General features: G+C 38.6%; 1 protein-coding gene across 1 annotated transcript; it reads left to right on the forward strand.

Moving 5' to 3' along the window:
* The first annotated feature begins 799 nt into the window (after positions 1-799).
* LOC121464674 (vomeronasal type-2 receptor 26-like) lies at positions 800-50,777 on the forward strand. Its single transcript, XM_041677696.1, has 5 exons — positions 800-1,020; positions 26,459-26,750; positions 28,002-28,811; positions 37,221-37,344; positions 49,864-50,777. Exons 1-5 carry the CDS (start codon positions 800-802, stop codon positions 50,775-50,777), a joined length of 2,361 nt encoding a protein of 786 aa, XP_041533630.1.
* Positions 50,778-72,089: the final 21,312 nt, after the last annotated feature.

Genomic DNA, 72,089 nt, shown 5'->3' on the forward strand with positions numbered 1-72,089 from the left:
GCAGGAGCTGTACCAGAGTGCACTTAATAGCAGAACACAGATTACTGCTTGGAAACAATACTGTGAAATGACGAGGTAGGAAATTATCTTATGTATTTGTCTGGAATGTCCTTACTCATTTCTACATCTTTACAATCATTGCTACAAGGAGGAGAGAGCAGATCAGAGAGTCGGGATAGATACAAGGTCAATGTGTCTGTGAATGACAGACACTAAAACCTGACATCACTACTTCACCTGCATGTGAAAACATTGTATGAAATATTTCAAGTGTTTGCAATGTGGAGTCCGGCTATGGCTTTTTCTCTCATCTGTTCACACTTCCAAGTGTCTTCCAAAACAGCAATCCAAATCAAATATGCTTGACCTATAATTCTGTCTCATGCTATGCTGTTCTCCAAAGTCACTGTGGATGATTATGAAATCATAGAGGTAGGGAAATAAGGAAAGAAGCAAACATGTTTTTCTCCAGCATAGAGGATGCAGGTGCAGAGTCCCAGGGCAATGATATCCCCAGAGCACACATACAAGAGTGAAAAGCAAGAAAAGCCAGCACATTCATGTTCACTCTAATTATTTAGAGGAAAATGTCAACATTCACTTACCCTTGGTTTTCTGGACTTTCTTCTGTGTCCCTGTCTTGCATGAGAACCATAGACTATGTAACATCAGGAACCACCTGTAGCTAACATCTTCTCTGACACTGTCAAGGTCTGAACCTGTTCCATGAACTAAGCCAATAATCTTCTTGGCTCATCCTAGTTGCAGGGGATTTTGTCTGGGTAGTGCAGACCCTGACATGTCTCTTTCTTTGCTTTGCCTCTTTCTAATCTTGCAATCTATGTATGCGTTAATGAAAATAACTAATCAGAAGTGTTTTGAGTATGGGAAGCCCACCACATACTTGAAGGCTGACTTAATCCTAGGTGCGTTTATCCCCATTTTCTTCACACTAGAAGGACCCAAGGAAATCCAGATATTTTTTGAGAAAAAAGAGAATCCACTAATCAAAAGTTTAATGTAAGTACTTGTGCCCCTGTGCTAAGGATTATTCTCAAACTTAATGTAAGTACTTGTGCCCTGTGCTAAGGCTGTTCTAGCTGTACGACAGTGCATGCTCATCTGCACACATGTAATTCCTTTAAGAATAATGAACTGTATACACAGAAATGTGAAACTCAGTTGGAAACTTTCCTCATTCATTATGCTTCTAGAGATCTTTACTGCCCTCCTCTTTATTTTTCTAGTCAAGTAGAGATCAAAAGAGGGAAATCACCAACTTTTGTGTCTGTCCATATTGTGAGTTCATGGTAAGGCTTATATTATTTACACAGATTGACTTTAATGTGTCAGGAGTGGTTGCACCCCGCTCACATATCTTTGGGATTCTAAATGTGTTGTGTTTGAATGTTTCTTTCTTTCTATAGACCAGGAAAGTTTCTGTTAAATCCCCATGTCTTTAGTGCATACCTTAGCATCTCCGACCCCACATGTTCTTGCATTAGTTTGTTTAAATATCTCAAGATTTCGACATTGTGATCATGTTTATTACTTATTTATTTCTCATTGATATTTTAATGCAGTGTCTGCAAATCCCATTCTTCATTCCTGATACTCTGTCTTCTGCTTCCTCAGTGCTGCTGGAATCACTTTCCACTGAGTTTTTATTGGCAGTTTCTTGTTTTTATTTCCAACATTTCTATCTCTTCCTCCCTTACCCCAGAATCTCCATTTCCTTTTAGGATTTGACTTTCTTGGTACTGAGTATTTGATACATATTTTTTTCACCCTTCAGCCATTGTTTTCCTGTACAGTGTTGTATTTGTCTCAATGCCCAGTTGAATTTACTTTCTTGTTTCTATTTTCTTTTAGGTCATCCATCTTTTTACTGTTTGAACTACTAATCTGACATTTGATGTTTCTGAATATTTCTTGGTTCATTTGTTGGTTAGTTATATTTTGGAGTAATAATTTTGCTTTTTTTAGTAATTCTTGTTGTTTGCTTTTATTGTTTTAACAATACCTTTGTTCATTTGAGCATCAATTGTAGGTTTATGTGGTTCTATACTAAGAAGTTTCTTCTTAAATGTCCAACCTATTCATTGCTCTGTAAGAAGGAAACAAACTTCCAGGCCTATACTCCTAGTACTTGTGGTGTTATGGAATATGTGAAGAAAAAATTCCTAGATTCTAGATTTATTTTTAACATACACTACTCTTAGGAATGCTTTCACAGGATGGAAGGGCTACAGTTCTGTAGCCCACTACAGCAGGAGATGGAAGGAGTTCCAAGACTAGGAGGAGAGAGAGCCCATCCTCAAGGAGAGGCAATGGGCAGGAAAGCTTTAACTGTTACCTGTTACCAGGAGACTAATATGATTGACTTATGGAAGCAATAATTCAAAAGGAGTACTTATCCGCCTGATGTGTCATAGGTGAATTCCAGTCGCATCTCACTGAATCTTGCATTAATTTGTTTTAGTTTACAGATGAAGATGAAAGACTTAGATATATTAATATTTCCACTCTCTGTAATCTGTACTGAAACCTTATTGTAGAAGAAGCAGATAGCCAGTGTCTATTTATAGCTGTTGTAGACTCATGATTTAGAGTCATATCAAAAGCTTAGTGATTCAAAGGGGGATAAAAATATGAACACTCTTTCCCTGTTTCCTTTGTCCAGATTTTATGTATGTATGTCAGATAAGTGTTCAGCACAATGAGAAGCAATTTGAAGTCTTATTTAGAAAACAATGAAAGAAAATTAAAAATTTTACTCGTTGGCTATGAAAATAGTAGGTAGTACTTTACCAAGACTAGATTAATAGCTAATCAGAACTCTGCTGATTAATATGATAAACTATATATGTTTGAATCTTTAAGTCTCATTTTCATATACCTTAGATATGTTAAACACACCTTTGTAACTTTCATTTACCTACTTTAAATCACTTCCCTAGAACCTCAAAACTAACATCAACTTCAAACTTTTCTCCATCCAGTCTTTTACCAGGAGACTAATATGATTGACTTATGGAAGCAATAATTCAAAAGGAGGTTCTTTACAATAAAAGAATAGTAAAATGTATATTTGTTTCTAGTAATAGCATGATAGTTTCAATTTGGTTTTCTTTTTTATTGATTTTTATTGAGCTCTACATTTTTCTCTGTTCTCCTCCCTGCCTTCCCCCTCACTTTCAATCCTCTCCCAAGGTCCCCATGCTTCCAATTTAATCAGGAGATCTTGTATTTTTCTACTACCCATGTAGATTAGATCCATGTATGTCTCTCTTAGAGGCCTCACTGTTGTCTAGGTCCTCTGGGATTGTGATTTATGGGCTGGTTTTCTTTGTTTTATGTTTAACTTGTTTGTGAGATTATCTTTTTTAGTGTTAGCCCTGTCAGCAGGTAACCCTGTGTGTGAGTCTGCCTTTTTCAGCAGATGACCTGTTCACTGTAGAATAAAACAAGACCTGACTTTTGCATATGATATGGACTGACCATGCAACTGCAGCCTTGTTGGGAGGAGCTGAGTAGGACTGCTTGCTGCTGCTAAAATTATAAAACTGAAACTTGCTATCACCACTATTAGATATCTGAGGATACATGTGAGCAGGAAGTATAATCTAAATTGCCTCTGTATCATCTAAAATGATAGAGACTTACCTGATATTGGGGCAACCAGTTGGGATCCTTCATATGATTTGAATATCTTTTTTAAGAGCAGAGATTGTCATGTTTAGATGTCACATGAGACACCATTGGACTTTGGTTGCCACATAGGACAGCATCAGCCTTCAACGACCAGACTCATGAGATTTGAGAAATATATCTATGGAGGAGGAACTTGAGGAAACTGACCTACCTTGCCAAGGCAGAGTGGGGCATTCAACACCACAGTGTTCAAAGTTTGGGCAGGGATCAGGTGGTGGGTGAGACATATGCCAGCTCTTGACCCAGTGGCAGGCATTAGTGCAGCTGAGGTAATATCCAGGTGAAGTCTGTATTTTCCATGGTATTTGTGGATAAACTCAACTACAGATTATGGAAGCTGGTATTTTTGTTTATAAGGTGAAGTCTTTTTATTAAGTACCTTAAATGCCATGTTCAACAGATCTCTCTGAGGGGTTTGAGGGACATCATCTAATTTATTTACTATATCTGATTTTACACAAACTTTACTTCTTTTTAGTTACTTGCTTAAGACTTGTCATTGATAACATAAGCAGAAGGCTAAAGCTTGTCCTGCTGTAAATGAAATACATTCGTACTCATCGTGACCAAAACAAGGCTCTGAGCAGGGTAAAGAATTTGATCATTTACAAAGTGACTGACCATTAGCTTGAATGTCTTAATTATCTTCTACAGTTTACAAGTTGGTAGCTTTTATAAGAATAGAATTTACAGTTTCATCCCTGTTAAGTGAGCCTTATAATTTTGAATTGAACATTTAATTGAAGACCCTTGCTGGGCAGTGGTGGTAAATGATTTTAATCCCAGCACTAGGGAGACAGAGGCAGATGGATCTCTGTGAGTTCGAAGTCAGCATGCTCTACAAGAGCTAGTTTCAGGAGAGGTACCAAAGCTACACAGAGAAATCCTCCTTCGAAAAACCAAAGGAAAAATAAAGATCCTTTGGCAACAAAATAAAATTTTAAACAAAAAATATAGTCCACAGCACATCTGGGAACACAACTTCATGATCATTCATAGTATATCTTTACAGAATATCAGTTTCTTATATGACATATTTTATTCAAAAAGCTCAAGACTAACAAAGTTATCAAATACAAAAGAGGCATGCATCCATCTTAGATTCAGTTTCTTCTAGCCAGGATAGATGTTAGAAATTTATAAACTTTATCAAGCATAACTTATTCATTAAATACATATTATTTTTTATCTATATTGTCTATATGCCTAGGGTTGGACACAGTTAGCAATGGCAAAAGTGATCTGACATACATCTCTAAATCAGTTTCTATTATGGTAAATAGGCTCTTAAAACCTTGGTAATCATAAATCATCTTGAAACTTTTGCCTTTAGCAAGTTCTTTTATCCACAAACAAGAATTAAATCAAATGACATGTGCAGTTTTTTTGTGTCATATCTGTTTTTCTAAACAAGAGTTGCATTCAAGTCACAAATAAGCATATTCCATATTTTTAACTCTAAAGTCTTTCTGTTACAAATTTTAACCTGAGTTTTTGTTTCAGATTTTACAGATTTTTAAACTATATTCAATGAATTCACAAATTCATAGCTACAGAAGCTTTAGAAAATAGGCTTATAAATCTTTAAGACAAATACTTTATCAAAAGTTTTAGGGATATAAGAGAGGGAAGTAGATTAGCAGCCATAATCACTATTTCAAAAAGTTTGTTTTTTAGTTATTTTTAAGCATATGGTGTCTTTTACTTTTTGTTCTCCTTCGCCTTCTTATAGATTCAGGTATATCTGACACAGGACAGATTTGAATGAAACTTTCAAGCAGCATACTCAAGTCTGGAGGGAGAGGGCTGAAACACAGAGCCAACTTCTTTATCGAATACTCAAAATAAAACAGTTTTTAAAATTATTCATAGTGCAAAGATATTCGAATCTCTGTAAAACTGTTCAGTGGTCAGAGGAAAACACATGAACAAGCAGAGAGTAAAGAAGATTCCATGAGAAGACAAGAGCAGGGGACAAAGAAAACACAGATATAAGAGACCTTGAGAATAAATAGCAGAATGAGTTTCGAAATCAGGGACTTTGGGATCATATGCTTGTGAAGTAGAGAAAGTTGTTACAATTTTTGAGCATTTGGAAATCCAGAGTGCCATCTTTGCTCATTGACCTATCCTTGGGAATATCCATTTGCAAGAAGACAACTAGTATTAAGGAAAACTCTAAATCTGAGAAGGAAAAAAAGATGAGAGAAGGTACATGAAAGTATTCTGAGCAAGCTCAAGGAGTAAGCAAAGAATATGTTTGGAGGAAGAGCAAGTATGGGAGAGAGAAGGGTAAGTTTCCTGGAGTTGCCAAGAAGTCTGAGAGATTTGTCAGAGCAAAATGTCCGAAATAACAAAGGAGAAACATCGCTTTCCATGAGATGGGTGTCCAATAGGGCAAGAGAAACTGCCTCGTGCACTTGCTAAAACTCTAGATAACCCATCCATTCACATATCAATGCTGAGTGGTTTCAAGACTGCATCTCAAAAGTTCTCCCTTGATCTAAAACCAGAGAAGTTGGAATAACAGAAACTAGAGGTTCCAATGTCTTAATAACATTGACCTTACTATTGATAAAACAAACAATCCAATATAAAACACATGGGCCTAAACTGAGAATTCAGTTTAGTGACTGAGAAAGAACATAAATATGCTCAAGCTCCTTATCAATTAGTGAAATATAAATCAAAACTTCTTTGATATTTTATATTTCACAAGAACATAAATCACAAGAAATGCAGGAATATATATATGAGTTAGGGGGATTACAAACTGGTAAGCCCTAAGAAAATTAGTGTGGAGGATTTCTAAAAGTGTGGAAAGATATCTACACTATTCTCTATGTCTATCAGTCCTGGGCATATGTGTAAAAGACTGCGTATCCAACTGTAGAAATTCTTTTTTTTTATTAAGAAAAGAAGAAAAAAAACATAAACAAAAAACAAGTTTCCACCTCCTCCCAGCCTCCCATTTCCCTCCCCCTCCTCCCACCCTTCTCCCCCTCCCCCCACTCCTCTCCCCCTCCCTCTCCAGTCCACAGAGCAGTCCGGGTTCCCTGCCCTGTGGTAAGTCCTAGGTCCTCCCCCCTCCGTCCATATCTAGGAAGGTGAACATCCAAACTGGCTAGGCTTCCACAAAGCCAGCACATTAAGTAGGATCAAAACCCCGTGCCATTGTCCTTGGCGTCTCATCAGCCCTCATTGTTCGCCATGTTCAGAGAGTCCGGTTTTATCCCATGCTTTTTCGGTCACAGTCCAGCTGGCCTTGGTGAGCTCCCAGTAGATCAGCTCCACTGTCTCAGTGGGTGGGTGCACGCCTCGTGGTCCCGACTTCTTGGCTCATGTTCTCCCTCCTTCTGCTCCTCATTGGAACCTTGGGAGTTCAGTCCAGTGCTCATGTGTGGGTCTCTGTCTCTATCTCTATCCATCACCAGATGAAGGTTCTATGATGATATGCAAGATATTCGTCAGTATTGCTCTAGGATAGGGTCATTTCAGGTTCCCAATCCTCAGCTGCCCAAGGAACTAACTGGGAACCTCGGCTTGGGCACTTGGGAGCCCCTCTAGGGTCAAATCTCTTGCCCACCCTAAAGTGGCTCCCTTAACTAAGAATTGTGGTTCCATGCTCCCCTATCCACCTTTCCTTTATCCCAATTCTCCTGATTCCCCAAGTCCCCCCTCCTTCCCTTCTACCTTTTCTCTCCCCATCTCTCCTTACCCCCATCCCACCCCACCCCCAAGATCCTAATTTTCTCCGCGGCAATTTGGTCTACTTCCCTTAGCCAAGAGGATAACTATATGTTTTTCCTTGGGTTCTACTTCTTACTTAGCTTCTTTAGGTTCACCTATTGTAGACTCCGTGGCCCTTATTTATGGCTAGAAACCAATTATGAGCGAGTACATCCCATGTTCATCTTTTTGGGTCTGGGACACCTCACTCAGGATAGTGTTTTCTATTTCCATCCATTTGCCTGCAAAATTCGAGAAGTCATTGTTTTTTACCGCAGCGTAGTACTCTAGCGTGTATATATTCCATACTTTCTTCATCCATTCTTCCATTGAAGGGCATCTAGGTTGTTTCCAGGTTCTGGCTATTACAAATAATACTGCTATGAACATAGTTGAACAAATGCTTTTGTCATATGATAGAGCATCTCTTGGGTATATTCCCAGGAGTGGTATTGCTGGGTCCAGGGGTAAGTTGATCCCGAATTTCCTGAGAAACCGAAACACTGACTTCCACAGTGGTTGCACAAGATTGCATTCCCACCAGCAATGGATGAGGGTACCCGTTCCTCCACAGCCTCTCCAGCAAAGGTTATCCTTGGTGTTTTTGACTTTAGCCATTCTGACAGGTGTAAGATGATATCTCAAAGTTGTTTTGATTTGCATTTCCCTGATTGCTAAGGAAGTTGAGCACGACTTTAAGTGTCTTTTGGCCATTTGAACTTCCTCTGCTGAGAATTCTCTGTTCAGCAGAATACAAGAGATAGAAATTCTTGAACATCTATGTTCATTGTTGCTCTATTCACAATAGTCTTGAAATGGAAGCAGCCTCAATGTCAATCAACTGATGAATGAATATTTTAACTGTGGTACACGTATACAACTAAATTTTATTTGGTGCAAATACAAATAGAATTATGGAATCTATATGTAACAGATGGAGCTGGAATTACCATTCTGAATGAGGTAACCCAGACACAATAAGACAAAGTCAAATGCTTTCTCTTATATGCAGATGCTAGTTTTGAATCTTCCGGTGTCTCTACTTGACTGGAGTACACATATTAGCCAGGAAACTACTAAGGTGCAAAGGAGAGGGGATTTCACTTGCAGGAAATAGAACACATGTGGTATGAAGAGGGGAAGGGAAATACTGGAGCAGGAAGTGTTAAGTAGCAAGTGATGGGGAGCAGACCAGAGAAAGTGTGTGAAGGAATAACTAACTCTAAGACCTTGGAGAAAGCTCATGGAAATGTACTCCTATAGAAGCTTCCTAAATACATACACTTATAAAGCACTATTGCTGGGGGAGAATGCCTCTCCCAAAGATCATGAACCATTAAGCAAAATACAAGTGCTAGGTATGAGTTAACTGTCTTACGTTGTTTGCAAATATTTGTCGCTATACACACAAACATTACCAGCTTTTCCTTTGCTCTTGGTTACCCTCCAGAATCTGATGGCAGGACCTGTTTAATGGGAACATCACATAGTTGAGTCACAGGACATGGAGTAATTAAGCTGTGGCTGACATGGAAATTTCATTCGTACCTGCAGCATCCACAGTAATTAAAAGTGTTATACACATTAATAAAAAATGTAATAAACTGTATAACACACCAGCAATCCCTGAAACCAACAATTATGACTGGCAGGAAAACATATGCCCACTGATGATATATCCTTATACTGGCATGAATATTATGGGAGTAACCCACAACATTCTTCTCAGGTTTAAGTCCAGCTCCAATAGTCAAATATCATGTCCCATTGACATAAGAAACTATGGTTAGTTGTGTCATTTGTCCTAAATGAGAGCCTAATAATATTATTAGGCTAAATAAAGCAAAATGTTACCTACCTGCTCAGTTCTTACCTTTAAGTGGGAATTTAAGTGCATACTTTCCTTATACCTTCTCAGGGAGGCTTCATTTTCCAATAGATGGTGTTCAATACATAAACCTATAAGTAGTCACCAACCAGATAATGAGAGATTGTGGAGTACCCAGATCTGCATGGGACACGTTTATCATATACTCTTTCCCCTCAAAACTCAGAAGAGAGAGTAGAACTTTCTAAGAGTCAGAGGTAGTGCATAATTGGGTTGAAATTGTTTGTTCATTAAATGACATGGCCATGGCACACATGGACTGACTGCACAGGACCATCAAGAAATGAATAAAATCCCCGCATTAATGGGAGAGAGGATCATGAATACTGCTCCTGCCTAAGGAGCCATTGACAGTTTGTAGCTGCTCAAGGTAGGAAAATCGGTTTTCTTCAGGAAGTGATCACTGAGAGGATTCCCATTCTTCAGCAGAAGGCCTCCCTCCCATGTATGTGCAGGTAATGCAGAGCGCCCTCTATGGGGATTTACAGAGAATGCACTTGAATTTAGGTGGTGAAAGTGTCAGGAATGATAAGGGAACAAGAAGTGGTTAAGGGGCGATATGGATTTGATGAAAACACATTCTATGCATGTAAGATATTCTCAAATAATAAAGACATATGCTATTTTTTATTTCTTTATAAATAATACCCGTGAAAATTTCCACTTCCTCCCCTCCTCCCACTTCCTTCAAGCTCCTCCAGACACCCTCTCTCCCACCCCCTTCAGTCTTAAGAGAGAGCAAGGCACCTTGGACTGTGGGATGTCCAAGGCTCTCCCCCCATTATCTAGGCTTAGGAAGGTATGTATCCAAAAAGAATAGGATCCCCAAGAGCCAGTACATGCAGTAGAGACAAATCCCAGTGCCATTATCATCGTCCCCTTTGTCTGCCCCAACTGTCAACCACATTCAGAGGGTACAATTTGATCCCACGCTCATCCATACCCAGTCCAGCTAGTGTTGGTGAGCTCCCATTAGCTCAGGCATATTGTCTCAGTGGGTGGACCAACCCCTCGGGTCCTGACTTCCTTGCTCATAATCTTCCTCCTTCCACTTGTCAACAGGACTTTGGGAGCTCAGTCCAGTGTTCCTATGTGGGTCTTTGTCATTGTCTCCATCCTTCACCGCACGTAGTCATCAGTCTGACTATGGGACAAGGCCAGTACAGGCACCCTCTTTTCCACTGCCCAGGGTCCTAGCTAAGGTCATCCCCATGGACTCCTGGGAAATCCTGCAGAACCAAGCCTCTTGCAAACTCCAAAATGGCTCCCTCAATTAAGATATCTCCTCCCCTGCTTCCATATCCATCCTTCCTACATCTCAACCATCCCACTTACCCAAGCTCTCCCCTCCCCTTCCCTTGTTCCCTCTCCCCTTCTCCCCTTCACTCTAGCTCCTCCCACCCAGTGCCCCATGTACCAATTTTTGCCTGGCAATCTTGTTTGCTTCCAATTTCCAGAAGGTTCTTTATGTGTTTTTCTTTGGGTACAACTTTTTACTTAGCTTCTCTGAGATCATGAACTATAGGCTCAATGTCCTTTGTTTATGGCTAGAATCCACTAATTAGTGAGTATATACCATATTCATATTTTTGGTTTTGGATTATCTTACTCGGGATAGTGTTTTCTACTTCCATCTATTTTCATGCAAAATTTAAAATATCATTGCCTTTTACCATTGAGTAGTACTCTAATGTGTAGATGTGCCACACTTTCTTTATCCATTCTTCAATTGAGGGACATCTAGGTTGTTTCCAGGTCCAGGATATTACAAATAGTGCTGCTATGAACATAGTTGAACAAATGCTTTTGTAGTATGATTGGGCATCTTTTGGGTATATTCCCAAGAGTTATATTGCTAGATCCTGAGGTATGTTGACTCCCAATTTTCTAAGAAACTGCCACATTGATTTTCAAACTGTTTGCACAAGTTTGCATTACCACCAGCAATGGATAAATGTTACCTTTACTTCAGCATGAGCTATAATTGGTGTTTTTGATTTTAGCCATTCTGACATGTGTAAGATGGTATCTCAGAGTTCTTGTGATTTGCATTCCCTCATAGCTAAGGAAGTTGAACATGTCCTTAAGTATCTTTTGGTCATTCTGAGTTTAGTTCAGTACACCATTTTTAATTGGGTTATTTAGAATTTTAATGTCTAGTTTCAGGACTTATTTAAATATTTTGGAGATTAGTCCTTTGTCTGAGTGGGGTTGGTGAAGATCTTCTCCCATTCATAGGTTGTCATTTGTCTTAATGACAGTGTCCTTTGATTTACAGAAGCTTCTCAGTTTCAGGAGGTCCCATTTAATCATTGTTTTTCTTTTTGTCTGTGGTACTGGGGTTATACATACGAAGTGATCTCCTGTTCCCAAGCATTGCAGGCTACTTCCAACTTTCTCTTCTATCAGGTTCTGTGTGTTCAGATTTATATTGAGGTCTTTAATCCATTTGGACTTCAGTTTTGTGCATGGTGATATATGGATCTATTTTCACTCTTCAACAGGTTGACATCCAGTTATGCCAGCACCATTTATTAAAGATGCTTTCTTTTTTCCGTTGTATAATTTTAGTTTCTTTGTTAAAAATCAGGTTTTCATAGGTGTGTCGATTAATATCTGGGACTTCAGTTCAATTCCATTGGTCAAAATGTCTGTTTTTATACCAATACCAAGCTGTTTTCATTACTATAGCTCTGTAATAGAGTTTGATGTCAGGGATGGCAATGCCTCTGGAAGTTCCTGTATTGTATAAAATTGTTTTGACTATCCTGTTTTTTTTCCATATAAAGTTGATTTTTGTTCTCTCAAGGTCTGTGAAGAATTTTGTTGGGATTTTGATGGGAATTGCATTTAACTTATAGATTGCCTTTGTAGGATTTCCATTTTTACTATGTTGATTCTACAAATCCAAGACCATGGGAGATCTTTCCATTTCTGGTATCCTCTTCATTTTCTTTCTTTAAAAGACTTAAAGTTCTTGTCAAATAGGTCTTTCACTTCCTTGGTTAGTGTAAACCCAAGATACTTTATGCTATCTTTGGCGATTGTGAAAGGTGAGGTTTCTCTGATTTTACTCTCAGCTTCTTTATCCTTTGTGTATAGAAGGGCTACTGATTTTTTCAGTTTATCTTGTATCCTACCACATCACTGAAGGTATTTATCAGCTATAGGAATTCTCTGGTAGAGGTTTTGGGGTCACTTATGTACACTATCATATCATCTGCAAATAACAAAAGTTTGACCTCTTCATTTCCAATTCTAATCCCTTTGATCTACTTATGTTTTCTTATTTCTAATGCTAGAACTTTAAGCACTATATTGAAGAGATATGGAGAGAGCGGACAGCCTTGTCTTGTTCCTAATTCTAGTGGAATCTCTTTGAGTTTCTCTCCATTTAATTTGATGTTAGCTTCTGGCATGCTGTACATTACTCTTTTGATATTTAGATATGATTCTTTTATCCTGAATCTCTCCAAGATCTTTATCTTGAAGGGGTGTTATATTTTGTCAAATGCTTTTTTGACATCAAGTGAAATGATTGTAAGGTTTTTTCTTTCAGTTTATTCATATGATTGATTACACTGATAAATTTTTGTATGTTAAACCAGACCTGAATCTCTGGGATGAAGCCTAGTTGATTGTAATGGATGATTTTTTTATATGTGAACTTGGATTTGGTTTGACAGAATTTTATTGAGAATTTTTGCATCCTTGTTCATGAGCAAGATTGGTCTGTAATTCTCTTTCTTGGTTGAGTCTTTGTGTGGTTTTGTTATCAGGGTAACTGTAGCTTCACAAAAAGAGTTTGGCAATGACCCTCTGTTTCTCTTATGTGTAACACATTAAGGAGTATAATTATTAGGTCTTCTTGAAAGTTCTAGTAGAATTTGCACTTAACTCATGAGGCCCTGAACTTTGTTTGATTGGGAGTTTTTTGATAACAGCTTCTATTTCCTTGAGACATATAGGTCTATTTAAATTGTTCACCTGTCTTGGTTTAATTTTGGTATGTGGTATCTATCAAAAAAACTGTCCGTTTCTGTAACATTTTTCTATTTTTTTTTGGAGTACATGCATTTGTAGTAAGACCTAATGATTCTCTGAATTTCCTCAGTGTCTGTTGTTATGTCCCCTTTTCATTTCTTATTTTAATTTGGATGTTCTATCTCTGCCTTTTGATTAGTTTGGATAGGGGTTTGTCAATTTTGTTGATTTTCTCAAAGAATCAGCTCTTTGTTTCATTGAATCTTTGTATTGTTTTCTGTGTTTCTATTTTGTTGATTTCAGCCCTCAGTTTGATTACTTCCAGTCTTCTACTCCTCCTTGTTGAGTCTGCCTCTTTTTTTTCTAGAGCATTTAGGTATGCTGTTAAGTCTCTAAAGTGAGCTTTCTTTGTTTTCTTTATGTGGGCACTTAGTGCTATGAACTTTCCTCTTAGCACTGTTTTCAATGTGTCCCATAGTTTTGGGTATGTTGTATCTTCATTTTCATTTAATTTAAGAAAGACTTTCATTTCTTTCTTTATTTGTTCCTTGATCCAAGTGTAATTCAGTTGTTGACTGTTCGGTTTCCATGAGTTTGTAGGCTTGCTGGGGGTAGTATTGTTGTTAAATTCTTACTTTTCTCCATGGTGATCTGATAAGACACAGGTGATTACTCCAAATTCTTTTGTATTTGTGGATGTTTGCATTGTTACCGAGTATGTGTTCAATTTTAGAGAAGGTTCCATGAGGTTCTGAGAAGAAGGTATATTCTTTCTTCTTTGTGTGGAATGTTCTATAGATGTCTATTTGATTCATTACATCTGTTAGTTCTCTTATTTTTCTGTTAGGTTTCTGTCTGGTTGAACTGTCTCTTGGTGAGAGAGGACTGTTGATATTTCCTACTATTAATGTGTGGGGTTTGATGTGTGATTTGAGTTTTAGTAATGTTTCTTTTACATATGTGGGTGCTTTTATATTAGGGGCATAGATATTCAGGGTTGAGACTTCATTTTGATGAATTGTTCCTGTTATGAGTATAAAGTGTACTTCTCCATCTCTTCTGATTGATTTTAGTTTGAAACCAATTATGTTAGATATTAAGATAGCCTCACCCGCTTGTTTCTTAGGTCTGTTTGATTGGAAAATCTTTTCCCAACCCTTTACTCTGAGGTAGTGTCTGTCTTTGAGGTTGAGGTGTGTTTCCTGTAAACAGCATAATGTTGGATCCTATTTTCATAACCATTCTCTTAGCCTGTGTCTTTTTATAGGTGAATTGAGTCCATTGATATTAAGTGATATTAATGACCAGTGGTTATTTTTTGGTGGTAGTGTTTGTGTGTTTCCCTTCTTTGAGTTGTGTTGGTGGAGGGTTATCAGATGTGTGCGCTATTGTGGGTGTTGTTGGCTTCCATTGGTTGAGGTTTTCCTTCTAGTACTTTCTGTAAGGCTGGGTTTGTGTATACATATTGTTTAAATCTGTTTTTGTCATGGAATATCTTGTATTTTCTCTTGATGGTGTAAGAAAGCTTTGCTGAGTATACTAGTCTGGGCTTGCATCCATGGTCTCTTAATGTCTGCAGCACATCTCCAAGATCTTTTGATTTTTCAGCTTTTTCATTGATAAATCAAATGTAATTCTGATAGGCTTACCTTTATATGTTACTTGACATTTTCCTTCGCAAATCTTAAAATTCTTTCTTTATTCTGTATGTTTTGTGTCTTGATTATTTTATAGTGAGGGTGTTTTTTTGATTCATCCTCTTTAGAGTTCTGTAAGTTTCTTGTACCTTTATAGGAATATCCTTCTTTAGATTGGGAAAGTTTTCTTCAGTAATTTGGTTGAATATATTTTCTGGGCCTTTGAGCTGTAATTTGTTTCCTTCTTCAACTGTATTATTCTTAGGTTTAGTCTTTTCATGGTGTCCGAAATTTCTTGGATGTTTGTGCTAAGAATTTGTTGGATTTTCTTTGACCAATGATTCTATTTCCTCTATTGTATCCTCTGTGCCTGAGATTTTTTCTTCTATTTTTGTATTCTGTTAGTAATATTTCCCTCTGTAGTTCCTATTTGTTTACCAGGTTTTTCATATCCTATCTTCCCCCAGTTTGTGTTTTCTTTATTACCTCCATTTCAGCCTTCATATCTTGACCTGTTTCCTTCACCTGTTTGATTGCTTTTTCTTTATTTTCTTTTTTTTAATTGAGAAAAGGAGAAAAAAAAAACAAGTTTCCACAACCTCCCAGCCTCCCATTTCCCTCCCCCTCTTCCCACCCTTCTCCCCCTCCCCCCACTCTTTTCCCCCTCCCTCTCCAGTCCAAAGAGCAGTCAGGGTTTTCTGCACTGTGGTAAGACCTAGGACCTCCCCCCTCCGTCCATATCTAGGAAGGTGAACATCCAAACTGGCTAGGCTCCCACAAAACCATCACATTACGTAGGATCAAAACCCCGTGCCATTGTCCTTTGTGTCTCATCAGCCCTCATTGTTCGCCATGTTCAGAGAGTCCAGTTTTATCCCATGCTTTTTCAGTCACAGTCCAGCTGGTCTTGGTGAGCTCTCAATAGCTCAGCTCCACTGTCTCAGTGGGTGGGTGCATCCCTCGTGGTCCCGACTTCTTTGCTCATGTTCTCCCTCCTTCTGCTCCTCATTGGGACCTTGGGAGCTCAGTCCAGTGCTCCAGTGTGGGTCTCTGACTCTATCTCCACCCATCACCAGATGAAGGTTCTATGATGATATGCAAGATATTCATCAGTATTGCTCTAGGATAGGGTCATTTCAGGTTCCCTATCCTCAGCTGCCCAAGGAACTAACTGGGGACCTCGGATTGGGCACCTGGGAGCCCCTCTAGGGTCAGGTCTCTTGCCAACCCTAAAGTGGCTCCCTTAACTAAGAATTGTGGTTCCGTGCTCCCCTGTCCAACCTTCCATTATCCCAATCCTCCTGTTTTCCCAAGGCCCGACCTCCTTCTCTTCTAACTTTTCTCTCCCCATATCCCCTTACCCCCATCCCACCCCACCCCCAAGATCCCAATTTTCTCCCTGGCAATTTTGTCTACTTCCCTTAGCCAAGAGGATAACTATATGTTTTTGCTTGGGTTCCCCTTCTTACTTAGCTTCTTTAGATTCACCTATTGTAGACTTCGTGACCCTTATTTATGGCTAGAAACCAATTATGAGTGAGTACATCCCATGTTCATCTTTTTGGGTCTGGGATACCTCACTCAGGATAGTGTTTTCTATTTCCATCCATTTGCATGCAAAATTCGAGAAGTCATTATTTTTTACCGCAGCGTAGTACTCTAATGTGTAGATATTCCATACTTTCTTCATCCATTCTTCCATTGAAGGGCATCTAGGTTGTTTCCAGGTTCTGGCTATTACAAATAATACTGCTATGAACATAGTTGAACAAATGCTTTTGTCATATGGTAGGGCATCTCTTGGGTATATTCACAGGAGTGGTATTGCTGGGTCCAGGGGTAGGTTGATCCTGAATTTCCTGAGAAACCGAAACACTGACTTCCATAGTGGTTACACAAGATTGCATTCCCACCAGCAATGGACGAGGGTACCCCTTCCTCCACAGCCTCTCCAGCAAAGGCTATCGTTGGTGTTTTTGACTTTAGCCATTGTGACAAGTGTAAGATGATATCTCAGAGTTGTTTTGATTTGCATTTCCCTGATTGCTAAGGCGGTTGAGCATGACCCTAAGTGTCTTTTGGCCATTCGAACTTCTTCTGTTGAGAATTCTCTGTTCAGATCAGTGCCCCATTTTTTAATTGGGTTAATTAGCATTTTAAAGTCTAGTTTCTTGAGTTCTCTATATATTTTGGAGATCAGACCTTTGTCTGTTGCGGGGTTAGTGAAGATCTTCTCCCAGTCAGTAGGTTGCCTTTGTGTCTTAGTGACAGTTTCCTTTGCTTTACAGAAGCTTCTCAGTTTTAGTAGGTCCCATTTATTCAATGTTGCCCTTAATGTCTGTGCTTCTGGTGTTATACATAGGAAGCGATTTCCTGTGCCCATCTGTTGTAGGGTATTTCCCACTTTCTCTTCTATCCTTTTCAGTGTGTTCGGGCTGATATTGAGGTCTTTAATCTATTTGGACTTGAGTTTGGTGCACGGTGATAGATATGGGTCTATTTTCATTCTTCTACAGGTTGACATCCAGTTGTGCCAGCACCATTTGTTGAAGATGCTTTCTTTCTTCCATTGTATACTTTTAGCTCCTTTATCAAAAATGAGGTGTTCATAGGTTTGTGGGTTAAAATCCGGGTCTTCTATACGATTCCATTGGTCAACTTCTCTGTTTTTATGCCAGTACCACTCTGTTTTCATTACTGTAGCTCTGTAATAGAGTTTGAAGTCAGGGATGGTAATGCCTCCAGAAGATCCTTTATTGTATAGGATTGTTTTGGCTATCCTGGGTTTTTTGTTTTTCCATATAAAGTTGATTATTGTCCTCTCCAGATCTGTGAAGAATTTTGATGGGATCTTGATGGGGATTGCATTGAATCTATAAATTGCCTTAGGTAGAATTGCCATTTTTACTATGTTGATCCTGCCAATCCAAGAGCAAGGGAGATCCATCCATTTTTTTGGTATCCTCTTCAATTTCTTTCTTCAATGCCTTAAAGTTCTTGTCAAATAGATCTTTCACTTCCTTGGTTAGAGTTACCCCAAGATATTTTATGCTGTTTGTGGCTATCGTGAATGGTGAAGCTTCTCTGATTTTCCTCTCTGCTTCCATATCCTTTGTGTATAAGAGGGCGACTGATTTTTTGGAGTTGATCTTGTATCCTGCCAAATTACTAAAGCTGTTTATCAGCTGTAAAAGTTCTTTAGTGGAGTTTTGGGGGTCGCTTAAGTACACTATCATATCATCTGCGAATAACAAAAGTTTAACTTCTTCCTTTCCAATTTGAATCCCCTTGATCCCATTATGTTGTCTTATTGCTATTGCTAGAACTTCAAGTACTATATTGAACAGGTATGGCGAGAGTGGATAGCGTTGTCGTGTTCCTGAGTTAAGCAGGATGGCTTTGAGTTTCTCTCCATTTAATTTGATGTTAGCTGTCGGCTTGCTGTATATAGCTTTTATTATATTTAGGTATGACCCTTGTATCCTTAATCTCTCCAAGACTTTTAACATAAATGGATGTTGAATTTTGTCGAATGCTTTTTCAGCATCTAATGAGATGATCATATGTTTATTTTCTTTCAGTTTATTTATATGCTGGATTACATTGATAGATTTTCGTATGTTGAACCAGCCCTGCATCTCAGGAATGAAGCCTACTTGATCATAATGGATAATATTTCGGATGTGTTCTTGGATTCGGTTTGCCAGTATTTTGTTGAGGATTTTTGCTTCGATGTTCATGAGTGAGATTGGCCTGTAATTCTCTTTCCTGGTTGAGTCTTTGTGTGGTTTTGCTATCAGAATAACTGTAGCTTCATAAAAGGATTTAGGTAAAGACCCTTCTGTGTCTATATTGTGGAATATATTAAGGATTATAGGTATTAGCTCTTCTTGGAAATTCTGGTAGAATTCCGCATTGAAACCATCTGGTCCTGGGCTTTTTTTTTGGTAGGGAGGTTTTTGATAACAGCTTCTAATTCTTCACGACCAACAGGTCTGTTTAGATTGTTCACCTGGTCCTGGTTTAACTTTGGTATATGGGCGGTGGTGGCGCACGCCTTTAATCCCAGCACTCAGGAGGCAGAGGCAGGCGGATCTCTGTCAGTTCGAGACCAGCCTGGTCTACAAGAGCTAGTTCCATGACAGGCTCCAAAACCACAGAGAAACCCTGTCTCGAAAAACCAAAAAAAAAAAAAAAAACTTTGGTATATGGTATTTATCTAAAAAAGTGTCCATTTCTTTTACATTTTCCAGTTTTGTGTTATACAGGCTATTGTAATAAGATCTGATGATTCTCTGAATTTCCTCTGTGTCTGTGGTTATGTCCCTTTTTTCATTTCTGATATATTAATTTGCCTATTCTCTCTCTGTCGTTTGATTAGTTTGGATAGGGGTTTATCTATCTTGTTGATTTTCTCCAGGAACCAGCTTTTTGTTTCATTGATTCTTTGGATTGTTTTCTGTATTTCTATTTTGTTGATTTCAGCCCTCAGTTTGATTATTTCCAATCTTCTACTCCTCCTAGGTGAGTCTGCTTCTTTTTTTTCTAGAGCTTTCAGGTTGGCTGTTAAGTCTTCAATATGTGCTTTCTCTGTTTTCTTTAAGTGGGCACTTAGTGCAATGAACTTTCCTCTTAGCACTGCTTTCATAGTGTCCCATAAGTTCGAGTATGTTGTTTCTTTATTTTCATTGAATTCAAGGAAGATTTTAATTTCTTTCTTTATTTCTTCCTTAATCCAGGTATGGTTCAGTAGTTGACTGTTCAGTTTCCATGAGTTTGTAGGCTTTCTGGGGGTAGCATTGTTGTTGAATTCTAACTTTAATCCATGGTGATCTGATAAGACGCAGGTGGTTACTAATATTTTTTTGTAACTGTGTAAGTTAGCTTTGCTACCGAGTATGTGGTCAATTTTCGAGAAGGTTCCATGAGCTGCAGAGAAGAAGGTATATTCTTTCCTCTTTGGGTGGAATAATCTATAGATGTCTGTTAAGTCCATTTGCTTCATTACCTCCATTAATTCTCTAATTTCTCTGTTAGGTTTCTGTTTGATTGACCTGTCCATTGGTGAGAGAGGAGTGTTGAAGTCTCCTACTATTAGTGTGTGTGGTTTGGTGGCTGCCTTGAGTTTTAGTAATGTTTCTTTTACATACGTGGGCGCTTTTATATTAGGGGCATAGATATTCAGGATTGAGACTTCTTCCTGATGAATTGTTCCTGTTATGAGTTTAAAATGTCCCTCTCCATCTCTTCTGATTGATTTAAGTTTGAAGTCAACTTTGTTAGAAATTAGTATGGCCACACCTGCTTGTTTCTTAGGTCCATTTGCTTGATAAGCCTTTTCCCAGCCCTTTACTCTGAGTAGGTGCCTGTCTTTGTGGTTGAGGTGTGTTTCTTGTAGACAGCAGAATGTTGGATCCTGTTTTCTTATCCAATCTCTTAGCCTGTGCCTTTTTATAGGTGAGTTGAGCCCATTGATATTAAGTGATATTAATGACCAGTGGTTGTTAACTCCGGTCACTTTTTAAGTAGTAGGGTTTGTGTGTTTTCCTATTTTGATTTGCGCTGGTGAAGAGTCTCTAGATGTCTGAGTTATTGTGGTCATTGTTGGACTCCTTGGTTAGTGATTTTCCTTCTATTATTTTCTGTAAGGCTGGATTTGTGGCTATGTATTGTTTAAATTTGTTTTTATCCTGGAAAATTTTGTTTTCTCCATTTATAGTGAACGAAAGCTTGGCTGGATATAGTAGTCTGGGCTTGCATCCATGATCTCTTAGTTTTTGCAGTACATCTATCCAGGACCTTCTGGCTTTCATGGTTTCCATAGAGAAGTCAGGTGTAAGTCTGATAGGTTTACCTTTATAAGTAACTTGGCCTTTTTCCTTTGCTGCTCTTAATATTCTTTCTTTATTCTGTATATTTTGTGTTTTGATTATTATATGGCGAGGGGATTTTTTTTTTTGATCCAGCCTATTTGGTGTTCTGCATGCTTCTTGAACCTTCATAGGTACCTCTTTCTTCAGGTTGGGAAAGTTTTCTTCTATAATTTTATTAAGTATATTTTCTGTACCATTGAGCTGCACTTCTTCTCCTTCTTCTACTCCAATTATTCTTAGGTTTGGTCTTTTTATTGTGTCCCAAATTTCCTGAATGTTTTGTGATGAGAATTTGTTGGTTTTGCTGTTTTCTTTGATCAGTGTGTTTATTTTCTCTATGGTATCTTCAGTGTCTGATATTCTCTCTTCTATCTCTTGTAATCTGTTGTTAGTACTTGTCTCTGTCGTTCCTGTTCATTTACCCAGATTTTCCATCTCCATTCTTCCCTCGGTTTGTGCTTTCTTCATTGTTTCCATTTCATTCTTCATGTCTTGAACCACTTCCCTAACCTGTTTGATTCCTTTTTCTTGTTTCTCTTGGTTTTCTTCTGTGTCTTTGAGCGATTTATTCATTTCCTCTACCTTTTTGTTTGTAATCTCTAATTGTTTATGACAGGTTTTCACCTCCTGTTTAAGGTCCTCTATTATTTTCATATAGTTCACTTTTGAGTCGATTTCTTCTATTTCTTCAGGAGTAGGGTGTACAATTCTTCTTATTTCGGGATCCCTGGTTTCTGGTGGTGTCATGTTGCCTTTCAGGTTGTTGGAGGAATTCTTGAATTGGCGCCTTCCCATCTCTTCCTTCAAATGGAGCCAGGAGAGGCCTGGTGTCTTGGTCCAGTCTTTGCTGTGATTGACTCTCTGGGTATCTCTTCAGTGTAGAAGCAGGAACCGTTCCCGTCCTGATGGGATTCCTCAGCAACTAAACAGGGCCACTGGTAGCCCAGTGATCCAGGGCCAACAGGATGAATGGAGCAAGGGGGGGGGGGGCGGTATCCAGGTGCGCACAGGAAGCCTGGCACAGGAGCTGAAGTTGCCCTGCTCCCTTACAGGGACCCTGAGGCCTGCCCGGTAGGCAGGCACTCACCGCTCTGGGTGGGTAGCCTTTGTTTAGGAGCTTAAAACTGTATTTGAGCACTGGTCCTAGCATACAGCAGGGCAGGGTTGGGAGGGGTGCTGGGGGTGCTGGGTCGTGCGAAAGAGAGACAGCCCTGCAGAAGGAGCTGGGGGAGGGGGTTTTGTGCTCTCTTCTGGGACAGTCCGCCCCTGGATAGCACACACTCACCCGTCCTGATGGGATTCCTCAGCAACTAAACAGGGCCGCCGGTAGCCCAATGATCCAGGGCCAACAGCATGAATGGAGCAAGCTGAAGGTGCCCGGCTCCCTTACAGGGGACCCTGAGGCCTGCCTAGTAGGCAGGCACTCACCGCTCTGGGTGGGTAGCCTTAGTTTAGGAGCTTAAAACTGTACTTGAGCACTGGTCCTAGCATACATCAGGGCAGGGTTGGGGAGGGGTGCTGGGGGGGCTGGGTCGTGCGAAAGAAAAAGCTTCTTTATTTTCTTGAGTATCTTTGAGGGATTTATTAATTTCTTCTAATTTTTTCTTTGTCCTCTCCTTCATATCTTTAAAAGAGTTTTTTACTTCATTTTTAAAGGTCTCCATCATTTTCATAAAGTTGTGGTTAAAGTTCTTTTCTTCTTCTTCTTCTGGGTTAGGATGTTCAAGTTTTCTTGTTGTATGTTCACTGGATTCTGATGTTACCATGTTGCTTTCAGTGTGTTGGAGTAATGTAGGCATTGGCACCTACCCATCTCTTCCTTCTAATTAGGCCAGCAAAGTCTTGGCACCTGTATCCAGTCTTTGCTGTGGCTGACTGATTGCTTGGGAGTTTTTCATGGTCTATTGTCTCTTAGGTTCCCTCACCACTGGAGCAGGCTGTGATGCAGGGTTTCAAGGATTTTGCAGGCAAAAAGGCAGGCTCTCCAGTCCCCTCTCTATCAGGGTTCCAAGGACCTTGCAGATGAAAAGGCAGGATTTTGGGCAGGGTGGATGGGAGATAGAAGACCCAGTGGCAGGAGCATTCCCTTCTTGCTCTCCAGTCCCCTCAGACCTGAAGCAGGCTGTGTTGAGGGATCCAAGGACCGTGTGGAAGAAAAGGTGGGCTTGGGGGCAGGGTGGGATGGGGTAATGAAATCAGAAGTAGAAACACACCTCACTGGATGGCCAGAAAAGCTTAGGGAACTGGGGAAGGCTGGATTCTGTCTCCCTTGGAAGGTCCCAGAGAGTGGCACTTCTTGCTGTTGGTCTTGTGGCCATCAACTCATCTCTCTGGTCCCCTCAGCAGGAGAGCTTGGTCTCTTGCACGGTTCCAAGAACCTTGCAGATGAAAAGGCCTGCTTGGGGGCAGGGTATGATGGAAAAAAGAAGACCCAGTGGCAGAAGACCCTGCTGGCTCTCTGCTCCCCTCAGCCCTGAAGCAAGCTGTGTTGGGGGTTCGAAGGACCTCGCAAAAGAAAAAGGGACATACAAACTCTTTTAAATGTTATGGGAAAATTTAAATCGAGTTTTAAATAAAAAAAAAGAAGCTAAGGGTTAGCAGAAAGGGATATCCCTGTTTTCAGTAATTGCAAACTTCCACTTGTGCATATGGAAGGAGTTCAGTTAACAGTGTGAACACTTCTCCTTCTTTGGCTTATTGTTCCTGTGTCTATACTGAATGTCTGTGTCTATACTGAGGGTCTGATGTCCACCAGCCTGTGTTAATGGGAGCCATTTTTCTTCTTTGAACATCAGAACTCTACAGCCACATTGAGCTGTGAATTCTAAGGGCTGGCTAGATTCTCTCACTCTTTGGGACTACCCCTGACCATACTGCTCTCAATGCTGTATAACCACTGGGTGACTCCATATTGACATGAGTCTGGAAAGCCACTTTAGCATGAGAACAGTACAGGTGTTGACACTTTGAAAATCTGTTGGTTGTTAAACAACAGGCAGGAGGATGCTGTGTGGATCTCAGAAACACCACAATAATCTTTCAGTATCCAGCTTCACTGTAATGATCAACAGATTCATAGATTTATATTTTTACTACCTCAGTGGGCTAAGGCTCAGAGGTTTCATTAAAAACTCCAGCATAATTCTCTAGTAAGAAACTTGATTTGTGGTTGCCCATGGCTGGACTCTATTTCTTATGTCCTTTCTAGACTAGCTTATATGCTGCCTGATCATCTGGTATATAACTTTCCTGCATGCCTGTTTTCTAAAATCCACATTTTGTTCTTTCCACTCAGAATTTGTGGAAGACTAAGTACAGTACCCACACCCTGTGGGTTTTCCTTCATGTCGGTGTGTTATATTGCTAAATCTTTAAAATTTTTGTATACTGAAATTTTTATACACTTTTTCTATTTTACTAAAAAATTGCAGACAATTTATATTGATCATTTTTTCTCTCCAACACCTCCACATTTAAAATATAATTCTCTTATTTCCTCCTCTTTACCTACATCAAACTCTGTCTTGTCTCTTAGAGCCATTTTCTATCAAATTCATTTTTATAATTATTGTTAGTTAACAAATTCCGCACATATAAATAAATAAGTTTACATATATAACCAACTTAATCAATTATTTGCTGTATACTATTGTTTTGTGTCATTGCAAAAACCTCAGCCCTGAACTCAAATGGAAAAAGAAAAAATTTATTCTAGAATCAAATTAGTGTGATCATGGCCAGTGAACACAGATTTAGGTGACCCAAGATCCATGTTCCATTGAGGAGACAGTTTCATGAAGATTTCATAGTAAAATATAAAGCAAGTTGTAAATCAAGTAAATTAGTGGATACATCAGCCAGGAGGTCACAGGCAAGTCAGAAAAATATATGCTTCAGGACCAATATGATATCTGATGTCATGGTTAGCTTTTAGGTTGTTGGAAGACAGTGCTCTACTAAGTTCCTAGATTTCAAGGGAATTTCACCTTCGTTATAGGAAATTAACTCACCTCCAAAGTTGTCCATAGATGGCTGTTCATGTTGGTGCAGTTAGCCTGGAGTAAGGTAATGAGCTTCTAGATCTGCAAAATTCCAACATCTCCACATCACTAAAGTTGATATCAGCCAGTCTCTGTAGACACGGATCTTTCCAGGAGTTCTCATGTATGATTTATACACATGAATACATTTATACACATGTTAATCATATACACACATTTACACGTGTATACATTTATATACATGTGTACATTTATACTGCTGAACACTCAGTATTGAATAATCCACAGGAAGGGATTTCTCCTTTTCTCAATAGTGACTATTCATTGGTTATGAACAACAGATTCTCTCTTAACATAGCATCTAGCTATAGACCTCACAGTCACATGATGTAAACAAAAGTCATATTTTTTTTCTGCTGCCAACAGATCTCTATGTAGAATCTCTCCTTTAAGAGAACTCAGTGGATACATGATTTCTCTTGCTTGCTCCAGTAGGGCTAACCAGGCTCTCATCTAACCCAGGTTTTGAAAGTATCTGATGGAGCAAGGTCATTGGCTAATAAAGGCACTGCCCTGGCCCATTTTATTGGTTAGAGGATAGGTGGGAGGAGTAAACAGAACAAAATGCTGGGAGGAAGAGGAAGTGAGCTCAGAGACTCGACCATTTTCCTCTCGGGAGCAGACGCCTGAGAGAGACGCCATGCCCCTCTTCCGGGATGAAGCTCTGACCCAGGATGGACTAGGCTAGAATCTCCCCAGTAAGCGCACCTTGGGGTGCTACACACAGATGATTAGAAATGGGCTAAATTAATATGTGAGAATTAGCCTAGAAGAGAATGGGCCAAGCAGTGTTTAAAAGAATACAGTGTCCTTGTAATTATTTCAGGGCATAAGGTAGCAGGGCAGGCGGCTGGGGTGTTGGGGACACAGCCCCACCACCGCCCTTATTACTTCAAGTATCTCCTAAAATCCCCTCTCCAATCACTGAATATCATAAGTGAGTGAAACAGTTTAGCTCACCTTCCTGCTTCCAAGGTTTCTTTTCCTGTCATTTGAGAATTCTTTTAGTACTGTCTTGAATTTGGGAGCTTTTACTATTTTTCATATTCTAATTTTACTTATTATTTTACTTACATTTCTTCTTCCCTGGCAGGAGACTCTATTCAGTCATTTAATCTGCAAGTTTAGAGAACAATTTTTCTTTGTTTACAAGTTTCTGAAATTTTAGAAATATTTTTTTTTATTTTTTTGTCTATTGTTTGTAGATTGTTTTGTCTACATGTGTATGTGCTCCACATGTGTGCCTGGTGCCTGCAGAGGCCAGAGGAGGACATGGATCCCCAGAAAACAGGTGTTGCAAACTATGGTCGCCCAAAGAGTGGCTTCTGTAACCTGAATCAGAATACTACACAGGAGTAGCATGTAATTCCAGAAACAAATACTAAAATATAATTCAAATACCAAGAACTTCATGAGCCATGCCATGATGTTCCTGAGTTGTCAGCAGCTCATTCATACAAGCTTTATGTGTTAGAATAGAAGTCAAGGCTTAAAGGCCTCTTCCTGAATCTGTTATGGAGTTTCTGAGAATAATGGCCTGATTGTACTCATCATTCTGCTCCTCCTGTTTAGAGAGAAATGGAAGAACTATCAATATTTGCTGACCTTATACTTTGCCATTGAGGAGATCAATAAAGATGCACAACTGCTTCCCAATGTGACCTTGGGTTTCCACCTCTACAACGCTTTTGACTATCACTACAGAACCTTAGAAGGACCTCAGATGTGGCTGTCTGGAAGGAGTGAGTTTATCCCTAACTACAAATGCAAAACTCAATACAAAGCTCTTGCAATCATTGCAGGAGTCAGGCCTGAATTTTCTGCTGCAATTGGAACACTCTTGGAACTCTACAAAGTTCCACAAGTAAGTTAATAATGTTCTGGTGACTATACTCACATAGGAGACCTGACCAAAAGAAGATGAAGTTGCTATATTTACCTCCAGTAATTTAAAATAAAAGTAAATGAATTACCTGGATTTTGCTATAATCAACAGGGGAAAGAGTGTGGTGAAAAATGTGAGCAGCAAATATTTGAATTTCCAAACAGATCAATTACTAGTATTTATGATTCTATGTCCAAACATTGGCAGTATGTATTGTGGTAGATTATAGCTGAGTGCTGCTCACAAGTCAGAGTCTACAGCACAGATAACTGTCCAAGCTAGGTCATAAACATCTCATAGTTCCTCCAATGGTTTATTACTGACAGAGCAACAGAAAGTTTGGGACATTTAAATAAATTTGGACAATCCTCAAAGATATTATTAATAAAAGTGTTACAAGGAATTTATTTTCTCATTCAGAAAAGTAGATCTCTGAATAGCACTCACAGAGAACTGCTTAGATAAATCCCCACAAGGGGCTCTTACCAGGCACTATTGAAGCAAAACAGCCATCATTAGGCATCACTACAAACAGAAAAACCTTAGATGTGGACTATGCTCAGGAATAAACAAGATTAGAACATCGGACAGTGCAACACTGATTATTATCACTCAGTTAAAAAATGATAAATGTGCTGGATCCTGATATAAAAAAAATGATATACATGATAATTTTCAGGTACTCACATTTTATATCAGTTGCTCAGTGATGACTCATCAAATCTATCATTAGGGAAGGAGAAGGCAACAGAATTTGCTGATGTTCCCCCAGATCATCAGGCCTTGCTCTTTTCTAAATGCAGGAGCTAAATCTATGAACAAATTTGTCATTTACTTTCCTAAAACTAAAGATTCTAGTAAAGATATTGATATGTAGTCAGACTACAGCACTTGGTAATGCTTCTGCAGTCTTTCTCTACACAGATGCTCTGTTCAATTGTTATTTGAACAATAGAATTCAATTGTACCTTTCAAAACTGCCATGAAAATGATATCGGTCACTTTTTAGGTGCTTCAAAAACTCTTAGTAACTTTGGAGCCCATAGTACTTGAAAGTGACCATATGCCATCACATGATGAGAGAGAAAAGCTAATCTCACAGAAGACACTCTCTTCACCAACCTTCAGTTTCCTGATTCTCTTCTGTGAATAATAAACTCATTTCCTCTCTAAGGGTGATGACTCCAACACCCAGAATCTCTGAATGACTTTTTTTGTTTGCTTCATCAGATCTCATATGGAAATTTTGATTCTGCACTAACTGACAAAGATACATTCTCATCCCTTTACCAGATGTCTCCAAAAGACACAGCACTAATCCAAGGTGTGATCTCTTTATTGCTGCACTTTTCCTGGAAATGGTTGGGGCTCATTGTGTCTGATGATGTAAAAGGTAAGGAGTTCATCTCTGACTTGAAAGCGGAGATCGCATTAGAAGATATCTGTGTAGCTTTTACAGTAAAACTCCCAACTAATTGGAAGATTCAGTTAGTATCTGAAGTTGGGTTGCTGAATTTAAATCAAGATACACAAGTAAATGTACATATATTCTATGGTGATATAAATGACATATTGTTTTTCTGTTTCAAAAATGGACTCATATCAAACAGAAGGAAAGTGTGGATCATGACAAAGCCACAATTATTTCACTTGGAGTCTGAATATGAGTTAAATATTTTGATGTACATTTTTGGAGGAAGCTTTTCATTTTCAAAAAATGAAAATATTCCTGGCTTCAAGCACTTTATCAAAGCACTTATGCCCTCCCAATACCCAGAAGATCTTTACTTCCGTAAATTCTGGATTGACACATTTGATTGCACACCTCCTCCTTTACACTGTGGAAAATATATACCCTGCCCACCAAATATATCCCTAGAGACTAAAGAAGAAAAGGTTGTGATGATCACTTCTGAACCCAGAGTTTCCATATGGAATGCAGTGTATGCAGTGGCCCATGCCCTCCATAAAATGCTTTTGAGTAGAACAGAAATAGCACCTCACAAAGCGGCAAACAAGGACAGTCTTCTACCTTGGCAGGTAAGCCAACTCATAACTAAGGGAAGCACTGGGCACTTACATTATTAGTAAGTAATTCATGGTACACAAGCGTATAATACATTTTCACCTTATAATTAAAAGAGTAAGGCAAAGTGTAAAGGGGTTCTTTCACAATGTGTGTGTGTGTGTCTGTAATATGGTGCACGCTTTGGGAGATGGTAGCTTTGCTTTGAAGATATTAATTCTGTACAAATTTCAACAAATGCTTTCATAGTATGGCCTGAAATTCTGCAAGATATCCAAAAACAATTAATCTCAAAATTTTTAAGTTCAATAGTCACTTTTTTCTCTTTTCTTTTTTTATAATAACTTAAAAAATACCAATACAAATTACCACTTCCTCCACTCCTTGCCCTCCCTTCACTCATCCTCCATACACCTGCCCCTCTCCCCTATGCAATCTTAAGAGAGGGTAAGGTACCCTGTCCTCTGGAAAGTCCAAGGATACCCCCCTCACTACATCTAGGTTGAGCAAGGTATACATCCAAAGAGAATAGGATCCCAAAACGCCAGTACATGGAGTAGAGAAAAATCCCAGTGCTGTTGTCATTGGCCACACAATCTGACCCAACTGTAAACCACATTCAAAGGGACTAGTTTGATCCCATGATCATCATTCCCAGGACAGTTGGAGTTGGTGAGCTCCCATTAGCTCAGGCACATTTTTTCAGTGGGTCAACTCCTTGTGGTATTGATCCCCTTGCTCGTAATCTTACTCCTTCCACTTTTCTACTGGTCCTTGGGAGCTTAGTTCAGTACTTCGATGTGGGTCTCTGCATCTCTTTCCATCTGTTGTCGGATGAAGGTTCTACTGTGATATTTAAGATAATCATCAGTCTGAATACAGGGAAAAGCCAGTTTGGGCACCCTTCCCTCTTTTGCTTAGGGTCTTAGCTGGGGTCATCCTTGTAGATTCCTCGGAAATTTTCTAGAGCCAGCCCAAAGGCTCCCACAATAAAGATATCTCTTTTCTTGTTCTCATATCTGTCCTTCCTTCATCTCAACTATCCCATTTCCTCAAGCTTTCCCCAACCCTCTCCTTCTCCCCTCCCCTTCCTCTTCTCCACTTCCTTCTACCCCCATACCCTATGCTACAAAGTTTTGTTAGGCAATCTTGTCTGATTCCAATTTCCAGGTGAATCTACGTATGCTTTTCTTTGAGTTAAACTTATTAGTTAGTTTTTCTAGGATCAGAAGCTATATGCTCAATATCCTTTGTTTATGGCTAGAATCTACTTATGAGTTATTACATACTATATTCATTTTTTGATTCTGGGTTACCTCACTCAGGATAGTGTTTTCTAACTCCATCCATTTGCATGCAAAATTCAAGATGACATTGATTTTTACCACTGAGTAGTACTCTAATGTATAGATGTATCACACTTTCTTTATCCACTCTTCCATTGACGGGCATCTAGGTTGTTTACGTTCTGGCTATTACAAATAATCCTGTTTTGAACATAGTTGAACAAATGCTCTTATAGTATGATTGGGCATCTTTTGAGTATATGCCCAAGAGTGATATTGCTGGATGCTAAGGTAGGTAGATTCCCAATTTTCTGATAAACTGCTATGGTGATTTCCAAAGTGGTTGCATAAGGTTGCATTACTATGAGTGTTTCTCTTACTCCACAGCCTCTCCAGCATGAGCTATCATTGGTGTTTTTGCTTTTAGCCATTCTGACAGGTGGATGATGGTATCTCAAAGTTGTTTTGATTTGCATTTCCCTGATAGCTAAGGAAGTTGAACATGTCCTTAAGTATTTTTTTATCATTTGAAATTCTTCTGTTGAGAAATCTGTTTAATTCAGTACACCATTTTAATTGGATTATTTAGATTTTTAATGACTAATTTCTTGAGTTCTTTATATATTTTGGAGATCATTCATTTGTCTGATGTGAGGTTGGTCAAGATCTTCTCCCATTCAGTAGGTTAACTTTTTGTCTGATTGACTGTGTCCTTTGTTTTACAGAAAGTTCTCAGTTTTAGGAAGTCCCATTTATTCATTGTTGCTCTTATTGTCTGTGATACTGTGTTCATACACAGGAAGTGGTCTCTTGTGCCCACGCATTGCAAAATACTTTCCACTTTCTCCTCTATTAAGTTCAGTGTGGTTGGGTTTATATTGAGGTCTTTGATGTATTTGGACTTAATTTTGCTGTATGGTGATAGATATGAATCAATTTTAATTATTCTACAGACCTCCAGTTATGCTATTACCATTTGATGAAGATGCTTTCTTTTTTCCATTGCATAATTTGCATAATTTTAGTTTCTTTATCAAAATTCAGGTGTTCGTAGGTGTGTGGATTAATATCTGTGTCTTCAGTTTGATTCCATTGGTCAACATCTCTATTTTTTTGCCAATACCAAGCTGTTTTCATTACTGTAGCTCAGTAATAGAGTTTGCTGTCATGGATAGTAATGCCCCCAGAAGTTCCTTTATTGTATAGGATTGTTTGGCTATTATGGGTGTTTTGTTTTTCCATATGAAGCTGATTATTGATCTTTCAAGGTCTGTGAAGAATTGTGTCGAGATTTTGATGGGAACTGATTTAAATCTATTGATTGCTTTTGGTAGCATTTTATTTTTACTATGTTGATCATTCCTATCCAAGAGCATGGGGGATCTTTCCATTTTTCTGATATCTTCTTTCAATTTCTTTCTACAAAGGCTTAAATTTCTTATCAAATAGGTCTTTTACTTCCTTGGTTAGTGTTAACTCAAGACACTTTATGTTATTTGCAGCTATTGTGAAAGGTGAGATTTCTCTGATTTCCTTCTCAGTTTTGATGTGGAAGGGTCTTCTTTTTGTGATGATTTCATTGGTTAATAAAGAAACTGCCTTGGCCCATTTGATAGGCCAGCCCTTAGGTAGGTGGAGTAGACAGAACAGAATGCTGGGAGAAAGTGAGGCAATTGCCATGCCTCTCCTCTCTGGGTCAGACATGATGAAGCTCTAGCCCAAGATGGATGTACACTAGAATCTACCCAGTAATCCATCACCTTGTGGTGCTACACAGATTATTAGAAATGGGTTAGTCAAGCTATGAGAGTTAGCCAAGAAGAGGCTAGAAATAATGGGCCAGGCAGTGTTTAAAAGAATACAGTTTCCATGTAATTATTTTGGGTAAAGCTAGCCAGTGGCCTGGAGCTGGGAGACGGGAAGCAGCCCGCAGCTCCTTCTACACAGTTTCTTTATCCTTTGTATATAGGTAGGCTACTGATTTTTTTTTGAGTTGATCTTGTATCCTGCCACTTTACTGAAGCTAATTATCAGCTATAGGAGTTTTCTGGTAGAGTTTTTGGGGACATTTATGTACACGATCATATCATCTGCAAATAACAAAAGTTTGATTTCTTCCTTTCCAATTTGAATCCCCTTGATCTCATGTTGTCTTATTGCTATTGCTAGAAATTCAACCAGTATGTTGAAGAGATATGAAGAGAGTGAACAGCCTTGTCTTCTTCCTAATTCTCGTGGAATCTCTTTGAGTTTCTCTCCATTTAATTTGTTGTTAGCTGTTGGCTTGCTGTATATTACTTTTATTATATTTAGATATGATCTGTGTATCCCTAATCTCTCCAAGACATTTATCATGAAGGACTGGTGAATTTTGTCAAATGTTTTTTCACATCTAATGAAATTAGTATCTGTTTTTTTTCTTTCAGTTTTTATATGATGAATTACATTGATAGATTTCTGTATGTTAAGTCAGCTCTGTATCTCTGCTATGAAGCTTACTTGATCATAATGGATGAATTTTTTGATGTGATCTTGGATTTTTTGCCAGTATTTTATTGAGAAATTTTGCATCGATATTTATGAGTGAGATTGTTCTGTAATTCTCTTTGTTTGAGTCTTTGTGGGTTTTGGTGTCAGGGTAACTGTAGCCTCATAAAAAAAGAGTTTGGCAATGACCCTTCTGTATCTATTATGGAACATATTGAAGAGTATCATTATTAGCTCTTCTTAGAAGTTCTGGTAGAATTCTGCACTAAAAAAAATCCAGCTCTGGGCATTTTTTGGTTGGGAGGTTTTTGATGACAGCTTCTATTTCCTCATGACTTATAGGTCTGTTAAGATTGTTCACTTGGTCTTGATTTAATTTTGGTATGTGGTATCTATCTAAAAAATTGTCCATTTCTTTTACATTTTCCATTTTTGTGGAGTAAAGACTTTTGTAGTAAGCTCTAATGACTCTCTGAATTTCCTTTTGTTTTGTCCCCCTTTTCATTTCTGATTTTGTTAATTTGGATGTTATCTCTCTGCCTTTTGATTAGTTTGAATAAGGGTTTGTCAATCTTGTTGATTTTCTCAAAGAACCAGCACTTTGTTTCACTGATTCTTTATATTGTTTTCTGTGTTTCTCTTTTGTTGACTTCAGCCCTCAGTTTGATTACTTCCAGTATTCTACTGAGGTTGAGTCTGCTTCATTTTTTGTAGATCTCTGAGGTATGCTCTAAGTTGCTAATGTGAGTTTTCTCCATTTTCTTTATGTGGGCACTTAGTGCTATAAACATTCCTCTTAGCACTGCTTTCATTGTATCCCATAGTTTTGGATATGTTGTACCTTCATTTTCATTGAATTCAAAGAAGACTTTTATTCTTTCTTTATTTCTTCCTTGACCCAGGGGTGGTTCAGTAGTTGACTGTTCAGATTCCATGAGTTTGTGGGCTTTCGGCGGGGGGAGGGTAGTATTGTTGTTAAATTTGAACTTTGCTCCATGGTGATCCAATAAGACAGGTAGTTACTCCATTTTTTTTTGCATTTGTTGATGTTTGCTTTGTTACCGAGAATGTGATCAATTTTAGAGAATGTTCCATGAGGTTCTGAGAAGAAGGTATATTTTTTTCTGTTTGGGTGGAATGGTCTATAGATGTCTGTTATGTCCATTTGCTTTTTTACATCTGTTAGTTCTATTATTTCTTCGTATTTTGATGGTATGAAGTTACCTGTTCCCTGTGTTCTCATGGGTGTAGCTTGCTTTTTCAGGTTGAAGTTTTCCTTCTAATACTTTCTAAAAGACTGGGTTTGTGGATAGGTGTTGTTTAAATCTGGTTTCGTCATGGAATATTTTGCTTTCTCCATCTATGGTGATTCAAAGTTTTGCTGGATACAGTAGACTGTGCTTGCAACCATGACCTCTTAATGTCTGGAGCATGTCTGTCCAGGATCTTCTTTCTTTCAGGATTTCCATTAAAAAGTCAAGTGCGTAATTCTGATAGGTCTGCCGTTATATGTTACTTGGCCCTTTTCCTTTACAACTCTTAATATTCTTTCTTTTTTTATTCTTATATTTAAGTGTTTTTATTATTATATGGTGAGGGGACTTTTTTGTCCAGTCTATTTGGTGTTCTGTAAACTTTTTGCACCTTCATAGGCATGTCATTCTTTAGGTTGTAAAAGTTTTCTATATGATTTTGTTGAATATATTTTCTGCTCTTTTGCACTGGAACTCCTCTTCTTCTACCCTAATATTCTTAGTTTTGATCTTTTCATTGTGTCCTAGATTTCTGAGATGTTTTGAATTAAGAATTTGTTGGATTTAACATTTTCTTTAACCAATGAATCTATTTCATCTATTGTATCTTCAGATTCTGACATTCTCTCTTCCATCTCTTGTATTGTGTTGGTTTTGCTTGCATCTGTAGTTCCTGTTTGCTTACCTAGATTTTCCATTTCCAGAATTCCCTTAGTTTGTGTTTCTTTATTGCCTCTTTTTAAGTTTTTAAATCATGAATTGCTTGGACTATTTGCTTCACCTGTTTGGTTTTTCTTTTTTTTTTTTTAAAGAAATTTATTGATTCTTTTCAATTATTTTCATCTTTTTCTCCATTTCTTTAAGAATATTTTTATTTCCACTTTAAGTGTCTCCATCATCTTCATAAAATTATATTTAAGGTTGTTTTCTTCTACATCTTCTGTGTTAGGTTGTTCAAGTCTTCCTGTTTTATGACCACTGGGTTCTGGTGTTACCATGTTGCTTTTAGGTTGTTAAATGCATTTTTGCATTGGCAACTACCCATCTCTTCCTCAAAATGGTGTCAGCAGTGTCTTTGCCTCTTTCTACAATCCTTGCAGAATGGGAGAAGGGGAGAGAGGAGGAGAACTGAAGGGAACAGGATAGATGAGATGGAGGAAAAATAGAGATGAGAGCAAGAAAAGAGTCTAGATTGATCCTATGCTGGTTCCTTTCCTGTCTGGCTGGAGTTGGTGAGCTCCCATTAGCACAGGTAAGCTTTTTCAGTGAGTGTCACTATTATGGTATTGACATCTTTTCTTATATTCTTACTCCTCCCACTCTTCAACTGAACTTTGGGAGCTCAGGCCAGTGCTCCACTGCTGATCTCTGCCTCTGTTTTCATTAGTTGCTGAATGGAAAGTTTTATGGTGATATTTAAGGTACTCATCAATATGACTAGAGGGCAAGACCAGTTAGGACACCCTCTCCTCTATTGTTCAGAATCTTAGCTGGGGTTATCCTTTTCAATTCCTGAGATTTTCTCTAGAGCCAGGTTTCTTGCTAGCCCCATAGTATCTCCCTCAATCAAGATATCTTTTTTCCTTTCATCTCTGTCCTTCCTCCATCTCAACTATCCCATTCCCTCAAGTTCTCCTCCCACTCTCCTCTCCTCCTCTTCCCCTTCCACCCTCTCTTCTCCCCCATCCACATGCTCCCAATTTTGTCAGTCAATCTTATCTATTTCCTTTTTTGAGGTGGATCTATGTATATATTTTGCCAATATTATAAGTTCTTAGCTCTGTTGTGAACTTGTGTGTGAATGCTTATGCATGTGAGTGCATGTGCCCGCTGAAACCATAGTCAGAGTGGATACCATTTGCAAACACCCTCCATTTTATTATAAACACAATCTCTCTTTGAACTCCTTGCCTTCTGATTTAGCTTTCCTTTCTGTTCACCATACCACAGGCTGTATTCTTGTCTCCATTACTGCCAAAATTGGATAACAGGCATACAGTTTGGCACCTGACTTTTCTATACCTCCATTCTGCATAATCAAATCCAGGACTGTGTGCTTATGCGGGAAGCACATTAAATACTGGGCTACCTCTTTTGTTCTATTTGATGTTTTTAATTTAAAAATAAATAAATCTTTTAAATTTGACTGTGATATTGTATATCAAAGTCATGTATATGTATATACATGAACATATGCATAGGCATATACAAACAAACAAGAACGTATTATTAGCTAATTCCTGTAGGTAGAATTAGTTTGAATTGAATTTGAACTTTCATGCATTTATTCATATTATAATGAATGAATAGATCAGTATTTATGGCTATATATATGTATATATATATATGATTGTATGTATATTTCCATGTGTATACACATACACATTTTATTATACATGCATGTAGATGCTCAGTGCATCTCTCCATTGAACACAATTCATACTCAAACTTGCCCATTGTTCTCATAAAGAAGTAAATTGTGAATATGTAAATAAATCATCTCTATAGCCAATGTTTGTAAAGTACCTTTTTGTGTGCTGGGAGCTGGCCTCAGGGTTTCTCTGCAAAAGTAATATGCACTCTTAAATGCTGGGCAAGTTCTCCATCCCAATATGTAGATATTTATGAGGCAGACACTGAGTCCAAATTATGACAAGAAGAAAGATATTAGATAAATTATATCTAAAGGAAAGATAGAAATATTTTTTGCATACACATTTTCCAAAAATATCAACAAACTGAAGTTTTGTTAAAAGTATAGTGATTAATGTAATTAACTTAGAAGTAAAATGGTTTAAAAATGCTAAATGATTATGCACTAATGTTTGAAAGAAAAAGCATGGTATTATTCTGAGCACAGGGGGTGAAGGATGAAACTCACAGTAATGGATCATAATTCAGTTTCTCTGGAACATCAACATGTCATGAAGTCAGGAGAAACTTTGATCACCTACCAATGGCCAAACTCTCTTTCATGGGACATGTCAATCAGAGTGAATGCTTGTGACTACAAACTTGGTAAGCTGAAAGTAGAAGCAGATAGGCAAGAGTGTCTGGGTTTCTGCTTGACAATTCAACTGATTTGTAATTCATACAAAGAAGGAGTTTTGGCATGCACTTTCAAAGGAGATACTATATGAATGTTCTACACATTTCACAAAAGCTAGCAGAAGTGAGTCACAGTTTGGTCAGCATAAAGAAACTTTGAACATTTAGCATCTTGAAGTGTGCCAACTTCAACTCTACATTCTACATTTCCGTATGGACACTTCATCGTGCCTCATAAATATGTACAACTTCCATAGTCTTCATGCAGTTTAAATTGCTTGGCTTAAAATTACCTTAAGCCTGTGACTGAGGTACAAAATTATGACCAGGTTTTCTGTTTTTCCATTAGACTCCTGAATCTGTATGTACACAGAGCTGTGGTCCAGGTTTCTGGAAAATTCTAGAAGAAGACAAACCTATCTGCTGTTTTTCTTGTTTGTTTTGTCCAGAGAGACACATTTCCAATCAAACTGGTAATAAAATACTTTTCCTCAAATTGCTTGTTAATGTAGAAGGAGAAAGATAAGAAGTAACCATGATTTGTAATGCAGCATGGAGAAACATGTCTCTTTTCTTCATCCCCATAGTCAATAGTAATCACTGCTGATTCCACACAAGGTGTGAACATTTGTGTGGCAGTCCTCATGTTATTGTGTCATCTGCATCCATTTTCCCAAAACCTTTCTTTCTTTACATGGTAGTTTCACCTCAGCTCTAGCTGTGATCCATACTAGAGGCTGCTCAGGCAATGTGAGGTGTGCACATGACCATGCTACCTGTGTGTTCCTTAAATAAATGAATTCAATAATTCTTTCCTGAAAATAATCCCTGGGAAGACAAGAACATGTGGGGCTGTTAGCAAAATATACCACAAATAGAATTAAAGTATACAACACTACTTTTATTTATTTTTTGAGCTCTACATTTTTCTCAGCTCCTCTTCCTGACTCTCCCTTCCCTTTTAGCCCTTTCCAAAGGTCCACATATTTCCAAATTTAATCAGGAGATCTTGTCTTTTTCTACTTCCCATGTAGATTAGATCTATGTATGTCTCTCTTAAGGTCCTCATTGTTGTTTAGGTTCTCTGGGATTGTGATTTGTGGGCTGGTTTTCTTTGCTTTATGTTTAAAACCCACTTGTGAGTGAGTACATGTAATAATTGTCTTTCTGTGTCTGCGTTACCTCACTCAATATCTAGAAGAAAAACTCCAACCCAACGAAGTTGGCTACATCAACAAAAACACTGACAATTGATGGTCTCATAGCAGCACATTCCAAAGAAGGGGAAAATGCACAAATTAACATCACCAACAATGAAATTTAAATTAATGGGAGATAGCAATCACTGGTCATTATTATCCCTTAATATAAATGGACTCAACTCACCTATAAACAGGCACAGGCTAACAGGTTGAACACAAAAACAGAATTCATCCTTCTTCTGCATAAAAGAAACACACCTCAACCTCAAAGACAGACATTGTCTCAGAGTAAATGGTTGGGAAAAATATTACAATCATATTGAGTGAGGTAATCCTTTTATATTCTTATTGCTCTAGCTAGAACTTCAAGTACTATGTTGAATAGATATGGAGACAGTGGACAGCATTATCTTGTCCTAAGTTTTAGAGGAATTGCTTAGAATTTCTCTCTGTTTAGTTTGATGTTGTCTGTCAGCTTGCTGTCTATTGCTTTTTTTTAGGTTTAGGTGTGTTCCTTGTATCCATGCACTCTCCAGAACGTTTATCATGAGGAGGTGTTAGATTTTATCAAAGGCTTTTTCAACATCTAATGAAATGTTCATGTGATTTTTTTTTCTTTCAGTTTGACTATATGGTCAATTTCAATGACATATTTTTGTATATTGAACCATACCTGCATCTCTTGATTATCCCTACTTGATCATAGTGGATTTGTTTTATATTCTTGGATTCTATTTGCCAGTGTCTTTTTCAGTATTTTTGCATCAATGTTCATGAGGGAGATTGGTCTCTTTCTTTATTGCATATTTGTTTGGTTTGGGTATCAAGACATCTACAGCCTCATAAAAAGAATTTGGCAATATTCCTTCTGTTTCTGTTGTGTGCAACAATTTGAAGAGTATTGATAATAGCTTCTCTTTGAATTTCTAGAAAAATTCTATACTGAAACCATCTCATCCTGGCCTTATTTGATTGGGAGAATTTTTATTTTATTTTATTTTATTTATTTTTTTTTTTTGGTTTTTCAAGACAGGGTTTCTCTGTGGTTTTGGAGCCTGTCCTGGAACTAGCTCTTGTATACCAGGCGGGTCTCAAACTCACAGATATCTGCCTGCCTCTGCCTCCCAAGTGCTGGGATTAAAGGCATGTGCCACCACCGCCCGGCTTGGTTGGGAGAATTTTAATAATTGTTTCTATTTCCTTAGAAGTTATATGTCTGTTTAAATTGTTTACCTGGTCTTGATTTCACTTTGGTATGTTGTACCTATCAAGGAAGCTGTCCATTTCTTTTAGGTTTTTCAATTTAGTGGACTAGAGGGTTTTTGAAGTATGACACTGATTCTCAGGATTTCCTCAGTGTCTGTGTTATATCCTCCTTTTCATTTCTGATTTTCTTAATTTGAGCATGTTTTCTCTGCCTTTTCATTATTTTGGATAAAGGTTTGTCTATCTTGTTCATTTTCTCAAAGAACCAACTCTTTGTTTCAATGATTCTATATGTTCTCCATGATTCCATTTTATTAATTTCAACATTCAGTTTGGCTATTTCCTTGTAGTCCATACTCCTGGATGAGTTTAATTCTTTTTGTTCTAGAGCTTTCAGGTGTGTTGTTAAGTTGCTTATAAAATTCTTTATATAGTAATCCATGTGATGTTACTGAAATTCCTAACATACAGTGGAACTGAAAAGACTGTTCAAAGTTAGCGCATCTAACCATTTCAAAATTGAATTAGTTTCTAATTAAATAGGTATAAAAATTATCCAAGGCTCGCATTAGAAAAGAAACAGGACTAGAAACTTGAACACTGTTATGTTCTGTAGAAGTAAAGCATAAGAGGCAATGAAATTGCCTAAGATGTAGATGACGGTAAGACATGATTAAAGGACATTGAAAAAGACAAGTAAAGTAACTATGGTTGTGATATTTTTGGTGAGAATCAGTTTGTTGTTTTACAAAGTTTTACATTTATATATCTTTAATTTTTTCTTTGAATAGAGTGGGGGTGATAATTAATTTCAGAATTTAGTCAAATGTTTATTAGGAGTAATCAGACAGTTAACTCATGCATACAATGAGTATGTACAAAGGCATTTATTGTGTGAATAAATTTTCATGTATTTTGCAGAACTGTGAAAAAAAAAATTCTTTATATAGGTAATTAGTGTTATGAACTTTCCTCATAGCAATGCTTTCACAGTGTCCCATAAGTTTGAGTATGTTGTGGATTCATTTTCTTTGCATTCTAAGAATTCTTTGATTTCCTTCTTTATTTCTTCTTGACCCACTGGTGATTCAGTTGAGAATTATTCCATTTCCATGAGTTTGTAGGGTTTCTGTAGTTTGTGTTGTTATTGAACTCTAACTTTAAATCTTGGTGATCTGATAACAAGGTGTTATTCTATTTTTTGTATCTTCTGTGATTTTCCTGATTCCTGAGTATGTGCTAAGAAGAAGGTATATTCTTTTGTGTTTGGGTGAAATGTTTGGTAGATGTTCATTACATCCATTTGAGTCATGACATCTGTTAATTCCCTTATTTCCCTGTTAAATTTCTGTTGATCAGACCTGTCCATTGGTAGAAGCTGGGTGTTGAAATCTCCTACTGTTAATGTATGGGGTTTGATGTTTGATTTAAACTTTAGAAATGTTTCTTTTACAAATATGGGTGCTCTTGTATATTGGGCATAGATGTTCAGAATTGAGACTTCATCTTGATGGGTTTATCCTCTTATCAGTATACAGTGTACTTTTCCATCTCTTTTGATTAATTTTAGTTGAAATTCTTATTTTGTTAGATATTAGAGTAACTACACTGACTTCTTTCTTCAGACAATTTGATTGGAAAATCAAACCCTATACTATGAGATAATGTCTGTCTTTGAGATTGAGGTGTGTTTTTTGCCTACAATAGAAGGAGATATCCTCTTTTCATATATATTCTGTTAGTCTGTCTCTATTATGGTGAATTGAGTCCATTGATACTAGCTGGTATGATTGATCAGTGATTGTTATTTTTTCTTATTTTGGATTTTGGTGGTAGTGATACTAATATTTGTGTTTTCCTTCTTTGGGTTTAGATGTTGTGAGATTATTTATTGCCTTGTTTTCATGAATGTAGCTGAGTTTCTTGGGTTGGAGTTTCCTTCTAGTACTTTCTTTTGTGCTGCATTTGTGGATGGAGAGATGTCTCAGCAATAAAGAGCACTGTCTGCTCTTCCAGAGGTCCTAAATTCAATTCCCAGCAACCACATGGTAGCTTATAACCATTTGTAATGAGATCTGGTGCCCTCTTGAGGAAGAGACCAGGTCAGTCATCATCATCAACTTAGACCATGAAACCGAACATGGACAAGTTCAGCAGAACTACCATATGTGAACTACCCATGCATGTTTCAGCATTACCAGGGCATAAATTTCATTTTTTATTCATGATTAAATCAAGTTTTGTCATGAAATATCTTGCTTTCTGTCTCTATGGTGACTGAAAATTTTGCTGGGCTAGTATCCATGTTCTCTTATTACCTGTGAAATGTCTGTCCAGAACCTTCTGGCTCTCAGAGACTCCATTAAGAACTCTGGCATAAAATCCTTATAATTCTGTCCAGAAGGCAGAATTATATGCTATTCTCATGGTGATTAGGGATTTTAAAGAACCTCCTAATATACTTACTGATTTACAATATGCAGAAAGAGTTGTCTTGCATATTATTTTTTTGTATAGGATAGATTTTTTATTTAATATTTTTATTGATTTTTATTTATTTAATTTATTTTTTTATTAAAAATTTCTGCCTCCTCCCCACCTCCCTTTTTCCTCCCCCTCCCCCTACTTCCCACACCCCACTCCCCTCCTCCTCCCTCTTCAGTCCAAAGAGCAGTCAGGGTTCCCTGCCCTGTGGGCAGTCCAAGGTCCTCCTTCCTCCATCCATGTCTAGGAAGGTGAGCATCCAAACAGGCTAGGTTCCCACAAAGCCAGAACATGCAGTAGGATCAAAACCCAGTGCCATTGTCCTTGGCTTCTCAACAGCCCTCATTGTCCAGAATTTTCAGAGAGTCCAGTTTTATCCCATACTTTTTCAGTCCCAGTCCAGCTGGCCTTGGTGAGCTCCCAATAGATCAGCCCACCATCTCAGTGGGTGGGTGCCCCCCTCAGGATTTTGTTCCATCTTACTTAAGTCTCCTGATTTGTAAACTGCCTTACCTGATTTATTTGCATCAGTATAAAATACACAAGCTCCAGTTATTAAAGCATCACGTATAATTTGGGGAAGAATCCAAAAAAAATCTTATTATAAGCTTAAGTCTATCACTTTTGGAATAATTGCTATTAATTTCTCCAAATAAATTGGCACAAGTTCTTTACCATGAAAAAAAAAGAACTCTGGTATAATCTTACACCTGTCAGAATGGCTAAAATCAAAAAAACCAATGATAGCATTTGCTGGAGAGGATGTGGAGTAAGAGGAACACTCATCCATTGCTGGTGGGAATGCAAACTTGTGCAACCACTCTGCAAATCAGTGTGGCAGTTTCTCAGGAAATTCGGGATCAACCTACCCCAGGACCCAGCAATACCACTCTTGGGAATATACCCAAAAGATGCTCTATCATATGACAAGAGCATTTGTTCAACTATGTTCATAGCAGTATTATTTGTAATAGCCAGAACCTGGAAACAACCTAGATGCCCCTCAACGGAAGAGTGGATAAAGAAAATGTGGAATATGTAGGCATTAGAGTACTACTCATCAGTAAAAAACAATGACATCTTGAATTTTGCATGCAAATGGATGGAAATAGAAAACACTATACTGAGTGAAGTAACCCAGACCCAAAAAGATGAATATGGTATGTACTCACTCATAAGTGGATTCTAGCCATAAATAAATGACATTGAGCCTATAATATGAGATCCTAGAGAAGCTAAATAAGAAGGTGATCCCAAAGAAAAACATATAGTTATCCTCCTGATATTGGAAGGAGACAAGATTGCCAGGCAAAAATTGGAAACTTGGGGGTGGAAATGGGGTGGGGGTAAGGGGAAATGGGGAAAAAATGAGAAGGGGAGGATGGGGAGAGCTTGGGGTAATGGGATGATTGGGATGGAGGCAGGGTGGATATGGGTGTAGGGAAGTCTATATCTTATTTAAGGGAGCCATTTTAGGGTCAGAGGGAGACTTGACTCTATAGGTGTTCCCAGGTGTCCAAGGAGATGTCCCCAGCTAGATCCTTGGGCAGCTGAGTAGGGGAAGCCTGCAATGGCCCTATCCTATAGCCATACTGATGAATATCTTGCATATCACCATAGAACCTTCATCTGGTGATGGATGAAATTAGAGATAGAGACCCACATTGGAACACTGGACTGAACTCCTAAGGTCCAAATGAGGAGCAGATGGAGGGAGAACATGAGCAAGGAAGTTAGGTCCGTGAGGGTGCACCCACCCACTGAGACTTTGGGGCTGATCTAATGGGAGCTCACCAAGGCCAGCTGGATGATGGAGCATGTGATCAAACCAGACTCCCTGAACGTGTCTGACAAGGAGGGCTGACTGAGAAGCCAAGGACAATGGCACTGAGTTTTCATCATACTGCATGTAATAACTTTTTGGGAGCCTAGTCTGTTTGGATGGTCACCTTCCTTGTCCTTGATGGTGTGGGGAGGATCTTGGATTTCCCACAGGGCAGGGAACCCCGACTGCTCTTTGGACTGGAGAGGGAGCGGAAGGGAGATCGGGGGAGTGGGAGGAAAATGGGAGGAGGGGAGGAGGTGGAAAATTTTAATTAAATAATAAAAAAAGAACTCTGGTATAATTCTGATAGGTCTGCTTTTATACATTACTTGGTCTTTTTCTTTTGAACAATAGAATTCTTTCATTATTCTATATGTTTAGTGTTTTTATTATTATGTGGTGAGGGTACTTTTTTGGTCCTGCCTATTTGGTGTTCTGTAAGCTTCTCATACCTTTATAAGTGTGTCCATCTTTAAGTTAAGAAAGTTTTCTTCTTGGACTTTGGTGAATATATTTTCGGTGCCTTTGAGTTGGGATTCTTCTTATTCTATTGAAGGAGTAAGTCACACAACAATCCCACACCAGTTTGGAATTATGATTAATAAAAGGGTTATTTATATAAAGAGAGAAAAACTTACATATCACCATTCCAGAAAACAGCTCTCTGCGTGATCAGGATCGAAGTCTAACAGCCAGAAGCAGAGCCAGAAGCAAGAGAGTGAACACGTGGCTACCACTTCTTTTTAAAACAAAAGAGACCACACCCAAGTTGGCTGGTATATTAAAGGCTATTGGCTGAAGGAGCGGAAGTAGCTCCCACAGCATTCTGTCACTCTTATTCTTAGGTTTGGTCTTTCAGGCATACCAGATTTCCTGGATATTTTGTGTTAGGAATTTATTAGATTTAACATCATTTTCTTTGACTGATGAATCTATTTCTTCCATCATATCCTCAGCACTTGATATTCTCTCTTCCATCTCTTGTGTTTTGTTACTGAGGTATCTGTTGTTCCTTCTTTCTTTCTCACATTTTCTATTTCCAGAATATCTCTGATTTGTGTTTTCTTCATTGCTTCTATATCAGTTTTCAAGCCTTGAACCATTTCCTTCTTTTGTTTTTTATTCTTGGCTTTCTTTCAGAAATTTATTGATTTCTTCCAATTTTTTGTTTGTCTTTTCCTTGACTTCTTTAAGAGAATTTTTCATTTCCTCTTTAAGAACTTCTATCATCTTCCTTTAAGTAATTTTAATTTTGCTTTCTTGTGTTTGGCTGTATTGTAATCTTCAGGTGTTGCTGTTGTAGGATCACTGAGTTCTGGTGATGGTGCAAAATTGCTTTTTTGGCTATTGCATGCATTCTAACATTGGTGTTTACTAATCTTTTCTTCCAACCAATGTGGCTTGTGCCTATGTCTGTTCTTCCAACTGTTGTGGTTCATTCTTGTGCCTGATTTTCCAAATGGTGTGATTTGAGCCTATGCCTACATAATCTGATGGGTCTGAGGGGGAAAACTAGCCATGGGGAGGATGTTTAGGCTCATGGGGTTGGGCAGCAGAGTGAGTCATGGTAGACAACATCTAGTGGCTATCAGAGGTTTTGGTGCAGCCTGCTCACCAGTCTGCAGGTTGTCAGGAACTATACTAGAGCAGGGACTTCCACTGGTGGTGGGAACAGGTTCATGCTCCCTTGCTGGTGATGAGATATGAAGGGGCACAGAATGTACCCTGGGTTTGAGTTATACACTGGATTTGGAGCAGTCCAGTTGAGAGTTCCTGGACTCTCACCTAATATTCCACCTGGTGTGGTTTGTGCCTGTGCCTGTGTAATCTGCTGGAGCTACAGAAGTGGGCTGACCATGGTTAGAATGTTCAGGTGCATGGGGTTGCACGGTAGGGTGTGTCTTCATGGCATAGCATGTAGTAGGTGGTGTGCTTTGCATGCAGCCTGAAGACAGGTTTCTCATCTGCCTGCAGGCTGTTAGGGATTTCACTAGAGCATGGGGAATTTCATCGGAGGTGGTGGCATGGTCCAGCTGCCTTGCTGGTCCTGGATAGAAGGAAAAGGGGCATAGTATTTGCCCTTGGGTTAAATTAGGTTCTCGACTTGGGTCAGTACAGTTGACAGGCCAGTCACTCACATGATTTTCCAATTGGTGTGGTTGAAGCCTTTGCCTATGTAGTCTGATGGGACTACAGGTAAGGCCTGGCCATGAGAAGGCTGCTCAGGTGAGTGGGGTTGGGTGGTGGAGTGGCTGATGGTGGAACACTGTCCAGTTGGTGGTAGGGGTTTGGGCACAGCCTGGAGGGAGGCTTGTAGGGACCTTATCTGTAGAAAAAAGCAGGCTAGCTAAAGGATAAAACAATTATATTTTTATATTATAAGGGGAAAACTCACAAAACAGGAAACTAGAAGTACAAGTTCCACTGCATGCCACGGGAATCACCCAGAAAGAGTAAGCACCTTGCCATGCACATGTTTTTGTCTCTGGGTTCCAGAAAGCCACACCTTAACTAAGACCCACCTCTTAAAGATAATTGGCTAACAAGCTTGCCCGTCATCTCCCCTCTTTTGTCTAAACAAGATTCTGGAGTAATAATATATCAGCACCAATGTCTAGTAAGCCTTCAATAAAAATGCCATTCATACACACTCTTAGCTTTGGTGTTTGATCATTTATAGAAGTCTGCCAGAATATATGTTTCCTATATCCTATTGAAGTTTTTGACTCGTCATCTACATTTATTCTGTCATCCAGACCAGTATTGTTTTTTAAAGTAGGCCGTGGACTTTTTAATTTTCCTGGTGAGACAGGTTCTCCACAGTAACTGGGAATGAATAGACCACATTGATCATGGGGGACCTGCAAAAGTTTCCCAATGGTATTGGGTTGCCTTGACTGTCTTTTGTTGACTTAAATTCATTGGACTAATGTTGGCCTTTGCCACACATCTTACATATACCTGAAGGATGAGTCTTCATATTCTTGCCATTTCCAGAGGAGACATTATTCCTAGAAATTTATTGTCTATAATCCCTTCTCAGATGCCCCATTCCACCACATTTAAAACATTTGGTATTTTTATGTCTCCTTTTACCATTGGATATTGCTTCTCCTACCCATGTGTCTATACCATAGTAAAGTGTCTCAACATCCATTGTATGCAAGACCCATTCAACCATGGGTACTGATCTGTTTTTTAAAGGTCCAAGGAACCTTTTGCATACTGAGTTGGCATTCTTATAAACCAAAGATTTAATTAGTATACATTTAGCTTCTGGGTCAAATACCCCTACTTGTACAGCCTTAGTTAATCTTTGTAAAAAGTCACTAAAAGATTCTCTCTGAACCTATTTAACTTTAACATATGATTCAACTCTATTTCCTAGTTTCTAAATCCTGTCCCAAGCATTTAAAGCTGCTGTGATACATAGGGAGAAGGTGTGCTCATTGTAAAGAGCCTTATCCTGAGGATCAGAGTAAAGTCCCTTGCCCAAAATTTGATCTTGGGAAATTTCAAGTCATTTTGCTTTTCCCCGTTGCTCTAAAATTTTAACCTCTCCCCTAAAGTAGCACCACCAAAGCAACTGGGGTCCATTTTCTAAGACCACTAAAATTAACTGAGTCCAGTCTTGTGGTGATGTTTTGTTACTGGAAGCCCATGTTTTGACCATTTCTGTAACAAAGTACAAATGTATTTTGTAAAATACAATGGCTTATTTAATTTCTTTTAGATCAGTCATACATGGGGGCTCCCATGCATATTCTTTGATTACCTTAGGGTATTTTGTGCCAGATGATATTTCTGATGATATCACCAGAAAGACAGGTAGAAATCTGGGTAAGTTTGGTACATACTGATGAGGCTAATTTTTTTGTCTTTGTACCATTTGTCCCTGGTCTTCAAATTCAATAAATTCTTCAATCTTTTCAAATCTATTTACCACGGCCTTTTGTAAAGTATGGATGTCCTGTCCACTGTTCAGTTCTAATGCCCTCATTGAGGATTCCAAGATGTGAAGTATGTCTAGTAGAAATAATATATGATCCTTGAACTAATTTTTATAGCATGCATATTACCTTCCTGGAGAAACATTCTATCAGTCAGTCTATCATATCCCTTTGACAGAGTCCAAAAAATACATTCAACAGTACAAGTTTTCTCAATATGTCAGCACCCTCTGTCACAGACTGAGTTTTGTTTGTCAAATTGGCCGTATCCTTCTCCAGAGTGTTAAATTTTCCTTTTAGTAAATTACTATAAGTCTGTAAAGATTGTACCATTTCTAAAAGCAACTCATTCGACTGAGTTTTGTTTGTATCCTTCTCCAGAATTTTGAATTTTCCTTTTAATTGATCAGTGTCAGTCTGTAAAGACTGTATTATTTCTAAAAGTGCCTCATTCGTGGGCCCATTGTCATACCATGTTTTTAAGGAAAAACTATGGAAAACAGCACTAATACCCAGAACCAAATATAATGATGTAGGAGGAAAATAATATAAACCTTGCATGACATAATACATAGTATAAGTAAAAAAGCTAGTGAATTCCTGGATGGTTAAATTGTCCATCATTTTGATCTTGTAAATTATAAATTTATAATTTATATTTTTGATACTAAATCTTACTTGAGGTTTAGTTAGTTAACTGAAGTAGGTGCAGTAACTGTTAACTCTCAGTAGGTGTCAGCCCACTTGTAGTTGTGTAGTTGGTTTGAATCTGATTCTGGTGCTAAATGATGAACTATGTTCAAATTAAAAACAGTTCTTTAATGTTCATCACAGACTGTGTGCTCTGTGGATGTCCCTGATTGGTTGGTGGTCACCCAAGCAGTAGAATAGCAAATGCAGACAAATTGTTAGGAACAGTGGAACAGTAGGCTCAGACAGGGGAAGCCCAAAGCAGCTCTAAGACCTCGGGCACCTTGGTCTGAGGTGTGTAATGAGGACATATAAAGAACTGAGGCCAATCTGTAGCAAGACAAAACACTGTGCAAGAATTCTATACCCAAATAAACTGCTGGCTCTGAGCACAGGCCAAGGTTGAGGTGGGCTGATAGAGGGGGCATGGGCTAAATACACATCTAGCCCAACAGAGGATGTGAGGGCACACAGGACCATGAATTGTATACTAAACTTTGGGCTCCAAGTGTAAAACTAACTAGGCTAGTTAAAGGATAAAACAATTAGATTTTTAGTTATTATAAGGGGAAAACTCACAAAACAGAAAACAAGAATTCCAACTTCTGCTGCATCCTTCAGGAATACTCCAGAGAGAGCAAGCACCTGGATGGGCAAATGTTTTATCTCTCTGGGTTTGAGAAAGCCACACCTCTCTTCTATCTCTTGTATTTCGTGGGTGATGCTTGCATCTGTAGTTCCTGTTCATGAACCCATTTTTCATTTCCTGAATTCCATCACATTGTGGTTTTTTATTGCTTCTATTTTGATTTTTATGTCATGAATAATTTCCTTCAATTGATTCTTTTTCTCATCTTTTCTTGGTATTTTTTATGCATTAGTTGATTTTCTCTAATTCTTTGGTTAGCTTTTTCTTGATTTTTTAAGGGAGTTTTTCATTTTACCTTTGAGGATATATATCATCCTCATTAAAGTTGCTTCAAGTTCATTTTATTGTGCTTTGTCTGTGCTGGAATACTCATGTTTGCTGTCATAAAGTAGATGGGCTGTGGAGGTGTCATATTGCCCTGGCTGTCATTGATTCTATTTTTACCTGGACATTTAGGCATCTGGGTTTGGGATGGTTAGCTCTAGTTACTGATTTCTGAGTTTGTCTTTCTTGGGTGGGTGTTTTTTTATTTTTATTTCCTCTCTGTTATTTTTATGCCCTAGATTTCTGGTGGCTGGTGTGATCTCTGGAGGTTAGTTTCTACTTGCAGAAGGGGGTTTGTGTTCTTCTGACTGGTTTGGCCTGAACCTGTGCACCAACAGTTTGAACAAGCGGGTGTGGCTTAATTTTATAATTATTTAAAGGATTGCTTGACAGTTTTACTTCTTCTAAATAAGGAGATTACTATTTTGCTCTCATTGCCCTAGAAAAACAGTAATAAACTTGACAGCACATGGCTTATTTTGAGGTAGACATGACAAATAGTAGAAATAGCTTTTTAAATAGTTATTATCCTTCTTGGCACTGGCATAAAGCAGAATGTGCCAGGCTACAAAGGACAATAGTAGAAGACATTCTTTGTGGCATGCATGTAAAATGGGTAAATAATTGTCGAAGCTGACATGTTGGTTCATTTCTTCCCATAGATCAGCAGGAGTGTATCCCTTGCCCAATTCAAGAGTACCCAAACCCTGAGAGAAACAGCTGCCTGCCCAAGTCAGTGACATTCCTGTCCTTTGATGACTCTCTAGGCATGGCTCTGGCCTGCACAGCTCTGTGCTTGTCTGTCAGCACAGCTGTAGTTTTCGGAATCTTTCTCAAGCACCAAGACTCACCCATAGTTAAGGCCAATAATCGGACTCTCAGCTTCATCCTGCTCATCTCCCTCCTCCTCTGCTTCCTGTGCCCATTTCTCTTCATTGGCCAGCCAAACACCGCCTCTTGCATATTGCAACAAATTACATTTGCTCTGGTGTTCACTCTAGTTCTTTCCACTGTTTTGACCAAAACTGTAACTGTAATTTTGGCCTTTAGAGCCATGACACCAGGAAAAACAATGAGAAGACTCTTTGTCTCAGGCTTCTATAATTCTGTCATCCCCATCTTTGTCCTGATCCAGTTTATTCTCCTTGGAGTCTGGCTGGGAACCTCGCCTCCCTATATTGAAGAAGATGTACACTCTGAACATGGTCACATCATCAATTTGTGCAACAAGGGTTCAGTCACTGCTCTCTACTGTGTGCTGGCATTCTTGGGGATCCTGGCCCTAGTCAGCTTCTCTGTTGCTTTTCTAGCAAGGAACCTGCCTGATACCTTCAATGAAGCCAAATTTCTGACATTCAGCATGCTGGTGTTTTGCAGTGTCTGGGTCACCTTCCTCCCTGTCTACCACAGCACCAAGAACAAGACCATGGTGGCTGTGGAAGTCTTCTCCATCTTGGCTTCCAGTGCAGGGCTGCTAGGGTGCATCTTTTTCCCAAAGTGCTACATAATACTCCTAAGACCTGATAAGAACTCTTTGAAAAGTTTTAAGAACAAAACACGATCTAGGAAAAACTGATCATTTTGATGAATTAACTATGTCTCTCTCATAAAATCTTAGTATAGTCAGGTGAAACTATTACCTACTTCTCAGTGTGTTTTTCTGAAATGTTGTTTAAACAAAAATGAAAGAGTCCCTTGCTGTATCTCACATAGAGACAATCTATTTCAGAATAGCAACTACTAATGAAAAATGCATGTTATTAAGTCATGCATGTCACTTATTAACTTGTAGCCATTATAAATATTCAATATACATTATATGATACTAACCTAGATAAATAACACATTAACTAAATGATTTTCCTCTAAATCTTTTAGTTTTGGAGTATAGCAGAGCTTTATGTGATAACATTTATGGCTCACAGACATGCACAACATAGAGCTAAAATATTGTAAAAGGCAGAGGATCAGAGTTTACACTGAAACTGTGTATCCTAATAATGTCAGAAGCAACACCCATAAGTGTTACCAATATGACTGCATGAACATGAACTGAACAAAGGAAATGATTATACAGATGCTGAACTGGACTAGGAAGAGACCATCAGGCTTCAACCTTACACAAAAATCTACACGGCTGAGAATGGAAGAAATAGTCTTCCCCGGGGGGGAGCACAATAATGAGTTAGTTATCCAACACCAAATGATCAGCTCTGAAAACAGAAACAATAATATGATAAGATGGAGAAACTTATATGTAGGAGTATATACTTCTGTTCAGAAAGAGGCAGGCCTCCCATGGGTGTCAACAAAGCATGGCATATTGAGGTCAGACTGAGTTCCTCCCTAAGCATTAAGGCTGGGCAAGTATGAGGAATAAGTTCCTGGAAGATAGCCAAAGTGTTAGGGACAGGCCCAGATTCCACCACTAGGAGTCCCACAAGTAGATAGAGCTACACAACTGTTATACATACGTAGAGACAGGGATTCATAGATCCCTGGAAAGAGGAAATAAAAGAGATCTCCTCGGTAAACTGGTGGCCAGTGGAGTTGGGAATATAAGCAATAGGAACTCATGGCTTTTTTAAACTGTTATTTCATGCTTTATACATACATCTATTTTTAAAGATAACCTGTTTGGTTTGTAAAATGCTACCAGTATATATGTTTTCAGGACTGAGCATCATATTTCTTTTTAAAACAAGATTAAATGCTCAAAGTTAAATAAAGAAATAAAAGGTAACCAATATTAATCAATTTTTAAAAATTGAAAGAAATATCACAAAACAACAAAATAATGGGAATTTATAAATATCTTTCAGTAATAACTCACTGGTAATAGATTCAATTCTACAACAAAATGTCAAATATTATTTGATAATAAATTCAATTAGGATTTTTGCTGCCTTCAAGACACTCACTTCAATATATCAATGATAGACATAAACTTAGATTAGTTCTTTGAAAAGATTAAGGATCTTCACAAACTTTAGACTAATAAACTCAAAGAAAGAGAATTCGACCTAATTTGATAAAATAAGAGTCAAATAGAGGCACTGTACTGGCTAGTTTTTATCTCAACTTGTCAGAAGCCAGAGCCATCAGAGAAAAGAAAATCTCACTTGAGAAAATGCCTCCATAAAAATCAAGCTGCAGGTATGTCAAAGGCCAATTTTTAATAGGATTATTTGGTATTTTGATGCCAAGTTTCTTGAATTCTTTCCATGTTTTGAGTTCAGCCCTCTGCCAGATGTGGAGTTGAGATCTTTTCCCATTCAGTAGGCTCCCATTTTGTCTTATTTACTACATCTTTTGCCTCACTGAAGCGTCTCAGTTTCAGAAGGTTCCATTTATTGTTGTTGTTCTCAGTGTTGTGCTACTGAGGTTATATTTAGGAAGTGATCCCCTGTGCCAATGTATTCAAGCCTCTTCCACTTTCTCTTCTACAAGGTTTACTGTACCTGGATTTATGTTGCAGTCTTTGATCCTCTTGGACTTCAGTTTTGTGCATTCTATTAGATATAGATCTATTTGATTTCTTCTACATGTCAATATCCATTTATGCCAGCACAATGTATTGAAGACGCCTTTTTATTCATTATACAATTATGGCTCCTTTGGCAAAAATCAAGTGTTCATAAGTATGTGGATTAATTTTGGTGTCATAATTCAATTTCATTGATCTATGTGTCTGTTTTTATGCCAATACCAAGTTGTTTTTATTACTATAGTTCTGTGGCAAAGCTTGACATCAGGGATGGTTACGCCTCTAGAGGTTCCCAAGTTGTTCAAGAGTGTTTTGACTGTCCTTGTTATTTTGGTTTTTTTTTTCTTATGAAATTGAATTTGTTTCTTTCAAAGTCTTTGAAGAATTGTCATGGTGATTGCATTGAATCTCTATATAGTATTTTATGGGATGGCCATTTTTTCTTCTGTTGATTCTACCTATTCTAAAACATGGGATATCGTTTTTATTTTCTGATATCTTCTTAAATTTTTTTGTCAGAGACAAAAAGTTCTTATCATACAGGTTTGCTTAGGGTTAAGCCCAAGATATTTTATGATATTTGTGGCTAGGGTAAAGGTTGATGCCTTTTTGATTTCTTTTCCAACCCATTTATCATTTGTATAAAGAAATACAATTGGTTTTTTAGTTAATCCTACATCCACCACTACCCCTCATTGCTGAAGGTGTTTATCAGTTGTAGATGTTACCTGGTAGAATTTTTGGTGTCTCTTATATATATTACCTTGTCATCTGCAAATAGTGAAAGTGACATCTTTCTTTTCAATTTGTATCCCCTCAATCTCCTTTTGGTGTCTTACTACTCTAGCTAGAACTTCTAGTACTATATAGAATAGATATGGAAAAAGTAGACTTCCTTATCTTGTTGCTGATTTTAGTGGAATCGCTTTGAGTTTATCTCCATTTACTTTGTCAGCTTGTTGTGTAATGCCTTTATGGTGTTTAGGTATGTTCCTTGTATACCTGATCTCTCTAAGACCTTTACCATGAAGGAGTGTCAGATTTTGTCAAAGGTTTTTTTCAACATCTAATGAGATGATCAAGTTATTTCTTTCATTCAGTTTGTTTAAATGATGGGTTACATTGACAGATTTTTGTATGTTGAACCATCCCTGCATCTCTGAAATGAAGCCTACTTGATTAGGGTGGATGATTTTTTGATGGATTCTGTTTGCTAGTATCTTACTGAGTATTTTTACATCAATGTTTATGAGGAAGATTGGTCTGTAATTCTTTTTCTTCATTGCATCTTTGTATGGTTTACATATCAGCTTTAGTGTAGCCTCATAAAAAGAAATTGACAATGCCCCCTGTGTTACTATTGTATGGAAATAGCTGAGAAGTATTGGTATGAGGTATTAATTAAAATTCTGGTAGATTTCCATGTTGCAATCATCTGGCCCCAAACGTGTTTGGTTGGAAGACTTTTAATAACTGCCTCTATTTCCTTAGGGGTTATAAGTCTATTTAAGTTATTTATCTGGTTTCTTTCAGATTTTCCAATTTTGTGGAGTACAGGTTTTTGAAGTATGATCTAATGAGTCTCTAGATTTCCTCAGTGTCCCCCTTTACATTTCATTTTTTTCAGGCTAAAAGAACTTTATTACTTGTTTTAAAGAGTGATATAAAGTAAGTTTTCTTCTAATTACTGATCTACTCTGAACCTCTGGAGAAAAGAAAGACAAGAACCTGGGAGATAATGATTCTGCTGGTTGCTCTTGCATTTTCACTGTTTTTTTTTTTTTTTTTTTTGCCAGAGATGGCAATAGATAACTCCCATCCACATGTGGTTCCTGAGATGCAGGAAGCAATTCCCTCCAGGGAACCCAGTGGCAGCTAAATGAGCTGAGCATGTTACCTTGAGGGTCAAGGGGAAAACACCAAAGTGTGCTGAGTACTGCTTCTATGGCATCTGCCTACACATTTGGCAATGATACAGATGATTCTCATTATAACAATTCTACTAGTGTACTTGTTCTTCATTTTCTTTTTCTCCTTCCACACCAGTGGCTTCTGAAAATATGGATGTGCTGCATGATAATATGATCTGATAGAGTGGGCAGGCATTGAAGTTGTAAAGCAAGTTATGGGAAAAAAACCTGACTGATGAACGAATTGGGGAAATTTGGGGAAAATGCAGAAATTGGTTTTTTTACCTGATTATAAAATTTACCTGATTATCTGATTCGGCAAAAGAATCAAACTGAAACAGAAAAGAACTTGGCTATGATGAATAAAGTTTATGAAGAACCTAGGGCCTTCGGGATGACTGCTTATGGCTTTATAAATCAAAACTGGAACCCCAACTCCCTTGGTTTTCTAGCCAGCCAGGAGGGAGTTTCCTCTGTCTAGGAACCCCCCCACCCATCCAGCTTTCATCCAAACTACTAGCTACACCCCAGTCCCAAACCCGCCTATTTGCCTGCAATCTCAGTGGAACTCTGTAACACAGCTTGCTCCAATACTGAGGGTACCCAAGAGGGGAGTGAACATGGCAAAATGCCCCACTCTCTAGGACCTCCCCATCAGAACAAAACCCAGGGCCCCTTTCCTAACTCCCTTGGTTTTTCTAGCCAGACGGCAGGAAGTTTCCTGTGGCTAGGCGCACCCCCAACCCATCCAGAAGCCATCCAAGCTACTAGCTACTCCACATCTCCAAACCTGACTATTTGCCTGCAATCTCAGTGGAAGTCTGAAACACTGCTTGCACAAATACTGAGAAAACTTAAGAAGTGAGTGAACAGTCACACAGACAGATGCCCCACTCTCTAGTACCTCCCCAGTAGGACAAAACCCAGGGGACCTTCACCAACACCCTTGGTTTTCTAGCCAGCCAGAATGGAGTTTCCTGCATCTAGGCACCCCAAAACCCAAACCCATCCACTGGAACCCTCAAGCTACTAACCACACCCCAACTAAGAGCTGAGCACTTGCTAAAATATTGAGGGAAGGAAGAACATGCTACAACACTGAGGGGATTAAGAGAGAACATCAAGAGAGCAAACCAGAAGAGAAGACCAAGAGAGCAGATATATAGAGAGCTTAGAGGCTTTCTGAGACAGACATTAAAAGTACAGAGCAGAACAAGAAAAACTCTAAATACTCAGACAGTCACAGCAAGGATTGGACCAAGATGAAAAGACACTGCTGGCCTCATTAGAAGAAAGAGATGGGTAGGCACCAATGCAAGAATTCCTCCAAACACCTAAAAAGCAACATGGTAACACCAGAATCCAGCACACAACAGGAAGACTTGATCATACTAACCCAGAAGTAGAATAAAATGACTCTAAATGTAACTTTATGAAAATGATGAAGACCTATAAAGAGGAAGTGAAAAACGTCCTTAAAAAATGGAAGAGAAGACAAATGAAAAATTGGAAGAAATTAATAAATCCCTCAAAGAAACCCAAGAAAACAAAGAGCAATAAGACAACTGAGGAGATCAAGGGGTTACAAAACTCAAGTCCAAATGGATTAAAGACCTCAATATCAGCCCGAACACACTGAACCTGATAGAAGAGAAAGTGGGAAATACCCTACAACAGATGGGCACAGGAGATCGCTTCCTATGTATAACCCCGGAAGCACAGACAGTAAGAGCAACATTGAATAAATGGGACCTACTAAAACTGAGAAGCTTCTGCAAAGCAAAGGACACTGTCACTAAGACACAAAGGCAACCTACTGACTGGGAGAAGATCTTCACCAACCCCGCAACAGACAAAGGTCTGATCTCCAAAATATATAGAGAACTCAAGAAACTAGACTTTAAAATACAAATGGGAAATAATAAATCCATGTATCATTATTTGCAGGTGATATGGTAGTACACATTAATGATCCCAAAATTCTACTGGGAAACTCCTTCAGCGTATAAACCTTTTAACAAAGTAACTGGATACAAAATTCAATCACAAATATCAGTAGCTCTCCCATACACAAACGACAAGCCATGGAAACAAAAACTTTCACAATGGCCTCAAATAATATAAAGGATCTAGGATAATTTTAACTAAGCAAGAAAAATGCATATATAATAAAAATTGTAAAACATTGATTGAAAAAAGAGATTGAAGAAGATATCAGAAGGTGGAATGATGTTCTAAGCTCAAGAATCAGTAGGATTAATATATTTTAAAAATAGCCATTACTAAAAAATAGCCATATTATAAAATAGCCATTATATTAATAAAAAATGAAACATGGTATTGACACAAAAGCAGACATTTTGATCATTGCAATTGAGCTTTAAACCTAGACATAAGTCCACACAGCTTTAAACACCTGATTTTTGACAGAGAAGACACAAATACACAAATAATGTAAAAATGAGAAAAAAGACAGCATCTCCAAATAATGGTGCTGGTAAAATTGCATGTGGAAGAATGCAAAAAAAAATCCATTCTTATCACTCTGCACAAAATTCTACTCCAGAGAGATCAAATATCTCAAGATAAAATCACATACACTGAACGTGATGAGGGGCAAGTGGAAAATAGTCTTGAACTCATTGGTACAGGTAAAAAACTTTTTAAACAGAAAACTAGTAGTACAGGCACTAAGATTAACAATTAATAAATGGAACCTCATGAAACTGAAAAGCTTCTGTGCAGCAAAGGGCACCATCATTCAGACAAAGCAGCAGCCTACAGACTGGGAAAGACTTCTACCACCTGCATATCTGATAGATATCCAAAATATACAAAGAACAAAAAATTGAGATATCAAGGAAACAAATAATTCAGTTGTAAATGGGGTATAGATCTAAACAGAATTTTCAAAAGAGAAAACTCAACTGGCTTTAATCATCATTAGTCATCAGGGAAATGCAAAGCAAAACTACTTTGAGATTCCATCCTACACCAGTCAAAATGGTCAAGATCAATATAAGAAATACCAGCTCATTTTGGAGAGGATATGGAGTAAGGGAAACACTCATCAAACACTCTTGGAGCTATAACTTGTGCATCCATTATAGAAATTAGTGTAGCAGTTCCTCCATAAGCCTTGAATGGATCTACCTCATGATCCAGCTATACTACTCTTAGGCAGATACCCAAAGGATGCTTCATCTTACCAAGAAAAATTTGCTCAACCATGTTCATAGATGCGCTATTCATTACAGCCAGGAACTGGAAACAATCTAAATGCCAACAAATAAATGATTAAAGAAAATGTGGTTCATTTACACATCAGAACATTACTCAGATGTTAAAAAAATGAAATCAAGAAATTTGCAGTTAAGTGACAGCATAGGTACGGTCTGCACATGTTTGCACCAGATGGAATCCTAGAGATGAAATGAGAAGTGAACACAGGCTTTTATCCCTATTCCAGAAGCTATCTCCAACTGATAAGCGCTTGAAAATTTTATGTTCTCCAAGGGAGTCACACTGGGTAACAAATTTCTCCTACAGGTGGAATGCATGCCCAACAGTAGATGGTCAACAGAAAATGAACCCTGTAGTATCTTTGGAGGTTCCTGTCTCATAATGTCCTATCTGGACTTTCTATTTCCTTCCTTCCTTCCTTTATTTCTTCTTCATTTCCTTTCTTCCTTCCTTCATTCCTTTCTTTCTATGTTTCTTTCTCTTTTTTCTTCCTTCCTTTCTAAAATATCCTTTTATTTGACACATATGTATGTGTGTATGTATGTATACATTTTACCCTACAAGATTTTGTATATTATGGCTTTAATTTTTATTTTTTTTTGGATTATTTAGTGTGTAAATCAGTGGGTTTTTCTGTCTATATCTGTTCCTTGTGAGTTTTCTTGGTTTTTTTTTTTTACTTATTTTTTTGTCCTATTCTTATGTGTTTGTTCTGCTTTATTTTATTATGTTTTAGTATATCCCTTAAATGCCTGTTTGTTTTCTAATGAGAGGCAAGGAGAGAAGGTGGGAAGGGAACTAGACATGTTATGGGGTCTGCTTGGCTCTAACACAACTCAAACACCAAGTGAACAAGAAAAGAAAACCTCATTGTAATCAAGCCACTACTGTTCAATTATGGCTGCAGAACAGACCTGGGAGCTGAACTGTGACCCTGAGCCAGAATGCTACCAAGTTTTTAGGCATAGAAATCACAAATGCCACAAACATTTGTGCAAGTTACAGTTACAATTTCCACAGGTAATTCAGAGATAGGGGCCTTTCTTGAGAACATTTGTTTGTGGTCCACTTATCCTGTTCTCATTGGTTGGTTTATTCAACTGTGGTTGGGTGCCTTGTCCCACATTCATGTCTCAACTTCCCAATCATGATGTCAGTCACCCAGGGAGGTCTTGGGATAATAAACTAAAGTGAAGAGTTTTGGATTAATTCTGTTGGCAGAAGAAATCTCAAGTCCACCTAGCTTAGACTCTGTCGTGTGGTTATCAATGTTAATGCTTATAAAGATTTATAATAAAAAGGAGCATGCTGATCAGGGTAAATACAAAATATAAATTTTGAGGAGAAAAAGAGAGCCTAGGAAGTGGAATGAAGGTAAATTCTAATGAGGGCCTTTGAGGTCCAGCCGAAAGACTCTCTTCAGGGTTCAGATTGGATGCTACAACAGCCAAAAGGGACGTTTTTCTTGGGATATTTGGGGGTAAATGAATGAACTCTTTCACTGTGTGCATTTCCAAATCAGTCTCTTCATTTCTCTTTTTCTATTCTAATTTTCCTGTCTTACTTCTAATTTTTCCTAGCTTCATCTTTTCTTCCTCCACTCTAGCCTAAAATCTCTCTCTCTCTTCTTACAGGAGTCTTGAAGCTATAAAAAGAATTACAAGAGTTAGCTCTCATTGATCAAGAGCACTTCCCAAGGTAAGCAACTGGGAGCTGAGCCATTGTCATAGCAACACAAGGTTCCAATGTTGCAGGAGTAAGAGTGTGACCAGATTGGAGGGGAGGCACAGTGGCCATTGACAAATTTTAAGACATTGGTTTATTGTCAGCAATCTGGTAAGTGAAAATTTGACATGTTTTTTCTAGGATGCTTTTGTGTTGCAACCTTGGTTGAACATCTGTGACTCTGACCTTGGGTAAATCTATGAAGTTCCAAACTTATGATCTATTTACAAAAAGCTGTTATTCTCCTAAGAAATTATTCTGAGGTCAAAGTGAGCAAATTGGGTGTAGTTAGTCTGAAAAAAAGAACAAAGAAGGCTTTTAAGTGTCTACAATCCTTGTAGGACAAATAGATCTAGTTATGAAGCACGTTCCAACACATTCTATACACCAAAATTATATAGCTAAATGAACAGCCATCTTCTTGATTTTGAACAGATATATGTGCCCATAAGATTGAGACATAAAAATGAGATTACATGTAAACATTACATGAGATTACACATTATAGTGTGGATATTGGGTAGACACCAAGCTGCTTTAGCAAAAGTGAGCAACAGTTCCAGAGTCAATGATCCTGTAGGCCTTGCCTGGACAGGATCACTCTCCATCAGAATCACTCCTCTGTTAGGTTGACATCTGAATTATCAATTGCCATAGGCTGTGTATTTCTATGGCCTCTGACAAAATTCTGTGTTCAAGGAGATAAACAGATTAAGAAATAGAATAAAGGGAGTGGTAACCTCAGGCAAGATTCCATGTACCTAAGGTTCCAACTTGTAAAAAGGAGCTAAGGAATAGCTTAGAGCCAGTATGGTGGGGCACACACTGAGAAGGAAGAAGCTGGCAGATCTCTGAATTTGAGGCCAGCCTGGTCTGATATACAGAGCAAGGTTCAGGGCATTCAAGCTTAGCAGTGAAGGACAGGAATTTGGTGAAGATGTAATTGAAGGCAAGCTCTGTGGAACCCTGCCACACAGCCTCAGCCAATACTGAGTGGACCTAAGACATGAGTCAGCAGTGGCCTGTAACCCTGGATGCCCCTTGTCCTAGTGCCGGGAACTGACTCTCTTGGAGATCAAAGACCGAGGGAGAACAGGGGTGAAGGCTTAGGAGAATCCAGGATTCGGCGAATGACAGACAGATACAACTCTAATGAGATTTGAATCTGCTGCAACTTTACTAAAATTCAAGCATCACTTTTAAGAGATTACAGAAGGAAGTTGGCAGACATAAAAGTTTCCATAGAAAAATGATTACAGACAATTGATTATTCTTAACAAGTCTTGTGGTCAGGGCCAGGTGGGCAGAGCTGTTCTTTGAAATTCATCTCACACCACTAACTAACTGTGCTTTCTCATGGCCCTAAATCATATCTGCCCTCAAGGTAACCAAGGAAACCCAAACACCATTCTTTAGGATTCCACCCCCAGGGTTTGTTCCAATATTGAATGGCTGACTTCATGTTATCAAGAACATCTTGCCTTTCTTTCCTATCTAAAATGTACCAGGGGTTTCTCATTCTGGCTAGCCTCTCCATAAATGGTAACTCATGCCATTCCACACATTTTCCTTCATAATTTACCCATCTTCTACCAAATCTCCTATCATGAGCTCTTTCTGTTCTAGGGTATCTGTAAATTCCCCCAGAGAGTGAGCCAGAGTCTTAATCATAACATTAATGGCATGAATCAAGGGAGGGAACTGACATATCAGTTCCTCCATATTCAAGGAGCCGTTGGAAGTGTTTCCTGGTTCCTTGAACAGATTAAGTTTTTGTCAAGAGAAAAATAGAACAGAAGAAAGGATAGCAGAGTCAATGCAAGAAACCACTGCCAGGAACAAAGTGAATGAGGTCGTTGAGGCTAATCAGGCACCTCAACTCAAGCAGACTGCCAGGGAACCGCTGGGGGCCAAGCTCCAAGAAGCACGAGCCCCTCATTTTGAGACGGCCACCACCTGAGAGGCAATTTGTCACACAGGTGAGACAGCCATGGATGTGGCACCCTAGGACCTCTACATGGGAGAAAAACCAGGGGCCCCTCACAAGCTCCCTCGTCATTTCTAGCTGACAGTAGGGAGCTTTCCTGCTAGCACTCAAACCACCCAGACCCCAACATGCTTTTCCCTGTGAGCTCCTTAGAACCTTACTACACAGCCTGTGCCAATACTGAGTATACCTAAGAGCCTGCTACAATACTGAGTGGACCTAAGAGACAGCCACAGCAAGGATTGGTCCAAGAAGCCAAGACACTATAGGCCTCATTGAAGGAAGAGATGGGTAGGCACCAATGCAATAATTCTTCGAACATCCTAAAAAAACAGCAGGGTAAAACCAAAAACCAGAGGACACAGAACAGGAAGACTTGATTATCCTAAACCAGAAGATGTAGAAGAAAACAACTTTAAATATAACTTTATGAAAATGATGGAGACCTTTAAAGTGAAAACCTTCCTTAAAGAAATGGAGGAGGCCAGGCGGTGGTGGCACATGCCTTTAATCCCACCACTAGGGAGGCGGAGGCAGAAGGATCTCTGTGAATTTGAGGCCAGCCTAGTCTACAAGAGCTAGTTCCAGGACAGGCACCAAAAACTACAGAGAAACCCTGTCTCAAAAATCAAAAAAAAAAGGAAAGAAAGAAAAGAAATCGAGGAGAAGACAAACTAAAAACTGGAAGAAATTAATAAATCCCTCAAAGAAACCCAAGAAAAAGCAATTAGACAGGTGAAGGAAACAGTTCAAGACTTGAAGACTGAAATAGAGGTAATAAAGAAAACACAAACCGAGGGAACTCTGGAAATGGAAAATCTGGAAAAATGAACAGGAATGACAGAGACAAGTATAACCAACAAAATACAAGATATAGAAGAAAGAATCTCAGGAGCTGATGATACTATTGAGTAAATAGACTCATTGGTCAAAGAAAACACTAAATCCAACAAATTCTTAACACAAAACATTCAGGAAATCTGGGACACCATGAAAAGACCAAACCTCAGAATCATAGGTGTAGGAGAAGGAAAAGAACTACAGCTCAAAGGCACAGAAAATATATTCAACAAATATATAGAAAAAACTTTCCAAACCTAAACAAGAATATTCCTATGAAGGTACAAGAAGCTTACAGAACGCCAAATAGACTGGATCAAAAAAAAATCCCCTCACCACATAATAACCAAAACACTAAACATACAGAATAAAGAAAGAATATTAAGAGCTACAAAGGAAAAAGGTCAAGTAATCTATAAAGGTAAACCAATCAGAATTACACCTGATGTCTCTATGGAAACCATGAAAGCCAGAAGGTCTTGGAGAGATGTGCTTCAGACAGTAAGAGACCATGGATGTAAGTCCAGACTACTATACCCAGCAAAGCTTTCTTTCACCATCAATGGAGAAAACAAGATATTCCATGGCAAAAAAAGCAGATTTAAACAGTACATATACACAAACCCAGCCTTACAGAAAGTATTAGAAGGAAAATCTCCACTCAGGAAAACTAACTACACCCACAATAACACATACATCTGGTAAACCCCCACCAATATACCCCAAAGAAGCAAAACACACAAACACTACTACTGAAAGATAACCAAAGTTAAAAAACCACTAGTTATCAATATCACTTAATATCAATGGTCTGAATTCACCTATAAAAAGACACAGGCTAATAAAATGGATATGAAAACAGAATCCTATGTTCTGTCGTTACCAAGACATACACTTTAACCTCAAAGATAGGTAATACCTCAGAGTAAAGGGTTGGGAAATGCTTTTTCAATCAAATGGTTCTTAGAAACAAGTGCTTGTGGCTATACTAATATCTCACAAATTGATTTCAAACTAAAATCAAACAAAAGAGATGGAAAAGGACACTTTATATTCATAACAGCAACAATTCATCAAAATGAAGTCTCAATCCCAAATATCTATACCTTTAATATAAGAGTATCCACATATGTAAAAGAAGCATTACTAAAACTTAAATCACATATCAAACCCCACACACCAATAGTAGATTTCAACACTCCACTCTTGACAATGGACAGGTCAAACAGACAGAAACTTAACAGAGAAATGAGAGAGCTAACAGATGTCATGATCAAATGGCCTTAACAGACATATATAGAACATTCCACCCAAAGAACGAATAACCTTCTCAGCATTTTATGGAACCTTCTCTAAAATTGATCAGATACTCAGTAACAAAGCAAACATCTACAAATGCAAAAAATAATTGGAGTAATCCAATGTGTCTTATTGGACCACCATGGAGTAAAGTTAGAATTCAACATTAGTACTCCCAGAAAGCCTACAAACACATGGAAATTTAGAGCAAGGAAGTCAGGACCACGAGGGGTGCACCCACCCACTGTGACAGTGGAACTGATCTATTGGGAGCTCACCAAGGCCAGTGGGACTGGGACTGAATAAGCATGGGATGAAACTGGACTTTCTGAATATGGCGGACAATGAAGGCTGATGAGAAGCCAAGGACAATGGCACTAGGTTTCGATCCTAATACATGAACTGGCTTTGTGGGAGCCTAGCCTGTTTGGATGCTCACCTTCCTCGTCCTGGATAGAAGTGGGAGGAACTTGGATTTCCTGCAGGGCAGGGAATCTGGACTGCTCTTCATTCTCGAGAGGGAGGGGGAATGAAGTGGGGGGGGAGGGGAGGGCAGTGGAGGGAGGGGGCAATGTGTGCGAGGAGGGGGAGGGAAATTGGAAATGGAGAGGAGGCGGAAATTTTTTTGCAACAACTAAAAAAAATAAACAAACAAAAACAAAATAAAAAATAGAGGAATGTTGTTTGGGGAAACAAGTAATAGTAAAGGACCTTCAATAACCAAAAAAAAAAAAAGAATTCAACATTAGTACTCCCAGAAAGTCTACAAACACTTAATTGAGAAAAGAAGAAAAAAGAAGAAAAAAAAAAAACAAGTTTCCACCTCCTCCCAGCCTCCCATTTCCCTCCCCCTCCTCCCCCCCTACACACCCTCCTCCTACCGTTCTCCCCCTCCCTCTGCTCCTTTCCCCCTCCCTCTCCAGTCCAAAGAGCAGTCAGGGTTTTCTGCCCTGTGGTAAGACCTAGGACCTCCCACCTCCGTCCATATCTAGGAAGGTGAACATCCAAACTGGCTGGGCTCCCACAAAGCCATCACATTATGTAGGATCAAACCCCCGTGCCATTGTCCTTTGCGTCTCATCAGCCCTCATAGTTCGCCATGTTCAGAGAGTCCAGTTTTATCTTATGCTTTTTCAGTCACAGTCCAGCTGGTCTTGTTGAGCTCTCAATAGATCAGCTCCACTGTCTCAGTGGGTGGGTGCATCCCTCGTGGTCCCGACTTCTTTGCTCATGTTCTCCCTCCTTCTGCTCCTCATTGGGACTTTGGGAGCTCAGTCCAGTGCTCCAGTGTGGGTCTCTGTCTCTCTCTCCATCCATCATCAGATGAAGATTCTTTGATGATATGCAAGATATTCGTCAGTATTGCTCAAGGATAGGGTCATTTCAGGTTCCCTATTCTCAACTGCCCAAGGAACTAACTGGGGACCTCAGCTTGGGCACCTGGGAGCCCCTCTAGGGTCAAGTCTCTTGCCCACCCTAAACTGCCCACCCTAAAGACCTCAATATCAGCCCGAACACACTGAACCTGATAGAAGAGAAAGTGGGAAATACCCTACAACAGATGGGCACAGGAGATCGCTTCCTATGTATAACCCCGGAAATTTTTTTTTTTTGCAACAACTAAAAAAAATAAACAAAAGCAAAATAAAAAATAGAGGAATGTTGTTTGGGGAAACAAGTAATAGTAAAGGACCTTCAATAACCAAAAAAAAAAGAATTCAACATTAGTACTCCCAGAAAGTCTACAAACACATGGAAACTTAACAATCAACTACAGCACCACCCCTAGTCAGGAAGTCATGAATGACTATAAGAAAATAGTATTTATGTACACAACATGGCAGTTGTCCATGTGAACTCAAGTTATTAGGATTGCATGTATCAGATATGAGCAAGCTCAAATCAGATGGTAACCCTAGGAAAAAAGTGTAAGAGGACGTGGAGACCCATGCCTTGCTGACAAGCTCCTATCATCTAAAAAAATGCTTAGTGAAGGGAATAAAGTTTATTTCAATAATGTGCAACTCCTGATAGTTCAACTATATTGCATACTATGCTCAACACTCAGGATTCTATGGGAATTACAGATTGAACTGTGTGAGTGTAAAAACAAAAAGAAGAGAAAAAAAACAAAGAAGTCTGTAGGAAATGAAACATGGAAAAGGTGGCAAGCTGAACTTTGTCAAATGACACTGTAAGGTATTCTTAAATCATTAATAAATGTATTAAAAGTAAAATATTTTAGATATAACAATTTTCTTCTCCAAATAAATTTCAATATAGATGTAACATGCAAAAGAAAACTGTATCACGAGGGGGGCCGGCTTATTTGTTGTTGTTGTTCTGTCTTGCCCAGTACCCACAACTGTTTAGCCCCAAAGAAAAATACACATAGATCTCTATAAATTTATAAAGCTTATTGGCCCATTAGCTCTAGCCTTTCCCTGGCTAAGTCTCACACCTTGATTAACCCATTTTTCTGATCTATGTTAGCCATGTGGCTCAGTACATTTTTTCAGTGGGGCATGTCACATCCTGTGGCTTTGGTGGTCTGGGAAGGAGTGGGAGGAATCAACTTCCTCCTCTTTTTTAAAAAAAGAAAGAAAGGAAGGAAGAAAGAAAGAAAGAAAGAAAGAGAATAGCCTGGGAGCTCATTTCTATGTGGGATATCTATATTACCTCTAAAGACCAGGGAACATTGCAAGAGAGACATCAGAAATCATATAAGAGCAAAAGGATTTGGGTGGGGTAAATATAAATACTGTGTTCTGGATATGAAACAGTTAATACAAATATGAACTTTAAACCAACAGCCAAAAAATTACTGTGCAAAATTCCAGTTTTAAATATTCTCTTCTGGATAGAAGAGGGGCTTAAAAGGACTTGTACTTCATTGAGAAAGAATTGACCTTAGATGGCTGCATGTAAAGGAGGCGCCATTTTTTTTTCAGTCAAAAAGTCATTGATATATTTGTCATACTCCAGTAAATCATGCCTGAATCATTTTCATATAAACAATCTTTTAAAATTCAGTGGGTCACCAAAAAGACATGAGCATATGACAACATACTAGTTGCACAAAAGTTTATCAACTGGATTTTTAAGTAAATAGGAAAAGACAATGGAGGTGAATATTATCAAAATAAATCATATATGTATATATGTGTGTGTGTGTGTGTGTTTTGTGTGTGTGTGTGCGTTGAATGATCAAAAGAACTCTAAATTATGAATTAAGAATAAGGAAATAAAAACTAAAAGAATAATGTAGTAAGTCAGGGGCACATAGAGAACTAAAATTCTTTATCCTGGCCATGACATGAGAGATATAAATCAATTCACAGAAGGAATGATTGTCTATAGAATGATTATATAAGATCATGTAGGTCAAAACTCCAATATGGTTGAGGAGGTACCTCCTGAAATCCCTCTTGATAGCTGAGGAACTACTGGAAGTTTATTGAAAATGGGAGAATGAGAGATATTCTGGGGGAAACATGGCCAAGAGCATCTTACCTATGTCACATTGGATGGAGCCATAAAAATTTGCCCATGAATTGTACTACCTAATCTCACTTCTTTACTTCTTACCTCATCTCTGGCTGTGTGCCTAGGTGACTGATCCCTAGCATTTTCCTCTCCTTGATTTTTTGCTCCTTCTTTCTTTCCAGATTTCTCTATTTATTGTCTATGCCTGCCAGCCCTACCTATCTTTTTTCTTGACTTGCTATTGTCCACTAAGCTTTTTGCTATAACATCATGTGTTTTAGACAGGAAAAGTAAGACAGCTTCACATAGTTAAACATATGCAACATAAAAGAATGCAAAACATCTTTGTACCATTAAACAAATTTTCCATAGCATAAACAAATGTAGCACATCTTAAAATAATGCCATATAACTGTACACATGTATACGTTAATAAAATGTAAACGTTTGTATACATATATGCATTTATACAATGCATACTTTTATACACATTCATTCATTAATATTTATCTATGCAGTCACACACATTTATACACATGCATGCTTTTATACAAAATTACATAATTATACACACTTTCAAATTTAACAAATGCATGCATTTATACACATGTAGGGAATTATACACATATAGGTACTTATACACATTTAGACATTTATAAATATGTATATACTTATACACATGTATGCACTTACACATATATACATTTACACCTATGTACACATTTATACACATGTATGCATTTCTACACATTTATGAATTTACACCATAGAACATTTAATATTGAATAATACCTGGGAAAGACGAATTTCTCCATCTTTCAGTTATGGCTTATTGCCAGGTTTTTAAACAACAGATTCTCTCTTAACATGGCATTTAGCAATAGACCTTAATTTAACACAATGTAACCAAATGTCATTGTATGCTGTCCACACATCTCATGACAGAATCTCTGCTTCAACAAAACCCAGCAGCCTGGAGTCTCATGTGCTCATTTTTGCCTCCAATGGGGCTATCCAGGCTTTCATCTTCTACGGGTTGAAAGTAACTCCTGAGGACCCCTCCTGAACCACTGAATGCAATGAGTGAGAAAATTCAGGCAACCTACTTGCTTCCAAAGTTTCCTTTCCTCTTGTTTTGAGCATGCTTTTACCACCATCATGGATTTGGGATCTTTTTCTCATTTTAATATTTTATTTTTGCTTATTTTGACTTTTTTCACTGCCTTACACAAGAGTCTCCACTTAGTTTTTAATCAGCAAGCTTTGAGAAACCTGTTTTCTTCTCTTACTTGTTAATAAATTTTCTTTCTTTTTTATTTTATTTTTAAAAAAGGAAACTTTTTTTTTCATTATATATAGCAATCCAAGTTCCCCCTCTATCCTCTCCTCTCATTTACTCCATGTACTCTCCACCCCACCTCCATCCACTCTTCAGAGATGATAAGGCATATTGCTTTAGGGCAGGTCCGAGGCACTCTTGACTATATCTAGGTTGAGCAAGGTATTCATCCAAAGAAGTTCATGGGGATGACCCCAGCTAGGACCCTGGGCAGTGGAGGAGAGGGTAACTGAATTGGCCCTGACCTGTAGTCAGACTGATGACTATCTTGAATATCACTAGAGAACCTTTGTCTGGCAATGGATAGAGATAGAAACAGAGACCCACGTTGGAGCACTGGACTGAGCTCCAAGGTCCAGTTGAAGAGCAGAAGGAGGGAGAATATGAGCAAGGAAGTCAGGACCACGAGGGATTGGTCCACCCACTGAGACAGTGTGTGTGAGCTAATGGGAGCTCACCAAATCCAGCTGGACTGGGACTGAACAACCATGGGATCAAACTGGACACTCTGAATGTGGCTGACAATTGGGGCAGACTGAGAAGCCAATGATAATGGCACAGGGATTTGTCTCTACTGCATGTACTGGCTTTTTGGGATCCTATTCTATTTGGATGCATACCTTCCTAAGCCTGGGCAGAGGGAGGAGGGCCTTGGACTTCCCACAGGGCAGGGTACCCTGCCCTCTCTTAGGACTGGAGGGGAAAGGGGAGAGGGAGGGAGAGGGGAGAAGTATGAGGAGGGAAGGAAGTGGAAATTTTGATTGGTATTATTTATAAAGTAAAAAATAAAAATTAAAAAAAAGAAAGCAGTAGGAATAAATTCTGGTACCACTCAGTCTCCCCAAGTCATGCAAAGTGAACCACATTCAGATGGACCAATTTGGTCCTATGCTTGTTCTTTCCTAGTCCAGCTGGTGTTGGAGAGCTCCCATTAACTCAGGTAGTCTGTTGAGTGAGTTAACCCGTCATGGTCTTGACCTCTCTACTCACTTTCTCATTTCTCCCATTTTTCAACTGGAATTTGGGAACTCAGTCCAGTGCTCCAATGAAGGTCTCTCTCTCTGTTTCCATCAGTTACAGGATGAAGGTTCTAGGGTGATATTTAAGAAATTCATCAGACTGATTACTGGACAAGGCCAATTCAGGCAACCCTCTCCTATATTGCCTAGGGTCTTAGCCGGGATCATCCTTGTGAATTCCTAAGAATTTCTCTAGAGCCACGTTTCTTGCTAAACCCATAATGTCTCCCTCAATCAAAATATCTCTTTCCTTGCTCTCATATCTGTCTCTCCTCCATCTTGACTATAAAATTCCCTCAAGTTATCCCCTCACCACTCCCCTTATCCCTCCTCTTCCACTTCCATCCTCCCTTTTCACCCCACACCCATGATCCCAATTTTGCCCATCTATCTTGTCTATTTCAACTTTTCAGGTGGATCTATATTTTTTTTCCTTAGGATTCACCTTATTATTTAGCTTTTCTAGGATCAGGAATTATAGGCTTAATAGCCTTTGTTTATGCCTAGTATCCACATATGAGTGAGTACATACCGTTATTATCTTTTTGGGTCTGAGTTACCTCACTCAGGATAGTGTTTTCTAATTCTATCCATTTACAGGCAAAATTCAAGATATCATTGTGTTTTACCTCTGAGTAGTACTCTAATGTGTAAATATGCCATATTTTTTTAATCCATTATTTGGATAGGGGGCATCTAGGTTGTTTCCAGGTTCTGGATATTACAAATAATGCTCCTATGAACATTGTTGCACAAATGTCTTTGTAGTGTGATTGAGTGTCTTTTGGGTATATGCACAAGAGTGTTATTGCTGGATCCTGAGATAGGTTGATTCCCAATTTTCTGAGAAACCACCATACTGATTTCTAAAGTGGTTGTACAAGTTTGCATTCACACCAGCAATTGATGAGTGTTCCCATTACTCCATAAGATATTCAGCATAAACTATCATTAGTGTTTTTTATCTTAGCCATTCTGACAGGTGTAAGATGGTATCTCAGAATTGTTTTAATTTGCATTTGCCTGATGTATAAGGATGCTGACCATTTTCTTAAGTTTCTTTTGGCCATTTGAGATTCTTCTGTTGAGAATACTGTTAAGTTCTACCTACCATTTTTAAATTTGGTTATTTATAACTTTGATGATTAATTTCTTGAGTTCTTTTTTTTCTTTTTTAGGTACCCTCTAATTTTATTTTATTTAATTTTATTTTTTGACTGTGAACATGGAGTTTATTTATTTTTTTAACTTTTTTTTATTGAGAAAAGGAGAAAAAAACCCAAATTTCCTCCTCCTCCCAGCCTCGCATTTCCCTCCCCCTCCTCCCACCCTTCTCCCCCTCCTCCCACCCTTCTCCTCCTCCCCCACTCCTCTCCCCCTCCCTCTCCAGCCCAAAGAGCAGTCCGGGTTCCCTGCCCTGTGGTAAGTCCTAGGTCCTCCCCCGTCCGTCCATTTCTAGGAAGGTGAACATCCAAACTGGCTAGGCTCCCACAAAGCCAGCACATTACGTAGGTTCAAAACCCCGTGCCATTGTCCTTGGGTTCTCATCAGCCCTCATTGTTCGCCATGTTCAGAGAGTCCAGTTTTATCCCATGCTTTTTCACTCACAGTCCAGCTGGCCTTGGTGAGCTCCCAAAAGATCAGCTCCACTGTCTCAGTGGGTGGTTGCTCCCCTCGTGGTCCCGACTTCTTTGCTCATGTTCTCCCTCCTTCTGCTCCTCATTGGGACCTTGGGAGCTCAGTCCAGTGCTCCAGTGTGGGTCTCTGTCTCTGTCTCCATCCATCACCAGATGAAGGTTCTATGATGATATGCAAGATATTCGTCAGTATTGCTATAGGTTAGGGTCATTTCAGGTTCCCTATCCTCAGCTGCCCAAGGAACTAACTGGGGACCTCGGCTTGGGCATCTGGGAGCCACTCTAGGTTCAACTCTCTTGCCAACCCTAAGGTGGCTCCCTTAACTAAGAATTGTGATTCCGTGCTCCCCTATCCAACCTTCCTTTATCCCAATCCTCCTTTTTCCCCAATTTCCCCCCCTCCTCCCCTTCTCCCTTTTCTCTCCCCATCTCCCCTTACTCCCATCCCACCCCACCCCCAAGATCTCAATTTTCTCCCCGGCAATTTTGTCTACTTCCCATAGCCAAGAGGACAACTATATGCTTTTCCTTTGGTTCACCTTCTTACTTAGCTTCTTTGGGATCACCAATTGTACACTCCGTGACCCTTGTTTATGGCTAGATACCAATTATGAGTGAGTACATCCCATATTCATTTTTTTGGGTCTGGGTACCTCACTCAGGATAGTGTTTTCTATTTCCATCCATTTGCTTGCAAAATTTGAGAAGTCATTGTTTTTTACCGCAGCATAGTACTCTAATGTGTAGATATTCCACAATATCTTCATCCATTCTTCCATTGAAAGGCATCTAGGTTGTTTCCAGCTTCTGGCTATTACAAATAATACTGCTATGAACATAGTTGACCAAATGCTCTTGTCATATGATAGGGCATCTCTTGGGTTTATTCCCAGGCGTGGTATTTCTGGGTACAGGA

This window comes from Microtus oregoni, unplaced genomic scaffold (genome assembly GCF_018167655.1).
Source record: "Microtus oregoni isolate MIOR12 unplaced genomic scaffold, Mior012 000029F_ref0000214, whole genome shotgun sequence".
Taxonomy (NCBI): Eukaryota; Metazoa; Chordata; class Mammalia; order Rodentia; family Cricetidae; genus Microtus; species Microtus oregoni.

Coding starts and splice junctions, on each gene's coding strand:
- LOC121464674 (XM_041677696.1), top strand. CDS start 800: ATGTCTCTTTCTTTGCTTTGCCTCTTTCTAATCTTGCAATCTATGTAT. Junction 1,021..26,458: donor CCACTAATCAAAAGTTTAAT/GTAAGTACTTGT, acceptor CCTCCTGTTTAG/AGAGAAATGGAAGAACTATC. Junction 26,751..28,001: donor AACTCTACAAAGTTCCACAA/GTAAGTTAATAA, acceptor TTGCTTCATCAG/ATCTCATATGGAAATTTTGA.